This window comes from Rattus norvegicus, chromosome 4, assembly GCF_021556685.1.
Source record: "Rattus norvegicus strain SHRSP/BbbUtx chromosome 4, alternate assembly SHRSP_T2T, whole genome shotgun sequence".
In the NCBI taxonomy this organism is placed as follows: Eukaryota; Metazoa; Chordata; class Mammalia; order Rodentia; family Muridae; genus Rattus; species Rattus norvegicus.
The window spans coordinates 106,433,495-106,505,428 of record NC_141537.1 but is presented as its reverse complement, the minus strand read 5'-3'; the positions used below and the strand labels follow the sequence as shown (position 1 = coordinate 106,505,428).

The 71,934-nt window shown below is 44.8% G+C and overlaps 2 protein-coding genes and 1 long non-coding RNA gene across 7 annotated transcripts in view; 1 reads left to right on the top strand and 2 right to left on the bottom strand.

Moving 5' to 3' along the window:
• Positions 1-18,622: 18,622 nt before the first annotated feature.
• On the bottom strand, positions 18,623-47,929 carry Suclg1 (succinate-CoA ligase GDP/ADP-forming subunit alpha). Its single transcript, NM_053752.2, has 9 exons — positions 47,821-47,929; positions 40,222-40,325; positions 35,208-35,324; positions 31,615-31,827; positions 31,310-31,367; positions 26,586-26,669; positions 25,208-25,359; positions 20,161-20,349; positions 18,623-18,838 (listed from the first exon to the last, which is right to left on the bottom strand). Exons 1-9 carry the CDS (start codon positions 47,915-47,917, stop codon positions 18,812-18,814), a joined length of 1,041 nt encoding a protein of 346 aa, NP_446204.2. The 5' UTR covers positions 47,918-47,929; the 3' UTR covers positions 18,623-18,811.
• Positions 47,930-61,993: 14,064 nt separating this feature from the next.
• On the bottom strand, positions 61,994-70,796 carry LOC120102311 (uncharacterized). Of its 5 annotated transcripts, none has more exons than XR_015686697.1 (6): positions 70,451-70,796; positions 70,153-70,278; positions 66,603-66,865; positions 64,267-64,442; positions 63,857-63,947; positions 61,994-62,365 (listed from the first exon to the last, which is right to left on the bottom strand). It is a non-coding gene; the product is annotated as an uncharacterized LOC120102311 (long non-coding RNA). The 5 variants fall into 5 exon arrangements; XR_015686698.1 differs by having other exon boundaries at positions 70,153-70,251; positions 70,451-70,614; XR_015686695.1 differs by lacking the exons at positions 70,153-70,278; positions 70,451-70,796 and adding an exon at positions 68,092-68,151 and having other exon boundaries at positions 66,603-66,888.
• A 1,120-nt stretch (positions 70,797-71,916) lies between these two features.
• The window catches only part of Dnah6 (dynein, axonemal, heavy chain 6), a 213,022-nt gene continuing 213,004 nt past the window's right edge, over positions 71,917-71,934 (top strand). The window contains 1 exon segment of the mRNA NM_001419792.1: positions 71,917-71,934. This exon segment is cut by the window's right edge and continues 68 nt beyond it. The gene's annotated coding sequence lies outside the window, so the exon portion shown is untranslated.

The following is a 71,934-nucleotide window of genomic DNA, read 5'->3' as shown; positions in this document are numbered from 1 at the left end:
CATAAGGACTTTAAGGCCAACCTGGGCTACAGGAGACTCTTTATCAAGGAGACAGAGAGAAAGAGAAAGGAGGGTATATACAGGAGATATCCACTTCTACTTGTATGTCTGTGTATGTGCACACACAGAGACAGTCATGTTGGGATTACAGGATCTCCAGCTCATCTGAATCATCTCAGTGTGTCATCCCAACTTCGGTTTCTTCTGCAGCCCCAAATGCTTGACCTTCACATGTTATCATTCATCCAAGAGTTCTATCTGTTGTAATGACCACTCCTACACACACTCACACACACACACACACAAATCCGAGGCTGATTTTGATTATATCACCTCCATGGCAACAAAGATATCAGATTATTCTAGGACAGAAGAAACATTACTTCTCTGACATCCTCAAAATGAAAATTTCAAAATCCAAGTCTTCTGTCAACTTCTCCTGCATCATGATAGGCAGCCAGCCATCTCTGTGGTTTTGTATTACAACACCACTATGCTCTCTGGGATAGGGGGAGGTTCTAAAAGGCATGTTACTTCACATGACCTTGGGATTTAAGTATCTTTCTCCCTTCCGTGATCTGCCAGGAGCCCACCTATTCCCACTAACGGCTACATCATAACTACTTACGTTACAGATCCTGAGGGCTTCAGACTCAACCATGTCAGGAAGCCTCCCCAGAGTCCCACCCCTGAATGACTGTCTAGAACCGGTTTCTACATTTCTCTAGGTTAAGCATGCCACAGAATTCAGGTCAGTAACTTTTAATCTAAAATTTATTTAGATGCATCCTCAAATGACTTAAAAGGCAATACAGTCAGTGAGCTGGCCCTGCAGAAATTCCTGAGAGGACATCTAGTCCACTGGGACCAAGGAGCTGGGCTGAGAAAGTCACCTGATAGCATCAAGATCATCACCATATTGTGTGTGTATGTGTGTGTGTGTGTGTGTGTGTGTGTGTGTGTGTGTGTGTGTGTGTGTGTTTCTCACTGTCGGCAAAGCTGAAGCTGGACAAGATGACATCTTTCACAGACACCGAGGATGATGACGTCCCTACAACTGCTTACACATCACAGGGTTAACTCGTTTCTTCCATCTAACATTGCATGGTTGGATTCGCTTTGAGGAAGCTGGATCATCACTGAACCAAAAGGCAAGGGAGTCTAGGAATGCTTGCTGCATTCAGAAAGACACGATGCCTCTGACAGCCTCAGGGAGGTTGAAGCCGACACAACACAATTTGTTATGATTTAGGTGCTTATGTAATTTAAACTTTTTATGTTAAAAATTAATCCCAGGGCCAGGTGGTAATGGCCCACACCTTTAATTTAAGTATTTGGAAGGTAGGCAGGCAGATCTTTGTGAGTTCAAGGCCTTCCTGGTCTGCAGAGTGAGTTCCAGGGCTGCCAGAGCTACATAGAGAAACCCTGTCCTGAAAAACAAATTAATCCCAGGGCTGGTGCTGTGCTCAGGAGTTAAGCCACATGCTTCTCTTCATAGAGCCTGAGTGTCCTTCAGCCATTCACTAGTGCCTGTCACTCCACATCCAGGACTCTGATGCCATCTTCTGGCTGAGAGCTTAGATTCAGAACCATAAGTTAGAGGGTGGGAGGGAGAGAGGGAGGGAGGGAGGGAGAGAGGGAGAGAGAGAGAGAGAGAGAGAGAGAGAGAGAGAGAGAGAGAGAGAGAGAGAGAGAGAACTGGGTCTGGCATGAGCTTTGAAACCTCAATGTCCATACCCAGTGATGCAGGCCACACCTTCTAATCCTGTCCAAGCAGTTCTACCAATTGGGGACCAAGTATTCAAGCATGAGCCTATAGGCCTTTGTAGTAGTACATTATTTACTAAATCCCACAGTGAGTTCCACGCTACCTGCCCGAATGTTCTGCATTCCTAAATGAAAGACATACATCGAGTCTCTATGTTTTGATATGTTTAATCAGCTCAATGGCTGGGCCACTTTCTAACTCCTTGTGGTTAATCCATCTCCAGCCAATAATCTTGAGTTATTACTTACTAGATCTTATATTCATCTTGGCTGCCCTGAAGCCAAGCCCTCTTGGGCCACTCTCCTACATGGAGCTATGCTCTCCGTCCTCCACCTCTCTCAGCATGGCAAATCTCCTTCCCTCCTTCCTCTCTGTCCCTAGCCTGGGAATCCTAAAAGTCCCACCTCCGTCTGTCTTGTCCAGCCACTGGGCATTCTCAATGAAACTACCATACAAGGTAATTTAATGCAAGAACTCCTTCCCTCACTCAGCAGCACCCCAGTCAGTGCCAGTGTGGGCAACTTCTAGCCCCAGATAAAGTCATCATAAACGCACCCGTAAGAGCCAGGAGAGCATGGGAAGTTTACTCAGTGAAGACTCCCCAGTATGAACAAAGCTTGGTGGTGCACAGCATTATCCCAGCACTGGCTGAGTTGGGAGAATAGCAAGTGCACGGCCAGGATGACCATATAATAAAACCCTGTCTCAAAGGGAGTTCAAGAGATGGCTTAGTGGTTAAGAGCACTTGCTGCTCTTGCAGTGGACCTGAGTTTAGTTCCCAGTATCTATTTGAATTCCAGCTCCAGGGGATCCATTGATGATACAGGGTTGAGGTAAGATAGTGAAGAGCAGAGCATAACCCAAGGAGCTCTAATACTGGGGAGCCAAACAGATAGTCCTTGTCTTGATCATTGGACTTGAGCGACAAATCCTAGTCAATTAGAGGAATATTCCTGAACTGAAGAGTCATTGCAGAACAAGAAGCAGAATTAATAACATGACAAATCAAAGCCAAATCATGCTGAAGTTCTAGGGAAACCCAAAGTTTATGGATAAACCGAAGAAGGGAAATGGAGTGCAAAAATGAAGAGACACAGCCCAGAAGGCCCAGGAGAGACTGAAGAAGTCTTTTTCTCTGTACCGCCTGGCTTTAGTCTCCATGTTTCCAAGTCATTTTTCTGAAATAATTACCTGTGAACTGAAACATCCTCTCCTGGCAGAAGCATGGCTCATAAGACTGAAGAAACTGATCAAACTTGGAAGATCCCAATGCTCAGAGTTATGCAATTCTCAAGGTCCCTCCCCAAGGTTAGATGAGCAGTGGGCAATTACTGTAGAAAAGGAAACCATCCAGTAGGGCTTCCGGCACGCTGGGCAGAGAACTCCAAGGATTCAGTTTTCAAGAGCCGTTCACACACTGAAGACAGCCTTGTGCTGACGCAACAGCTGCCTTTGAGTTGCCCATGCTCCAGTAAGTAGCCCCTCACCCATGCCCCATTAAACTCACTGCCTCAATAAGCAGGATTTCAATGGACTCCTTCCTTTGGTCCACCGTCAGTATGCTATGTGAGGTGAAGAGAAGATATTTGTCCATGCCTCCCCAGGAAAAGACACACAAATGCCATACATCCTTCAAAACTGAAGATCAAAAGACAGCCTTCCTAATATTTAACACTTATCAGAACTCTTAGCTTAAGAAGTTATCTGCTCACAAAAGAAAGATACTATGGGAAGGGTGAAACTAGAAAATGTTGTTTATGTAGAATCGGCATTAATGACCTCAAGTCCCATATCACTCTACTTCCTTGGATGAAGCAAAACTGGCGGGGGGGGGGGGGACTGGGCTAGCTGGCGAGCTAGGAGCCAAGGTCAGGAAGTGACCTCAGTAGACTCGAGCAGCTCCCAGCAGTGAAAGCTTCAGGAGAGAACTCTCTTCCCCCAAAAGTGTTACAATTCTGGTACAACAGAGGCTCTCAGACAATCTTCGATGAAGTAACTCTCACAACTTTATTCCTTGTGGACAGGGTTTTATATACATTTGGGAATGGGTTGGGGTCTAAAAGCAGATGCTTTTAATTGGCTTGGTCTGAGATGTTAGGGATGCCTTATCTGCATTTGGGGTGGCTTCAGGGCACTGCCCCATGTGACTGATTTTCATTGTCCTCTCCATGGGGTAACATGGTCATGGGACAACAAACTGTTCAGGAGTAGGTGAAATGACTACCATCCTCAGGTCTGAGGGTACTGGAGTTTCTGAACCCACTCAACCTTACCAAGTTTCCTGAAAGGGTCCACTGCCCCACATTTGTTCATTAACATCATGGCAGGAAGCAGACAGGCATGGTGCTGGGGCAGTAGCTAAGAGCTTGACATCTTGACCTACAGACAATAGGTAGAGAGAAACTGGGTCTGATGTGAGCCCCAAAACTCCCTCTAGTGACACACCTCCTCTAACAATTCCACACTTCCTTATCCTGTCAAACTGTTCATCAACTGGGGACTAAGCATGCAAATATATGAGCCTGTGGGGGCAGTTTTCATTCAAACCACCAGAGGTAGGAACCTAGGCTTGACTTCACAGGATGCCCATAGTTCCATTTCTACCACAAGGCAGAATCACAGTATGTACTAGTGGTCACCTCAAGGACAAAGTTCATTACCATGGCTGATGGCAATCCATCTTTCTTTACGAGCTTTAAAGGAGCCTCGCTATAGAATAACTCACAACAGACAGCTGGCACTGTAAACAGCACTGGAATCATGATCTTTGTCACTTAATCTTGGAAGTGACATTCAACCACTTTTACCATGCTGTATCCATTAACATTAAGCCACTAGGTTCCACCCACGCTCAAGGACATGAGTACCAGAAGGAATGATCAGAGGCCAGTACAGGAGCTGTCTGCCAGACCTACTGAATCAAAAACTCATCAGTGGGGCCCAACATCTGTTATAGCAAGGTCTCCAAGCGACTGGTGCACAGTAAATTTAAAATCCTCTAGACTATAAAGTAGGTTCAAGGTTCTCTGTAGATTTCTCAGAAGAATCCTTCCTAAATGGGTAAAATGTTTTACTCCCACAAGCATATACCTCAGTATAAGTAGAAACCCACTATCCATCCCATTCAATGCCACACATGTTTGTCCCATATTAGAGACTAGGGATGGGAACATTGAAAAATAAATGCACCCTGATACCAAGACACCCAGTGCAGACATAGAGAGTATTTAGAGAACTTAACATTTGAGTTTATTAGCATCAGGCACCACTATTAAGTGGCTGACATGCGGCTGCTACTGTGCTTGAGAATTTTCAAAATTTACTCATTTAGCCTTCCCAAGAAGCCAGTGAAGAGCATTCCATTCTTCTCATTAGAGGAATGTGAATTTTATTGGTTAGCTTTAAATGTCAACTTGTCACAATCTAGAATCACCTGGAAAAAGAGTCTCAGTGAGGGAATCTGTATATCAAATTGTCCTAGGGACATGTTGATAGAGGACTGTCTTGATTATGTGAATTGAGGTAAGAAGACCTGCCAACTGTGGGTGGCGCCAATCCCTATGAAGAGAATCCTGAACTGTATATGAGTGGAGAAATTGAGCTAAGCACAAGCATGCATGCACTATTATCTTGCTCTCTAGTCTTAATTCTAGATATGATATATGGACAACTAGTTTTATGTCAACTTGATACAAGCTAGAGTCATTGAAGAGGAGAGAGCTTCAATTGAGAAAATTCCTCCACAAGATTGAATTGTAGTCAAGCCTACATTTTCTTAGTGATAGATGTGGGAGGGCTCAGCCCATTATGGCTAGTGCCAGTCCTGGGCTGGTTCTATAAGACAGCAGGCTAAGACCGTAAACAACTTTCCTCCACAGCCTCTGCATCAGCTCCTGCCTGCAGGTTCCAGCCCTGTTTGATTCCCTATGCTGACTTCCTTCAGTGATGAACAATGATGTGGAAGCATAGGCCAAATAAGCCCTTTCCTCCTGGACTGGAGAGATGGGTCGGGGATTAAGAGTACTTGTTTGCTGTTCTAGAGGATCTGAGTTCAGTTCTCAAAAGCCATATCAGGTAGCTCACAACCACTTGAAACTCTAACTCAAGGAATTCTGACACCCTTCTGAGCACCTCAATACCAGTACATACATACATGCATACACACACACACACACACAGAGAGAGAGAGAGAGAGAGAGAGAAGAGAGAGAGAGAGATACAAAAATACTAGAGTACATCTTTAGAAAACGAAATAGTCTCAAATAAAAGCAGAAAAGAATCTTTATAAATAAAAAAAATAATTAAATAAATATTTATCCTTTTCTTCCCAAGTTGGTCATGGTGTTTCATCACAGACAGAAAATGCTACCAGTAGTTGGGCTTTGACATGAAAGACCTGACCATGTTTTTAGGAGGCTTGTGGAAATTCAGGCTAAAAAGAAGCTGTTGTATGTTCAAAACTTGGTGAGCTATTCTGTGGGAGCTTGGGAGATAATGCCAAGATCAGTGTAGATGAGGGAGCCCTGGCTTATCAAGCTCAGGCAAAGTTTAAAGTCTCCATTGGGACCCTTCTCAATTTTGAGTTAAAACACTTTGGTTGTGGTTATCTGGGACTAAACAGTCATCTCTAATTAACAAGAGACTGGTACCACAGAAGTGAAGCCTTTGGGACAATCAACACTGCTCAGCTAGAGCTGAAAAGTTAGTAGTGACTGAACTCCTGGGAAGGGTTTCCTCAAGGTCAATCAATACACAGAAGCCACCTTACAAGGTCAGCCATGGGCGAACTCGTGCTGGCAGTTGAGCTTGACCATGTGTAAGAACCTCCCAGGCAGGACTAGTTTTGCAAGCATGAAGGGGTCAAAACGAGCAGCTGGGGCCTGGCCCTGGAGACATCGGGAGAGGCCACTGGTGAAGTAAAGCATCGCTAGCAGTTGAAGCCCCAGGATTGAAGGGGTCATGGAGAAAGTTTGAGACTTAACACAGTGAAAAGAGCCGGGGAGAAGCTAATGATGAAAGCAGAGCAGGAGGCCCCAGAACTTTGGAGCCGCCAATAACATAGGATGACCACCAAGAACAATAGCAGTTGTGGAGCGGAGCAGGCTGGAGCCTGGGAAAGAAGTTATGTGCCTCACTGAGGGCAGAGCCTGGGAGGTGGACTAGTCCCTTTGGAGGGGTTCAGAGGTTGTGAGTGGCTCACAGATGTTAGATTTGAGTGATTTACATTGTTGAAGCTTGGTTTTGCTCCGATGATTATGACTGTACCCTGGTTCCTCCATCTAGAAATAAGAATGGATTTAACTTAATTTTGGTTTTATAGGAACCCACAGTTGAGAGCCTTTTGATTTTAAGAGTTTGAATTTTTTCTTTTAGAGACTGAACTTTGGATGTATAAGACTATGGGACTTCTTAAGTTTGTAAAATGTTTTCTATTGTGATGTGTGTATCAGTGTGTGGTCTTGGGGATGAACAGGAAAGGAAAGATTGTGGCTGAACAATGACACGTTTGTGTGTCCGGTTGCAAAGGGGTTAGTTGTGCTGGCTAGTTTGATGATCAACTCCCGCCCTAGTGACTTCCCTGCTATGATGGACTGCAACCTGGAACTGTGAGAAAAATAAACGCTTTCTCCGTTGAGTCTCCTTGACAGGGTAGTTATAACAGCAGTAGAAATGAAACTAAGACAAGGGTGTTGAGGCTTGGGGGCTGAGTGACATCCAGGGACATACAGCTCGCGTGTATAATGTGGTCGGGAGTCGTGCTGAGCATCCAGAACTAAGAACTAAATGTATACTAGAATCCTATACCCAAAGGAGCAAGGCGACATAAAATGACACTTTATGGCTATGACTATGTTTCTCCTGATGGTATTTCTTTTTCTGAACACAGCCAATAGTCAAGTCCTAAATCACATCAGCCAGAGCAGCTGGGGACCTTGAAAGGCAGATACATATATTGGTTTCATGAAATGAGTATCTCCCATTTACTTGCCTTGCTGTGTTTAAGTAGGAGGAGGCTTAGGGACCCCTCTAATAGTCTAGGCTAATGATCTGGTCACTATAATAACCTCCCAGAGAGTATGATCTATAAAAACAGAACTATTTCAGAGATTTTCAGAGACATTTATATAAAGGAACTAGTTGAGCCTGTGAGCATTATCTTAAATATTCTCCTGCTTAATGAATCATATAAGAATGTATATGTGTGTCTACATGTATATAATCTCCAAAGATATGCACATACCATGTGCTAGGCACCATAGCCCCACACTGAGTCTGCTCCTCCACGTAATAAGGTCTGCAGTTAGCAACTAGCCTTCTCCTATAAATGGAGACAGAGTCTGTGAGGGAGGAGAGGAGGAGGCATAGCCTCTGCAAGTGGGTTTCTCCCAGTGTGCAGTTGGTCCTTACAAACATAGGAGACTGAGGGTGGGATCTGGCTATGGTGATAAAGGCTGGGGACCTAGGAGCTAGGAGTGAGAGCTGCCATGAAGTGGCTGGAGTAACTAAGAGTACGCTCAGCCTCCGTTTCTCTTTAAGACTTCTATATGCCTGTGTGTGTGCGCTCGTATGACTTCACATGCACTGTGTGCATGCAGGTGCCTGCCTAGGCAAAAGAGCGAGTCAGATCTGCTGGCACTGAAACCAGCAGGGATTAGAAGGAGCCCAACCTGAGCACTGGAAATCATACTCAGGTCCTCTGCAAGATCAGTGAGTGCTCTTAAACACTAGGCAACCTCTCCTTCCCCTCGTTTCTTTCGAAAGAAAACACACCAAAAGGGAGATGCATCCGCTACCTTGATCTCAGGATAGAGGTTCAACCTTGAGTGTCCCTCCATGGGAGTGCGCGGCTGAGTTTAGAGGTATAAATAAATTAAAACTTGGATCACTCACGTCTGCTCTCCCCTTTCCTCCTTCCCTAGGGTCTGAGAGTATCTCGGAGGAGGGGGACCTGCCAGATGACCTCCAAGAAGTGTCTGCATCAGAATGATGCATTGTGGCTTTACCCAGAACAGCCTTGTCCCGGTTACCTGAGTTACAGTCAAGGTTTCTAGAACTTCCGGTGACTCCTTCCACTGTGAATTAACTTTATGGGATGTAATTTCCTAGTGCGAGGCGGGTTTTTAAGGCTTTAATAAAATGTTCTGGTGTGGTCTGTTTTTGTGACTACTCCAACAGTTTTTGGTTTATGACTGGAGGTGACCGGAGGCCGTGTACCCTTATGTGTCACCTCCTTCCTATTAGATAAAACAGAAATATAAGGTAATTTGGACTGGATTAGGGACATAAAGAATCTAGGAAACCATACCTTAGAGACATCATCAAAATGAAGAATGCAAAAGGAAATGATTTTTCCGGGGTTTGGCTTCTTATTATTGAACTTTGTGCATAAAACAATCCCTCTGAGTCCTGCCAAAGAAGTCTAAAAAGGGCCCTATTCCTTTAATATTTATCAAACTTTATGGGAGGGTACAGCACGACTCTAGGAGCCACAGAGACATAAAATGCATGCTGTGCCCTTCAGTAATAAACAGTCTGCTTGTGAAGCACGAGGGAGTTATAGGAAAGATAAGTGATAAGACCAGGCAAACTCCACCAGGAACAGAAAGTTCGAGCACAGGAGGTCAAATGCTGAGCTTTGGGGCAGGTGACAGACTTAGGCTTGTGAGAAGATGGGTTTTTCAGCAGGTGTGCCGTCAAGGGAAGGAGAGCGCATGTGTAGTTTGTCTCAGGGCTTGGCCAACTGTAGCCAAGTGATTAAGTGTTGGCGATTAAGGATGATTCCCACCGAGTGCTTGCGAGAACTCAGCTCTTCCTTGACTGTACCCACTGCTGGAGCCCTCTCAACAGCAAGTAACTTGTGATGGGGGACACACACCAAAACCACTGGTTCGCCTTCCCTAGCTGCTTAGAATTTTCACAGCACCAACCCAACTACATGGCATGGCAGAGAGACCCTCAACTCCCTGTGGCAAAAGTAATATTTTCAAATATTGAAACATGATTTCCAGTGCTAAGATACCTCCCTTTCCACATCAGAACACTAATGAGTTACGACGTTATTAAAGTTTATTAAAGTTTAGACTCGTTGATTTGAATAAAAGTCACTCCCCTTCACAACACTACCCGTTCAATTTTCCATTTGGTTACGGCAGCCTAACCGGACTTTTGATCACTAGCAATTTCAAATCTCTCCAAATCAAACAGAGTTGATGTTAGAGATGCCAGAACTGTAGAGCTCTGTGTGTGTGTGTGTGTGTGTGTGTGTGTGTGTGTGTGTGTGTGTCGGGTTCGAGCAGGCTCACATGCATATAAAACCACAAGCCAACCTTGGATGTTGCTCTAAAAAGCTGTGCACCTTGTTTTCTTGAGACAACTCTCTTACTTGGCCAGGAGGTCACCCATCAGGCTAAGCGGGGCTAGGGAGCCCTGGGGATCCACCTGTCTCCCCTTCCCCAGCGTACACACCATGCCCAGCTTTTTTGCATGGGTTCTGGGTATCAGACTCAGGTCCTTGTGTTTATATAGCAGATGCTTTCCCAGCTGAGCTGTTGTCTCCTTGGCAGTGTTCTTCCTAAGGTGAGAATGATCATGGGGGCTTTTCCTAAATCTGCCATAACCCCCAGAGCTGAACTGACCATGTCAATCACCTTTGCTCACCTCATTAGAGAGAAGAGTTGTGTTCCGAGCCACTAAGGCAAAACACAAAGCCATGATTCCCATGCCACCCTCCAGCTGGGCTCTATCTCATGGGCAGAGAGCTCACTCTGGCTACACCCTGCTTCTGGGACCAATTTACCCCACTGGTAGATTGTGGGAAATTTTGATTTTTGAATAACTTGTCTGTGACCCATGACATTCCCAAGAATGCTGGCTATTTAAGCTCCTCCCTTCACCTTTGCTCCCTTTTAATGACTGGCTCATGTGCCTTCCTCATCCTCCTTGCCAAGTGAGGCATAGGCTAAGGGCTGGGAGAAGTGACCTCAGGTCAATCTTCAAATCACTCTTCTACCAATAGGAACAAAAAAAACCATCTGAGAATGACAACAGGAGAATTGAATCTGTGGTCAGTGTTACCCACTGTGAGCTTCTGGTAACAGTCCAATCTGCCTGAGTTCTGAGAAAAATGTTCCTTTTTGGAGGAACTAGCCTGGGAATAGCTGGACCCACAGTCACTACCAGAACTCTGAGAAATAATAAAAGATGAACTCTGAAGCCACTGAGTTGGCCCAGCGTCCTTACTGCCTCTCTCCCCTAAAAAGCAAATGTCTACCATGCATTTCCATTGGGGTATTGCTCCAAACATAGCCTATATCCTGAATTATCTGCTAATGCTTAAGACATAACCCCCACCCCACCCCACCCCCAGGTGACCAGCTGCTAGCTTGGACAAATGTGAGTCACAGGGTGAAATTCTAAGTTTCTAATTGGTCATCTGGGCCCATTCTCCATCTTCGCCATGACTCTGCGTTCCTGAGAGACAGTCCTGGGCATGGCATCAAATGGGCCGGTACGTTCTTTGCTTTCTGTAGCGTTCAGGCAGTCCTCCCATCAGGACATACAAGAGGAAGGAGGGTTAATCAGCGTATGTGTCTCCCTCCCTCCATGTCAGGGTTTGGCCAGGGTAGTGGTCGAGTTCCTCAGTGAAGGCCACACTCCTTCCTGTGACCTCACCAGCTTCACAAACAGCTTGTATCAGTTGCCAATTAATGTCTGAAAGTCGTAAAATCTTCTCGAGGTGGCTGACTTGAGGGTCATATTTAAGTATTAAGACATCTCTAGTATTAAGACACCATTGTCTACCTACCATGACAACTCTGGGTGCTACAAACTAAAGGGGCTCCCAAAGCAAAGTTCAAAGGACAATCAACACAAATGTGTGAGAGATAAAGTCCTAACTAATGATTGCCCAGGAGAGAGAGAGTTCTAATAGGAGATTCACAACCTGGTGAGCACACAGACTTCTGAATAAATAAACCCAATCATAAAGTCAAAGGCCCTCCAAGGGGCCATCCACAGGGAATCATTCTAAGTGGCCAGAATGAATCGATAGAGTAGGGCACGGAGACACATTAAACTCTGATTCCCAGGTACAACTTGCCTTCTCCTAGAGCTCTATGTTAAATATAAATTCCTCAGAGACCTGTAACCAAGCACTGTAGCCCCGAATCATCAGACCCAAAACAAGAGACCAGAAGTTCAAAATGGGCATTTCCAGTTAAACTTTTAGTTCATTTACTCATTTCCATCCCTCCCAAACCTCTCACAGATCCTAAACAGTCTCATGTAGCCCAGGATGTAGCAGAGTCATATTCCTGATCCTCTTGCCTCCAACTCCCAAAGGACTAGATGGCAGGAAGCCTATGCAATTCCCAGCCTTCTCTTTCCCTGAGAGGAAAGTCAGGTCCTTTCTGGCACCTCAGTACTAATATTGAAGCAGAAGAGTGTGGCACACAGCACCTCCATGGGGACAGAGGCTCCTACCTTCATGACCTTGGTAAAGCCCTCTCTTCTAGTTGGCTGATCCTAAGTTGTTTTATAACAAAACTGTGGTCCTAAGGGCTGTGGTTTGAGTTGAGTCACCCCAGCAAATTAATCTGAAGGGAGTTACAGAAATCTCCAACCTAAACCCAAGCCAAGTGTGGGCAGTACGGTGATCCCAGGATTTGCAGCTGGCTTGTGAAGTGGGAGCACTTCGTGAGATGGAGATCCTTACCTGTGGGGTCTCTAGTTAACTCAAGCAGGTGGGGTGAAAACGGAACCAAACTCTGGGACACCAGCAACCCAGCCCTGACTGCTGGTGTGAAGATGTAACTCTAAAGGGAGGGTGGGAGGTCAGGGAAGCAGGACGGGAGTCCCGCCTACTAGTAACATCAGAAGCTCTCCCAGGAGACTTCTGGGAAGGTGACTGCTTAGACATTGCCAAAGGCTGTTGATGTGTTTCATCTTCAAGATCACGACCCCCTGAGGAGTTAGGACTAAGACATAGTAAGTGCTGTAGGCTCTTCAGAAAAAATGTGATTTCCCAAGCTGGCAGCAGCTGGAGTAGTGAGCTACTCCACACAGAGATACTCACACTGGGAGTTTGGGCTGAGGAGGGGAAGCTCAAATGCCAGCCTGCTATGGGAGAAGCACTGTGGTGAACTTGGAGGACAAAGTTCCCCGGTCAGGACTTCTCTGTGACTGTGATGTGACCAAAAGAAAGTATACCTGAGCTGTCACCCTGAGCACATCTGCTGTTTCTCTTGGCAAATCTACTGTATACCCGTGTCAAGAATGAGTTGGGGCGGAGGCCCGCCAACTGCCTTGAGGTGCGGGCAGGCAGGTATCATGACCATGAGCAGCTATGTAGTGGAGAGGAAGAGAAGCAAAATGGTTCTGTGCACTGTGAAGAGAGGCAGAACTGGAGATGCAACAGGCGTGAAGAACAGCCTGACGTGAGGCCTCTGCTGTCCTGGCCCACGCCATTGCTGTGGACCATGTCTGGGTTCAGAGCCCTACTGCAGCCAGGGTCTGTGCTGGTGTTCGTAGCCCATGTTACCGTCAAAGGCCATGAAGATGTCCGTGATCTGAGCCGCCACCTGAAGGGTGTTGATGTTGAAGGGCCGTGCAGAGCTTGAGTTGGGCCCACCACTTGTCTGGGCAGTGCAGAGCTGGTCCAGGCAGCATGGTCAAGGGAGAGCTGCGTTCCCCCACCATGGCATGGACACAGGAGAGCTGGCTGTCTGAACAACTCAGTACCACCCAGGCTCAGAGCCACTGCCAACACTGACTCCATCTATGAGCTGGAGCACTAGAAGGGGTCAGACCTACAGAAGAAAAGCCACAGGATGTCTATGACTTAGGGCAACAGCAGGATGTCCAAGAGGAGTCTGGGTGAGGGTCCAGTATTGATGGTGTCGCAGAAACCAGAGGCTTTGACCCAGACCAACGACCCACTGCAATGAATGCTATTAATCCACCCTTGTCCAGAAAGGAGCAGTCGTCTCCTCCTGAGACTTCTTCTTCTCTTGCAGATGCTGCTCCTCCAATTGCTCCTGATGACCCCTGCCTGGACTATTGTGACCACCAACCCATCATTGCCTCTCCCTAACCCTACCACCAATAGGCATTTCCCCTGGAATTATACCTGGGTTGTCCTTTCTGATAGACATGACCCGGTTCGGGCCACCTATAAGATTTCCACCATGCCACAGTGGCCCCCCAGTCTGACCCCAGATTTGTGCAAACTTGCCCAGGGCTCGGCCACCCCTTGGAGCTTAGAAGATAAGTTTGGCTTGACCCAGGCTCCTGAAGATAATCTACCTAGTATTTCCTTTTCTGCCATGTCCCCTCCGAGGCCGGCCCAGAGAGCTCCAAAAGTCTATGATCTGGGCTGTGATAATCACTATCGCCACAACGTTCTGGGGTCTCATGATTTTTATGTTTGCCCCGGCCTTCATCGGGATCGTTTCCTTCAAGATGGAGAGGGAGAAGGATGAGTTAGATCCAGGTGCTCTTGAATTGTCAAGGTAGTTGGGATGGATTTCTGCAGGAAAATTTATCTTATCTAGGTAGGTGGTTTATATCTTTATCAATTGGTTGTGAGTTTATTGTGTGGATGTATTGTGGATCGAGAATTTAATATATAAATCTGATTGTTGGGTTGCAGTTTGCTGCAGTGGGTCCCTTTTGCATAAGTGTGGCAGTCTTGATGCTCTTCGCTGCCGTTCATGGGACTGTGAGACCACCGGCGTCCTATTGGCACCTCACCTCTTCCCGGGACTTTATTACAGTGACTTATAACACCTCCCATCCTACTAATATGCATGTCCCAGATTCCTGTTGTAAAGGTTCTAAAACAAGGGGATGGTGCATCCCCCTAAATATTAAATTTATCTCCTCATGTCGAAAGCAGGATTGGACAGGTGGATATACTTGGGGCCTTAGAATGTTTCAATCGGGTGCCAATACAGGGATTATATTTACCATGAAATTGTTAAAAGAACCTGTACATTCCTCCTCCCCAGAACCCTTGGGCCCTAATCCAGTCTTGGTTCCTCCTGCCCCTCCAAAAACTTTCCAGAGCCCCATGACAGCCCCCATTATATACAATGATTCCAGCCCACCCAGTTTATTTCCCTTGGGCCCTCTTAGCACCCCCCAAAGATTAACCAACCCTCCCGATACCAAAAATTTGATTCTTACCTTGATCAATCAAACCTTTTTGATCTTAAACCTTACAGATCCTAAGTTAGTTGAAGATTGTTGGCTTTGCTATTATTCCCAACCCCCTTTTTATGAAGGAATAGCTGTGGTTGGAGACTTTATCCCCACGAATGATTCCCGCCATTGCAGATGGCAACCAGGGAAGTGGAATGGTTTGTCCCTGTCCCAGATGTCAGGGTTGGGACTTTGTGTTGGGGATCTCATCTCCCCACTATGTATTCCCACCTTTGTAATGAAACCATAGCCCCTGATAAATATTCCCAATATTTATTACCTCATTACCTCAAAACGATACTTCGTGGATTTGCCTTGAGGGCCTCACCCCATTTGACTACTGAGGCTTTTTTCACCGATAGTTCTGATTTTTGTGTATTGGTTCAATTGGTTCCCCGTCTTGTGTATTATCATTCTGAAGAATTTTTCCATTTGTGGGAACAGTCATTTGAGTCCCCACCCGCTGTGCTGACTAGACAGCGCAGAGAACCCATCTCACCACTCACCATCTCTGTACTCCTCGGTTTGGGGGTAGTGGGTGCAGGAACAGGCATTTCTTCCCTGATCTTATCTAACCCCAGATATCAATAACTTAGTGCCACCATCAATGCTGATGTCCAGAGGCTCCAACAAGGGGTTGATGACCTCTCTGACTCCCTCTCATGGGCTAGCTATGGAGGATGCCTTTGGTGAGGGCCAAGCTCACCTACATATCTCCTCCCAGCCCAGGCAAGGATCTTTTTGTCCTTGGGCCAAATGAGGCCAATATTCTTTTTCTTGCCTTTGCTGAAACATCAATGAATCGTCAACCCTGCGTGCTGAGCTGAACAGTCAATGACGGGTAAGAGAGTGATATACTCACAAATAAAGGGCCTAAGACAGGAGGGCTGCCATTAGCTGCTGCCTTATCCCATGACGGACCCTGGCCACGAGATTCTGTTGGCCATGTGACAAATAACTCTAACCTAAGACAGACGCAGTTCCCAAGGGGCTCATTCCAGGACAGCATGGCCATTGGTCACCTTTTCATTTGATTAAAAGGAAGGGGGAGATGTTGGGAGTGATGCCCTTAAAACCCTCCATTATTGATGTTAATATTATAGTTAGAGTTAAGTATGACTGGGTTCATGGAAAATCCCCAGCCAGCTGCAGAATCCTAATACAAACCTGGTGGATAGGATGCCCAGTGATATGACAAACTTGTGATCTTTCTGACATCCTGTTGACATCAGCCAATTCCCTGACCACAGGAGCTGTGCCCTTGGCTTGCGTAGATGTTTACCACTTTGCCCCTCCCTCTGTTACCCCTGCTATGGTATAAATTCAGCCTTGGGAAAAAATAAAATTTGTCGCCTTGATCAGACTGTTGGTGTCCTTCTTTGTGTCTCTTGTCCCCATTCTCTTCCAGGTACCCTCTGGACCCTCGTTGACTGTCCTGCAGGATGGGACATTAATTTTAATGGGTTGTTTGGAGTTTATACCATAACTATTAGGGGCGGATGTTGGGAATGTAAACAGAGCAGTGGCAGGGAGTTACAAGAGGGTAGCAACTGCTGAAACCAGGGGGGTGGATGCTGGAGGTGTGAGCAGAGTCCACAGGAAGAGAGCCGTGAGATAGGCGGTCTCTGTATGAAACTGGTGTGGCAGCGACCCACCAAGAAAGCTGTGAGCTGAGGGCAGGGTGGTTTGGCAGGGTGTCATGCTAAGATGGCCCAGGTCAGAGGGAGCCAGGCAGAGAGGGCATGGATGGTGCACACAGGAACTGATCACGATCAGTGCACACCCTTTTTTATTTATTATCACAACAGGGTGGATACGGAAGGACTGGGAAATCAGTGGGACTAAGGTGCACGGTGTGAAATTTCCAAAGAATCAATAAAAAAATTATGTTAAAAGAAAAAAATAAATAAAAAGAAAGAGCTGTAGGCAGCTCATGATTTCCTGTAACTCCAGGTCCAGGTGATCTGATGCCCTCTTCTGCCCTCTGGGGGCATCCGCACTCACATTCACAAACCCACACACAAACATCACACATAAAAAATATATCTTTAACAATAAAAAAAAAAAGAAAAGAAACATTGAGTTGTACAAAATTCAAGAGGGGACTGTGTTGTATTTAGGGCTGGAGATGGCCTCTGGGAGATGCGATAAAGTCAGGCTGTGCCAATAGTAAGGGCAGAACTGTTAACACCAGGCCAGGCACAGAACCATAAGGAATCAAAGTCAGTGCAGGGGGCTGGAGAGATGGCTCAGTGGTTAAGAGCACTGACTGCTGTTCTAGAGGACCTGAGTTCAAGTCCCAGCAACCACATGGTGGCTCACAATCATCTGAAGTAGAATCTAGTGCCCTCTTCTGGTGTGTCAGCATCAGCATACTCATGTTAAACAAGCAAACAAATATATTTTTTATAGAAAGTCAGCCCTGGCTTCTACCTCATGCTATTTAGAAACCTCAATTTAAGAGTGAGGTGAGCTAAATGTATAGGCTCTTAAATAATGTTTGTGAGAAAAGAAGACTATTACTATCTTACATATAAAACGTGGGCAGCAACCCAGTCCCCAAGGGGAAAATGCAGTAAAAAAAGAAAAGGATTCTTGCTTTTTTACTTAAAAATCTCAGCCCACTGAAAAATACAGTTAAGGTGGAGTGTCCTAGCTGTTGATTGTAATCCCAGAACTCACGGCGTCAAGGCAGGAGGTCTGCCACTAGTTCAATGCCAGCCTGGGCTATATGGTAAGTTTTAGGCCCTGCCTAGGCTACAGAGCAAACCTGCTTCAGCCTACACTGTCATGTCTTCCAGCTGACTCCCAGTCCTCCCGGGGTCCTCTGTGCCTTCAGCAGCAGCCCGAGCAGTCCCGTGAGCTCAGGTCATTGTTCCCTTGTCTTCTAAAACCTCAAACCAGCACTCTTTCCCGCCCCTGTACAACCAGCTCCCCTCCCCCCGGGGTGCTCGTCTTCCCTTTCCAGATCCTAGGTGCCCCGCGCAGGAAGACTCCACCTCATAGGCTTCTTCCAACCTTTGAAAGCTATTGCTTCTTTTCAGGGTGGCTACACGACTTGAGAATATTTTGTCTTCCTTACTCCAGAATCTAAGTTTGGGTTGGGCTTGTCATATTTAGGGACAAATTCCCACTGGACTTTCCAGTTAACAAGCTCTTTTTACACACAAGGCTGCAGTCAATGGCCTTCTTGCTTCTTGCAGCAAATGTCCAGCTTTCGAGCTGAGATGGGAGCTCTGGATGGGGAGATGACCCCATGCCCAGTCACAGGGAAACATGTCAGTGCCAACACTGGGGGTGGGGATGGGAAGGATTCTGAGGGAAGCCAGGTTGCCTGCCTACACACTAAGGACTACATACACTTATCTCGACTTTCTGGTGAGCCTGTCACTGAAGGCCTACACGTACATAGGAGTTAAGTCTGATTCAGAGGCCTAAGGGCTGCATCTAGAATAATTAGGCAAATGCATACAAGGTTGTTACAGGCTCATTCGCTGAAGTTGCATGTCTTCCACAGAGCCATAGCATGCACACACACACACACACACACACACACACACACAAAACCTTCCGTGCCCCCACAACCCAACTCCACCAACCACCACCTCCACCACCACTACTGGAACAATAACAAGTCCTCACAGTCATGTTCAAATCAAATGATAGATTTATTATCTGTCTCTGTTACACAGTAAGTGAAAATAGCTCAATTTAGGACATTCTAAAACGTGCCTGGACTTCCCCTGTACTGAGAGACCAGGGTCAGGTGCCTGGGCTGCAGTCTGGACGGGCTCTCCAGTCTGTGAGATTTCCTCCACAGCCTTAAAATTCATGTCGTGTCCTTCAAAGCATCTTCCTCTTTTCAAATTCCTTCACAAACAGAAAAGAAAACAATGCAAATGTCCCTCACAGGAAAGTGATTTTCAAACTCTAGGTCACCTGGAGGACCCCAGCTCTACAGAGGTAAAATGCGTGGGAACAGGGATCTTGTCCAAAACCAGCTACTTTCCAATCCGCCTTTGCTGGCGTCAGCCTAAGCTATAGCCCCTTTTCCTTTAACCCCCGAAGCCAACAGGGAGGCTTTGCAATCCCTTACGTCTTCACTGCAGAGTCACTGCTCGGGGTTGATGGGCACCACCGATACTGCAAACCTATAATGCTGTGCACCCATACGCAAACGGTCCTTTAATAAGGCAATGAAGACTTCCTAAGGGACTAAAACGCAACACTAATTCATTTAGCATTTGGACAAGATGTTGAGAAGCTTAGAAATGCTTGAAACAAACAAATGCCCTACAGAGAAGGAACCGGTTAGTAGTCAGGCTGCACTAACAACCACCAACTGCCGCTCACTGGAGCAAAGCAGTGAGGCTCACAGAAAGCACTACACACACACGTCCTCAAACTGTACTAACCACCCACTTCCTCCAACCACTAAGGAATATGCTATTCAGAGCAGATGTGCAAGGACTTGATCAAACAAGCAGTCTGGTTTGGAATCCCTAGGATGAGGGCAAAGTTCACAACAAAGCAGAGTTCTTGAATTCTCTGGAAACTGTTCCCACCCAGGAAAATAATTGGTGCCTATTTTCAGCTTAAGAGACAGGGTTTTGTTGTTAGGCAATAAATATCATCATGAGCTGTTGTGGAAACCTTTTGTTTTGTTTTGTCCAGGTTAGAACTCTCATAGAGTAGAGAAGAAAGCAGAATGTAACAGGAGAGACCGTGATCCTCAAGCAGACATACTGACATCACCACAGAGACTACAGGAGCACGTCAACTGAGCGTGCACTAGTGTCCTATCAGAAGGAGAGGCAAAGACACAGCTGAGGTGCAGCTCCTCTCACCTGTGGGTACTGGACAGCACCACACAGCCACTCACAGCACAGCCCTGCCCTCCTCAGGCACCCACCCCCGGCACCTCTCTACTGCCTGCTTCTTTGCTGAACTGCAGACCCTCTCTGGAAACAGACACCTATGGAGTCAGGATGACTATATCCCAAGGGTTCCCCTGGACAACCCAAACATGAAACGCAAGGGTACAGCTCCTTCCACATCCCAGGCTGCAAATCAGGGTGCCCGCTACCTCTGAAATGCTGTGTACACCATGCCTTGTCAATGACAAAGTGGCAAATATCTACCTGTACATCAGGGCCACAGAGAGAGAAGGAACCCAGCTACTGTGTGCTCACCTTATACATGCAGGTTCCCAGCTGTGCGGGGGACATGCTGACAATTACACCCGCACTCTGAAGAGCAGAGATCTTCTCTTTGGCGCCACCTTTTCCTCCAGCAATAATCGCCCCTGCGTGGCCCATCCTTCTGCCAGGAGGAGCAGTTATACCAGCAATGAAGGACACTACAGGCTTGGCCTTTGGACCCTGGAGGGGGGGGGAGGAGGTTGTAAATGCTTGGAGAGTAAGTCAAATCTGTGACTGCTGGCAAGCAGTAAGTGGCTTGGGAAGGGAAAGCTCAACCATCACTCAACACAAACACTGAGTATTCCCCTCCGAGAGACTCAAGCTCCACACCGACACAGAAGTCCCTCCTATCAGCCAGGCGGCACGCCATGAACTGTTACACACACACTCACCCAAACCTTTCTTTTGATAAATAAAAACCATACATTGCTTTTTACCTGAAAATTGTGTTTTATGACTTGTGACAATAACTTAAGATCAATCAGCTTACTTTACTTCACATCTTGAGTTGTTATTATAATTCTCATCCTTCATAAATGTCCTCAAAGAAAAAGACCAGGGGTGATGGGACACAGGGAAAGACTCAAGACTTGCACTCAATTTCCCACTAAGGCTGCAAGTCCATGGACCACACACATCACTGACACAGACCTGGACTTCCTTAAATTTGAAGTATGGGCGATAGTCACTAATTCTCTTTACTTTAAAATTCTACACTAAGAAAAATGATCAAGGTTGACTTTATGCAACAAAAATGCATTCCAGCACACAAACTTACATAAAAGCTTACATATCAATCCATTTTTAAAATGCCACACAGCAATACATGACTATTTATGATAGGTTTCACAATGAATCCAGGGAGAACAGGTCTGTGGAAGGCAGAACTCTGGCAGCATGGAATCCAGAGCTTCATTCAATCACTCCTGTCTCCTAACTGCCCCACACATGAACACAGCAGCAGCTCTCAAGTCATTTGGGATGTGGACCCTGGATACTTAGAAAGTTACTGAAGATTCAAAGCACTTTTGTTCATATAAATGAACAAAGTCCATCTGAATATGAAACCTCTGAATATCAATGCCATGGCACTAATTCTGAGCTATTTATTCTAAAAAGTAATATCCAATAACATTTACTATATTAAAAATTACAACTGAGGGCCAGGGAAATGGCTCAGCCACTGAGGGCACTTGCCCTGTGGGCCTGATGATCTGCGTGCACTCCCTGGAACCCATATAAAGGTGGAAGGAAACTCCATAAAGTTGTCCAGTGACATCCACATGAATGCTACAGTATGTGGGGACACACTCACACACACAAAACCTAAAACCAAGTTCAGTAGATATTTATGAATTCACTAAAAAAAAATCCAACTTTTTAAAAAAGGTCTAAAATATTCCGGTGAGACAAGTAACACTTTACAACTCACTTCTACAACTCTGGCTGTTTAACTTAAAAGCTTTTGCAATTGCCCTGTTGTGGAAGCTTGTGGAGCTGACATACGAGGAAACCCAGCCTCAGACAGAGGGATGGGAAGGGATGGCACGCTTTAGCTGCCTCCCAGGAGCCTGTGCCCATTCTCTGACACCACACAAGCCTCTTCAGTGGTCACAAGCAATGCTGCCAACTACAGCAGCAGCAATGACCCTCTGTCCTTCTCCTTCTCAAGTCCCTCACCTGCCTCGGGGTCTCAGTGGGTCTTTGATCCACAGGGGTTTTATAAGACAGACTGTCAAATCAGAAAACACCAGTTCAGCAGATAAACTTATCTTCCATGCAGCCTTCCTAATGCTGAGACCCTTTAATACAGTTCCTCATGTGGTGACCCCAACCATAACATTATTTTCATTGCTACTTCATAATTGTAGTTTTGCTGCTGTCCTGAATCATAATGTAAATATTTTGGAGACAGACAGTCATTCTTTCAAGTTAGTGTTCACTGGAGGCGGCTGTTGAGCTCACCCAGCTGTGAGAGCACTCCCAGATCATCACAAGAGTCTAAAGGCTCACGATTTAATAACATGACTAATTTTTGCTTCCCTAGGAAGATTCTTAAGGAAAGCTGACTTTCTTTTTAACCACAGACCCCTGCAGCTATCCCAGTGCTGAGTCCAGCAGGTTCTGCAGGTCTGATATGGCTGCTCTGGCCTGCCCACCACTCCCCCACACTCTTCCATGCTGGAAATGAAAGGACTCGGACTTCTCCTACTTGGCACTTTGCTCAAAATGCTCTCGCCTTCCTGGCATATAAGCAGCTTTTTCACCTACGATTGTCTCATCCTGCCCCTCCCACACCTCACCAATGCCCTGGGCTGACTGGCTTCTCAGGCCCTGCTCTGCCTCTTGCCACGCGTCTGTCACACACACACACACACACACACACACACACACACACACACACACACACACACACACGGCACACTGTGTGGTCTGCTTCCCATGTTCTCCTACCAAGCAAAGAGCTCCTTGAACATCAAAGTTTCCCTATGTTCCCTAAGCCCAGCACCACTGCAGTGCCTCAGAAACAGAATGAAAAGTCAACAGGTTCCAGCCATTCATCCCTCATGGTCCCTGCACAGATGACGAGAATCTCCAGCTTGACTGATATTCACTTCTACTCATCTCTTCCCTAAAGCCCCTAAAGTGACAATGCTATTGCACTGGGAAGGAAAGGATCATAAGCTTAGAGTGTCAGACGGAGTCAATGGAGATTTCTGAAGTGAGAAAAAATAGAATTACACAGCAGGGTAGTGTGGGGCGAGAACAGGACAGAGAGTGATGAGAAATACGGAAAGCCGCACACGGACTGGCTCTGAGGGCTCAGTGTACTCAGTACAGCCTGGGACCGCTATCACATCCTTCACAGTGTGCCTGCTCCAACCTTCAGCAGACACCGTTGGCTGTTATGTAACACTTTGTCTTAAGCTGCTTAACCTTCAACCATGAACACATCAGGGCCTTAAAATGAAATACACTAGCCCTGTAAAACCCAACCAGAAATAATAAGTGAAACAAGCATGCGTGTTTGTCCACTAAACTTATAAACTAGTTAAAGAATTCAGAGTTGGGCCCTAATACACTTTAGTATTCAATTTGACCGTGTAACATAGTATCTGATTTTTTTTTCCTAAAGAGAAAGCACTTTTTACTTAAGCTTACAAACTTTTCTGAACTTAAGACAGCAGGCTGGAGAGGTGGCTCAGAGGTTAAAAGCACTGGCTGCTCTTCCAGAGGACCTAGGGTTCAATTTCCAGCACACACACGGCAACTCACAACCGTCTGCAACTCCGGTTCCAGGGGATCTGACACCCTCACGCAGACAGGAATGCAGGCAAAACACCAATGCATGTGAAACACACATAAATAAACAATTTAAAAAAAGAAAAAAGACAGCCACTAACAATCCACCTTCCTCTCTTATGAGCACTCATCGGTGCTTTCTATGGCTGTGCCAAGGAGGACCAGCTCCCTGACATCCACGCCCTGAACATCAGATGGAGCACAGGTCTGAAGAGGCGGCAGCAGAGTCTGCAAGAACTAGAACATGTGCTGAATGGGGCCTGCAGTCACCCTTCCAGCGTGACCCCGTGAACGAACGACTTAAAAGAAGAGATGAATTTTCACTCACTGTTTCGGGGGGTTCCTTCAGTACACACTTGGCATGCTCCTCCACTGGACAAGCAAAGTGCACTCTGCTGACATCACTGTAGCCAGTAAGCAGTAAGCACAAGGGGGAGTAGGGCGAGACAACACTTCAAGGACTTACCTCAGTGACCTGCTTCCCCCAACTGGGCTCCTCTCCTCAAGTTTCAGAACCTCCACAGTGCTAGCAGCCAGGGACCAAGTCCTCCACTATGAGCTTATGCAGACACTTTACATCCAAAGTGTAATATGCATAGTGGGAAATCCTGATTGGCTTTATCCTGACACAAAAGGCACCCAGGCCTTGGGGAGAAGCCAGTGGCTGGAGAGCAGAGGCATCAGTGAGAGCATGACTGGGACTGTTCAAATGAGCAAGATGAGGCTCAGTGTGGAGGGACGCAGGGCACTCGAGCTGAGACCTTGGATCTGAAGTGATCAGTGTGCAGACAGAGGGTGAGAGCAGTCAAAGACAGCCCTGACCCACAAGATCCCCTAGAACTGGACTTGCAGATCAACATAAGCCACCATGTGTGTGTGGGAAACTGAACCCAGGACCTCTGCAAGAGCAGCCAGTGCTCTTAAGCTCTGAGCCACCTCTCCAGTCCCATGTCTCCTCTTGACTGACCTCCTCTCCAGTCCCCTCCCCCGCCGGAAGGCCTTCTGAAGAGCTCTTCTCACCATCGTCAGCAGAGAAGCACACTTGACTCAGGCATTGGACATTTCCTTCCTCAGCTCTCGGGCACATTTACCAAGGCACAGCCAGAGCAGGGATCCCAGCACTGTGGCACCTCCTCCCTCAGCCTCACCTCCCAGCAGAGAAGCGTAGGTCCCTCAGCTAACTGGCATAGTAATACAACAGCACATCACTCCAGCACATACTTAACTCAAGGCAGAGGCAACAGGGAAGACTTCCCCAGGAGCACACAGAGAGCTTTTCTACTTGATCTTTGATGCTGAGGGCTTTCTATAAGCAAACACTAATGCTAACAGGAGGCAAAAATCAGAGAAAGAGAGAAGAGAAAGGAGAAAGCCAAGGACATTTATTTTCCTTGGGATCTAGAGAAAGAACACTAGGGACAGCGGATGTGAGCCTCAAATGAATTCTGGGCTTCAGGCTTCTGGCTTCTGGCCTGAACTCTCTCCACTCAGTAAGAGGCCAACATTTCAGCTACACAATATTGGGTGATGCCTGTAGGGGAGGGTTCAAAGTGGAAAAGCCAGGAACAAATGAACTCAGACTCTAGAATATCCTGAGTGATATAGAATAAAAAGTCTAGGTTTAAAGTGAGTTTTTCATGTTTTTTGAGAAATGAAATCTGTGAAAAATAAAGATCCTCTGAAGCAAGGCCAGTGTCTGTCAGGGCAGACAGCTGCGGTCTAAACACAAACTCACTGAGTTATGCTCCTTCAGAAACTCCGCAGCATTTTCTTCAGCGTGACCACCAATTTCACCAATCAGTACGATGCCTTCTGTAGCTGGATCCTTCAGGAAGACGTCAAGGCAATCAATAAAATTAGTCCCATTAAAAGGGTCACCTCCAATGCCTGAGAAGATCAAAGGATGGCAATATCAGTCAAAAGTGTAAGGATAAAGCAAGGGATTTATATTAAGAAATGTTCTAACTCTGTTTTTATTCTCTGTACCATTTCTCTTTAATATTTTCAGATGAAGCACTGCTCTTCAACATTCAAACCTCTCAGAAAGGCTCATAGATGATACTGGATACAGGGAAATGGTGATGGTTTGCCCATGTTCACAAACCCAGTCCTCTTCATGTACCCCATAAAACTACTGCACACTGATAAGTGTGCCCCGAAAGACATGGGTGCTTGGGGCCATGCCTCTTACCACTCGTCCTTGATTCTATTCGTTGAACATGTACTTAATAAACCTGAAAACACTGCTCAGAAACAGAGAGCTTTTTGTATTATGTACAGCACAGGAAAAGATAAAACAATGAACAAATGTCTTTGCACAGAGAAAGTCTTCACTAGGGTGCTGCAGAGAGACTGCTAAGTTTGAAGACTCTGTCCGTGAGCAACAGGGTGGGAGGTCCGTGGCCCTCATCCTGTGTTGAGAAATGGCAGCGTCTGCACACACGCAGGCCTCTCCTCTGGGCACATGCGTTCAGAATGAGAACTTGGACAGCCATGAGGCAAATGTGGCCTACTCTGCCTGCCTGCTGATGCTTTGTTTCTGCATTACAGACATACTGGGCTGAAGGTGACTTTTCACTCTCCTATGCATCTTTGAGAAATGGAGCTGAGGAGAGGAAACAGCACTGATTAGGAGACAGCCAGGGCCAGGTCTGTGCTCTGCTTCACAAGGGGTAGACGGGCCACTGCTGAGTCCCCAGCCTCTGTGCTACCTCTCTAAAGTGTCACAGAGAAGCCCTAGGGCATGTAGCCAGCCTCAGCCTTGATTCTGCCCAGTGAGGTAAACACTGCAGCCTCGGCTCAGAGGAGCAAAGAATTCAATAGTTGTAAAACACAGAACAGAACTGAGGTAACACAATGCCAAACTGAGGAGCCATTTCTTCACAGTAAGCGACTTCACTGAAGCTCTGGGCACATTGCCCGCCCTTTTGGTCACCTGTTGTACAATGTGCACTCTCAACCTAGAATCAGATCTTGAGAAACAGAAAGTGCCTCGCCAGCAAATTAACCCTGAGACCATAGCATCTCCTACTAAAAGCCATCTGGTGTCCCTGTCACTGTACCATTCCACGAGGATGCTAGACTCCGATAAAAGACTCTGGCCAAGCACTTACCAATACACAAGGACTGCCCCAATCCAACTTGGGTTGTTTGGTGAACTGCTTCATAAGTCAGAGTACCGGACCTGGACACGATACCTTAAAAGGAAGAGAGTGAAAGCTCTCAGACTGTGGGATGGCACACTGCCAGATGGTGATGAAACGAACAACACGAGTGTATATACAATTCCCATCACGGTTTGCCTCTTATCAATATAGTACCATCAAATGAAGACACAAAAGGAAGTATGTCATTAGTTAGGGTTGTTTTAGGACTTTGAAACCAATGCCAAGACAAAGAAACAAAAATACCTTAAAAGCCCTCTTCTGGGAATTTTTACAGAAAGGGTAATACTTATGGGCATAATCCTGCTTAAGGCAGTGAAACAGACTGGCTTTAGGTACCCCATCACTAAACCACAAAAAAACAAACAAAAAAACAGAATTAATTGTATTTAACAATACTATCTACCCACCCTGAAACTATTTTTCTAAGAATTTTCACACTATTTAGGTAAGCTCCCTCCTGATTCAGTCAGTCTCCCATTTAACTTCCTCACTGCATCAAGCCTGTGGTGAGAACACCTAACTTCACAACCAAGGAATATGGGAAACCAGCGGCTCACTGGGCTGCCTGTACTGCTCGCTCTGCCCTGCCCAAGGCAACTAGTCCCATGCAGTCGTCCATGCAGCACTTACCTCACAGCAAATGCAAGATACAGAGCGGAGAGCATAACTAACTTTAGTTGTTACAAGCCACTAAAAATTTTAGATGTTAATTAAGACATCAGCGCATGACTGAAGCTTGGCCAGCTTGGGCATGTTCATGGGCTACTGAATCTCCTCCTTTGGATAAGACCATCCTAAGCCCTATGGCCCTCCTACTAGGGCTAGGAGAACTCTTATCTGACTAAAACAAAAACCATGAGCATCAGCTAACCATGACCTCAGCTTCAGCGCAGCGTGTTCAGTCCTAGGCCAAGTGCAGCGTGTCTCAGCTGTCACCGTATACTCATGTTCACTGTGTATGCGATCTATGTAAACGCATCTCTCCATCCTATCACTCAGACGCACAGGGCTGCAGATTCTCCACATAAGACAGTAAAACTGGAAGCAAGCTTACTTACATGGACCTCCCACACACCACACACCACCCAGATGTTCTTCTCGGTGAGTTCCACTGAGCTCCCTGACAGCTTCACCTCGTGGGGAACTGCACTAACTCCCTAGCCCGACACAGATCTGGCCTACTCCCTAAATGCATTTCTGTGATTCTCCTAAAGGGCCTCACATTCCCATGCTTCCCTACTTTTTCATTCATTGTTTAAAATGGAGGGCTCACCTCCATCATCTGACAGAACCCACCAACTATGAATCCATGCCACACAGAAAGCATGCCTGCTATTTTCCCACACAAGCCCTTCCTGCACTGTCCCAAAGTAATGAGATGGGATCTGCTTCTCTCAGTCCCCCCAGCCCCTGTTTCTGCTTTCTATTGTCCCTATTTACAGTGGGATGTCCAGAAGTCACACCTCACATACCACAGTGTAACCCTAAGTATCTTCAGGTAAGAACAAGTATCAACAACGACGTCCTACTGCGATACCTGCTCTCATTTAACATTGATAGAACACTGCCCCGAGCTATTACAATAGAGAAACAATCAAGCCGAGTCAAAGTTAGCTGCAGAGAATTCAAGACTAGACCAGCTAACTTTGAAATGTGGATTAAAATAAGGAAATTCGGTCAGTCCCATTTCCTTAAGGAACCAACCAAGTAACAATACAGTTCTCCCAAAGCATTTTGACAAAGTTTGTGAAATCCATGAAGCAAAATAAGTCTCAGATGGACACAGAAATAGTACTGACAAAAATGTTCCCGGCTCCCTCTTCCCAAGTGAACCTCCTGAGCAAGAGTAACGTTTGCCTTCAGATGGAATGGTGATCTTTCTCTTTGTGACCCCAAACTCATTTCTAATAATTTGGGGGCTCAGTCCAGGAATCTAGCTCACCTGAAAGAGTGCCTCAGCCCCCTCCTATGGGAAACACATCCTACCAATCTGTTTTGGAGGCTTTTGGGTACTGGACCTTTGGCATTCTCCAAGTCAGCAAAAGAATCCAGATTGGAAGTCTCTGGACAACACGGGAGAGTCAGCCCAAGGAAATCCCCAGGGGTCCAGGACTACTCTGTGCACAGGGCAAAGGGAAGAAATGCTGTGGGGACACCAAAGTAGTCGTGTGGTGGTCAGGGTCCTGGAGTTGAGACGTGCCTTTGGCATGAAACATCCCTAAAGGGGGTTGAGCACAACATAAACCAGGATGGGAAAATAATTCTAGGTTATCTTCAGTTCCCTCAGAGAACCTGGGAAACCTTGGGTCAGGTCTGCTGGAAGGAAGAAAGCCAGTCTTGTGACATGGTTAAGTCTTACTGCCTTATATGATGCCATCTGGCTGCTACTCTTCTAACTGGGTAAAAGTAGGATTGACTACTTTAACAAGTTGTTTCCCACAGACATTAAATTCCTGCCTACAAAGGCAGTCACAGCTCCATCTGCTCTCAGCCACATAACAAACACTCAAGTGGGGTAAAGGAGGCCATCAACAACCTATGCCTGGGGCAGAGGAAAAGCTAAGACACAACAGAAGTGCATGGTGTCCACAGTTATAATACGTGCAAAGCCACACAGGATGGATATCATGCTGCCTTTTAGCTGACTGCAACAGATTAAGGAGCATGTAAAGCAGACTGCAGGTTCATAACTCTGGAGACCAACATTGGAGGCCAAAGGAAAACAAGGAGTCCCACTGATGGAGGCTCTTATGAGCTCAACAAGAGATTCTAAAGAACTTGATTTGGACATTTAAAATCCTTTCCAGACTTCAGTCAAAACTTTCCTTTTCTCCCTACATTGGATGGTTGGAGTCTTTTAAATAGGCCCTCTGAAAGGGTACCCCAATACCACCATACCTGACACCCCAAATTCATCTGCAAGAAGCCAGATTAGTCATCTCAATCCCATAATGGAAGTTAGGATTACTTCTTCTGAGGGAACAGAGATGATAAGAACATGAGGTAGAAATGGTCAAGCTTCGGGTACAAAGATCCCAAGGACATGTAAGCTGTTTCTTTATTGACTAAAGCCAGAGATGTCCTCTTGGTAGCTTCATGCCTGCTAGAGGCCAAAGATAGTGAAAGGGCTTTGGGAGGGCTGATCTCTGATCTGGTCCTACACGATTCCCACTACATCTTTAGAAAAGCAGAATGTTAAGGCAGCGATGAGGGCCTATTAAGAGAAAGCCACTCCAGATAAAGAGAATGGCAATGTCTGGCCTGGATGCTGACCTAACACTCCAATGGGGCCAGGTAAATCTCCAGGCAAACAAACCACCCCTAGGAAGGTGGGCTCACCTTAAACAATGCTACTGAGAAACCTACCTCAGGATTAGCTACTTAGCCAGCTTCTTAATGAGTTTTAAGAAAACAGTGTTTATAAGAAAAACAAAGGATAAATACAAAAAGCAAACAGAAAAGAAAGAAAGCTGGACGGTGGTGGTGCATGCATTAATCTCGGGAGGAAGAGGGAAGCAGATCTGAGTTCAAGGCCAGCCCGGGCTACAGCGTGAGTTCCAAGACAGTCAGGGCTACATGAAGAAACCCTGTCTTGGTTAAAAAAGAAAGAAAGAAACAAGCAAACAAAAAGAAAGAAAGAAAGAAAGAAAGAAAGAAAGAAAGAAAGAAAGAAAGAGAGAGAGAAAGAAAGAAAAACGAGGATTGATAAGAAATGTCAAATATGCATCTTTTTAATCAAATCTTACAAAATTTATATTTTGGGGCAAGAAATTAAAATTCTTTCATCTCTCCCATCTTGAAAAACTTCTATGTGACTGTTTTAATCCTCCCCATCCAGTAAAAGTTTTGTTCATACAAAGGCCCAGATCTTTCTTTATTCTAGGAACTGAATGCACTGGAGCAGTGACCTTTTCTCCTTGGAGTGGTGACCCCTAGCCCCATCCCCCATCCCATTCTTTGCTCACTAGTCACTGGGTAGAATGTGAGGACAGACCCCAGGCAGCACATGGACAGGACAGGCAGCACCTGAGTTAGACTAAAAGCCACAGTCACTGCCTGCCTCTGTGCGTGTGCTCCTCCAAGTGCACCCCGATCCAGAGTAAAGACTGAGAAGGTTCTCTTTCACCTCGCACATCAGGCACATCACAATAAAAGCCAATGTGACACCGTTTCATCCCCAAAAGAGCAAGCCCCAGTCTGCTGGAGACAAGAACCCTGGAGGACAAAGGGTAACTAGGACTCTGCTGACAGAATACAAAACAGCACAGACATGTCTAGAATTATCTGGCAACTTCTTTAAAAGTCAAACATACTTCATGTATGTTCTTGTAAATGTCCATCAGAAATGAAGATGTATCCATAGCAAGGCCTGTATGGTAGCCTTATTCCTAACGCTCAAACCTGAAAACAGGACACAGAAAACAGAAGAACCCAGAGTCTGAGCAGAAAAGGATCACGACTTTCCTCCCCCAGATCCTCACTGGCTCTGCAGAACTACCACTGATCCTAATAGAGGCCCATTATATTTGAGATACATCACTGACTCATTGTAAGAAAAAAATTAATTTATTACAGAGACACATTTATTTACAGTCACAGTGACTATGAGTTGAGTTAGGAAAACGGAATTTTTATTTTTTAATCTATCAGAAAGTAACAAATTCACTCACCTATTCTTCCTTTCTTGTGAATGTGGCCAGGCATGATGCCGATTTTGCATTCTCCAGGCTGGAGGAAAGTAAATTTCAGTTTCAGAAAAGTTCCAAAGAAAATTCTAACTCCTAAGTGACACATGTGTGGGCGTGCACACACACACACACACACACACACACACACACACACGCATACACACATGCATACAAACACACACATGCATACACACACGCATACACACACGCATACACACATGGCTTTAATTAAAAGCCATAGCCTCATGACACACAAAATGTGGGCTTCCCTCCTGTCTTGCACTCACGTTGATGATACCGGGGCAGTTTGGCCCAATTAGCCTCGTCTTCCCCTGGCGTGTCAGCTTGTGCTTGACCCGCACCATGTCCTGCTGCGGAATACCTTCAGTAATGCACACAACCAAGGGAATCTCTGCGTCAATTGCTTCATTGATGGCGGCAGCAGCGAAAGGAGGAGGGACATAAATGACAGAAGCTGTCGCTCCTGTTTTCTCTTTGGCCTGAAACATTAATCACAACCAATGGAATCATGAATAAAATATATTCAACAGCCTAATTCAATTAATGTTTAGGAAGGGATCACAGGCAGGCTCTCTTCATTCCCCCATTCTCTAGCCCACGCATGCCATAGTCAAAAAAGAGCAGAGTCCAAGCAGAGCCTCCTCTCTGTCCTCTGAATGCCACTGTGAAGGTAAGGGCTCTGTATGTCTTACCCTATAAACAGTTGGTAAATCTGACAGCTCTGCCTGATTTGCACCCCTGCTCCCTCCTCCCTGAGGCTATGCCCAGCTTCACTCTTCCTCCCCAGACTCACAAGATCCGGTGGCACCTATCCAGCTTCAAACTATTTCTCCTTAGGAGACCCAGGGCCAGGGAGCCCAAGTCTTCAGACTCTAGCCTTTCGGCATCTGTTTTAAATCCATGGTAAAGACTGCCAACAAACAGTAAGTGTTCCTTTGTATAGAGGTTTATTTTTATGGGGTGTGTGTGTGTGTGTGTGTGTGTGTGTGTGTGTGTCACACGTGTGTGAGCTTACATTCATACAGGTGCTCTCCGAGGTCAGAAGAGGATGTTGGATTTCCTGGAACTTGAGTTATAGTTACTTGTCAGGAGTCCAGTGTGGTTGCTGGAAAATGACCAAACTTTGATCTCCCAGATGACCATCAAATGCTCTCAACCTCATGCTGGGCCGTTTCCCCAGTGCCTAAGTGGAGTGTTCTTACTTGACATTTCTTACTTAATAAATACTAGAACTCAACAAATCAAACCATGTGCAAATACATACATGGCCACAGAGTAAGAATGTGGGTTAAATAAGCATTAAGTTTTAATGTTGTCACCCACCATGCTGCAAATGTCCATCTGACCACTATTCTTAATTTGCTCATAACCTGATTCATATGTGGCTTTTGCACACCCAACTTCTGCTTTGATTTGGGCTTGGGTGTTTTGCTGTTGTAGTTTTTTAAGGCATTTGTCTCTCTATGTAGCCCTGGTTGTCCTGTAACTCACTATGTAGACCACGCTGTCCTGAACTCAAGAGACCCATCTACCTCTGCTGGGATTAGAGACCCGTACCACAAAGCCCAGCTTCCCATCCACCTTTCTGTGTGGCCATGCCTCCTATTCTAATGGAATTCCCATAGCCACAGAGACAACGGATGCTCTGACTACAAGAGTGGCAGCACCCGTTCGTCCCACAACAGGCCTGTGAAGGCTCTGAGCAGGAATCATCAGGCTTCAGGAGATAATATTCCAGTTTACAAACCAAGATTCTGAATGAGGCCTCACCCCTCCCCAAAGGACTAACAGCAGTTAATGTTTGCTGCAGGAATGGGTGTCATTTCTTCAGTGCTGTAGCCACTGATAAGTTATTACCCTTGCCTCCAATCCAGGTAAGAAAAGCAACTCCAATGAAACTAAGCGGGTCACACACAAGAAGACTCAAAGTAGGAAGGAGATTCCTTGGGAAGAAGGGTTCTGTCCAATGAGAAAGAACAGGGCATGAAAATGACCAACATATATTATGCACACACACACACACACACACACACGTGTGTGTGTGTGTGTGTGTGTATATATGTATATATATAAGAGACTGCCAAGACTTTTTTAAAAGGGGAAAAAAAAGATGCTGTGATCACGACCTAGTAAGCCCCACAGGTATGGCACTGCACACCTTTAATGCCAGCACCAGAAGCAGGCAGTCTCTGAGTTTAAGGCCAGCCAAGGCGGCCTAGAGACCCTGTCTCAAACCAGACAAAATATAGTAAATTACCACACTAAATCACATAGCCAAGAAAGAACACAGCCAATACTTAATCCTGAGTATATCTGATTCCAAAGTGTCTGCTCAATACAGCTACAGCAGGTGATTTCTATAATCAAAATGTTTTTGGAAGGTTGTACCAAGGGATTTTACACAAACTTTAAATACAAAAGTACAGCATATATAGGCACACATAGAGGAAAGACCACAAGACAGGGTCTTCAAGAATCACCCTGAATGAGTCCATGCTCCCAGAGACTGAGTTTGGGACCACTATATCTCCAATAAGTAGTATCATCTCAACTGTGTCCAAACAGCAGTCCAAGGACACTGACAGTTACCTATAAATGACATGAAGGATTAGAAATAATTTATTCTTTCACAGTGTAATGATAGGCCTATTGTGGTAGCATGTGCCTATAATCCCAGCACTCGGGACTCGGATACTAATTAGAACAATGGTTCTCAAACTGGGGGTTACGGCCCCTTTGGGGTAGAACCCCTTTCACAGGGGTCATCTTAAGAGTATCAGAAAGCACAGATATTTGCATAGTTCTGAAGTAGCAACAAAAATGATTTTCTGGCTGGGGTCACCATAACATGAAGAACTGTGTTAAAGGGTCCAAGCACTAGGAAGGTTGAGAACCACTGGACTAGAGGATCATGGCTTCAAGACTATATTGGGCTAATGCGAAGACCCTGTGGTGCAGGGAAAGCAACAATAGAAGGGAGTTGAGCAAAAGATGGAAATCACGGTCAGGACCAACCAGATCATTGAAGATACAAATCCCCAGATTCTATCTTAAAGCTACAAGTACTTCCAGACATTGGCAACAAGTACTGTGCACATGGGAGTCATTACACAATCAATAGTATTAATCTTCAATCAGAAAGTTCTTTGTGAAGCTGAATGGGAAAGTAAGAAACTATTTGTCAAGGAACTTAGGATATCTAAATTGCACATGTGCCTGGGTCACAATGAATAACATATGAACTGATTCAACAAAACTACTAGTTTACAAAGCCTAAAAACTGAAAGGGAAAAAAAGACTGATCCACCTAAAAACCTATATAAAAACCCTCTATTTGTAACTTCTACATTTTAAACTTCCTGAAAAAAAATCAGTTTAAAGAAGTCAGCAACTGGTGAAGCAGATCTGCACCGTGTCAATCTGAAAACAGTTTGATGGCACAGGACAGTCTAAGCCTGCCCCGTCTCAGACAGGACCTCAGCCTCTGCATCAGCAGCACCCGGGCTTCCTTTAAGGGCGCTGCTGTGGGGGTATGTCAGGCCTGGCTGGGCAATGTGCACAAAGCACCCAACACCACTGCTGCCTGACAGTCCACTGAGAATCAGAGTTTTGGAAACTGCTGCTGGAAGAAAGGCAGGAAGGAGGAGCTAAGGCGCCAGACAGAAGCCAGGCCATGAAGCTTCCTTTAACAGATGATAAACATCTCTTGCAAAAATCACTACTGGATTTTACCACAATCACAATTTCTCTAGGTCACTGGTTATCCAGATAGAAAGGCAAAAAGCACACAGTTAAAAGACTTCTACCCAGAGGCTGCCTGTCTCTGCCCTGCTTCTTTTTCTCAGAAACCATTACTTACTTCCTTCACAGTATTAAAGACAGGTAAGCCCAGGTGCTTCTTGCCCCCTTTCCCTGGAGTGGTTCCTCCCACGAGTTTGGTGCCGTACTCCAAAGCCTGCTGGCTGTGAAAGGTACCCTGTGAGGAGAAAGCACGAGAGCCATGAAAGAGGCAGACAAAGGCAGCTGAGAAGCAAAGGCACTCTCAGCAACATGGGGAAGGAAAACCAAGCATGTTAAGTGCTCCCGGGCGAGAGCCCAAACCCACCCACTTAGTGCCCTTTCACCCACTTAGTCAACACTGCTGCCAACCCTCAAGTAAAACCAGCCTCTGCAAAGCCAAAACAGCCGCCGGAGAGTCCTTTTCCACTCCCTGCTGATCTGGAACACTGTTACTTGTTTAAAAGGCCATCTCATTTTTCCTGTTCCTCATTTCCTTGTACCCCACTTTGCCCAATGGCAAATCCATGATGGATCATTATACTTATCCAACCCTGGCTCTTTCCCCTTAAATTATATAGATAGCAAAACTACAACTTGGTTTACTCTAATTTACTACCAACCACCATGACATACATACTCATGTAAACACACACACACACACACACACACACACACACACACACACACACACATACACACACACACACAGCCAAACAGTAACTAGAGAAAACCCAAGGCTGTGCTAACTGGTCGGTCTTTAAGGATCAGTCACTCCTCAGTGGGTCTTTTAGACTTCCCTGCTACTTCCTGCATTCCCTGTGACTCACTTTCTGACAGTCTACTTGGCCTTTGGGACACGGGGCTTCCTTGTTATGGGAGACCATCATGCAAGGTTCTTCCCTCAACATGCATTACTACACCCGCCCCTAAACCCACCAAACTGTAACAAGGATGATGGCTCTGGAGACTGGGAGATCCTTTCCCACTAACATTTAGGCCTCTGTTTCCTCCTGTTCCCTCTGGTTCTCTTTTCCATCTCAGCCAATGCTTTTTGGGATGCCACCCTTACCAAGGCAGCAGGTAGAATCTCTATGGTGACCTTCGCCATTCATACCCCTCACACAACAAGCCAAGACCTCTGCCTACAACCACACACTCATGTGCCCACCTCTCTCTCTGGAGAGCAAGTAGGCATCTGACTGAACTCTTCAAGCTGAGCCCTGACCACTCTCCTCTGAACCAGCTCTATGTGCTGACAGCTCCACTCCCGGAGATGCTCAGACTCAAAACATGAAATCACACTAGATTCTTCTCTCTCCCACTCTAGCTCTTCACTTCTCTCGAGCCATTAGTAAATCTCACCACTATCCTCAAAACGGCTAGTCTCTGTCCTACCTTTTGCTGGGAACTATGTTGGCTGATATCACCTCAATTCCTAGAAGCTCAGTGTCCTTCCTCCCTTTGTATCTATTTCCCATAGCAGCAAGAGTTATACTATAACGTCTGAGGAAAATCCCATCTCTTTCTAGTTCATTAACTGTGAAAGTTAACACACACCGTTTCCTCATGGCAGACCCTATATCTGTCAGTCCTCATTTACTGCTAAGGATATCTGACTGCAGCACTTTAGCCTGGAGCTTCCATGGCACATGCCTGCCTGCCTGCCTGCCTGCCTGCCTGCCTGCCTGCCTGCCTGCCTGCCTGCCTGCCTGCCTGCCTGCCTGACTCCCTGCCTGACTGCCTGACTGACTGCCTGCTTGACTGACTGACTGACTGCCTGCCTGACTGACTGCCTGCCTGCCTGCCTGCCTGACTGCTTGACTGACTGACTGCCTGCCTGCCTGACTGCCTGCCTGCCTGCCTGACTGCTTGACTGACTGACTGCCTGCCTGCCTGACTGCCTGCCTGCCTGACTGCCTGCCTGCCTGCCTGCCTGCCTGCCTGACGTCTGCTGCCTGCTTGCCGGCCTTGCTGAGCACTGTGCATGATTCACTCACACATATCCTTTCCATCCTGACTCTGAAAGTAAACCTTCCCCACCAACTGATATAAAATCTTGGCCCCCATGCCAACCACATGACTCCACACAGGACACTCTTGTCCCTTCCCTTGGCTTGTGTTTCCGTAGTGATCATACTTTGTAGTGTACCACCTCATTTAGTCATGGATTTTGTCCTTCTCTCAGCTGAGGCACAGTCCTTGAAGACAGTAATGTCTGTCCACTGTTCTTGCTGCGATATGGCACCTAATTTAACACATTACATACAGCAGACACTCCACAGCGACCGATCAACAGTGAAAAGGTCTGCGTGGTCACTGGACAGGGACCTAACACTGATGAGCCAACTACGCAAGTTCTTAATTATTCAATGCATAAAAATGATGGCTCTAAGGACTTTAGAAATCTTTCAAGTAAACTTCTCGTTTTACTAGCAAACTCAAATTAAGCAACCAGTTTGAAGCTGCTGATGGGAGTTTTAGAAAGAGCCACAAGTCAGTCAGTGCTTTGCACTCTCTCTTTAACCAGTGCTATTCCATGTACAGTCTACAGAGCAGCTGATCAAAAGTGACAGATGAGCAAGACAGAAGGAAAAGATCCCAAAGGTGAGAGAATGACAAAAATCATTAAGAAATAATGAGAATCTTTGCAAGCAGTGTGGAACTTCTTTAAGGTTTACTGGGCTTCACAAAAGTACTGATCACATTAGATCAACAGATCCTTTTACTCCAGAGAGTCTGAGAAGCAATGGCCTAGACTTCCAGGTAACGGATTACACTTTCAGGTAAATGCTAATGAAACCATCTTTTTAGTCCTACTGTGTTATTAAATAAAAGTAATGCTTCCATTCCAAATAAGCTCGTTCCCATAGTTTTCATGTTACCACCAGCCAGTACACAGTTTAGAATAGGAATAATTTCTGCAGCCCCTAAGAGCCAGAAAAGAAATCCTGCAGCACCCACTGGCAATGTTCATGGCTAGAATCAACCCTACCATACAGCATTCCTCATCTATGTGAACAAGAAAGCAACCAGTGTGTCAATCCTCAAGCTTCTGTGGCTCTCAGCTCAACGTCCAACCAAAAAAATGAGACCATTAAAAATCACAATTACTAAAAATGAAAACTCAAGGAAGGTGAATGAGAAACAGCTTAGTTGGAGAGAACTAAAAGATCTGAAAACTAGCATTCAGGAGGCAGAGGTAGGCAAATCTATATGAGTTCAAAGACAGGAACTATAGTGAGTTCCAGGCTACCTGGGGCTATATATGGAGACTCTTTTTAAAAACAAAAAAGGAAAGAAAAAGAAAGAGAGAAAGAAGGAAGGAAAGGAAGAAGGAAAGAAAAAAGGAAGGGAAGAAAGGAGGAAAGAAGGAAAGAAGGAAGGAGAGAAGGAGAGAAGGAAGGAGAGAAGGAGAGAAGGAAGGAAAGAAAGAAGGAAGGAAGGAAGGAAAGAAAGAAGAAAGGAAGGAAAGAAAGAAGGAAGGAAGGAAAGAAGGAAGGAAGAAAGGAAAGAAGGAAAGAAGGAAAGAAAGAAGGAAGGAAGGAGAGAAGGAAGGAAAGAAATAAAGAAAGAAAGAAGGAAGGAAGGAAGGAAGGAAAGAAGGAAGGAAGGAGAGAAGGAAGGAAAGAAAGAAGGAAGGAGAGAAGGAAGGAAAGAAAGAAAGAAAGAAAGAAAGAAGGAAGGAAGGAAAGAAAGAAGGAAGGAAAGAAAGAAGGAAGGAAAGAAGGTGGTTGAGGAGGCAAAAACAATAGCAAGACCAACCCCAGATGCAAAGACTTTAATAAATCATTAATTTAGGACGCAGACTCAGTTCCAAATAGTGCTTATACATGGATATCTGACATCTTACAAAAATATCAGAGGTTAAAGTGTCACAAGAATATCATAAAGCATTTCACAAAATGTAAAAGTCATACAAAATGTCATTCAACAAACAGAAAAAAGAAATCAAGCATAATGAGCTTCCTCAGCAATTAGATTATAGGTTAATTATATGCTATTATAACATACACAAAATCAGACTGCCTGCTGGAAAGGAGGAGGCAGATGCATGGTCCACCTCGGGATGTGCATCTTCCTTGTCAGGATGCCTGTATTTGAACATGGTGTCTGTAACAGCTGGTGGCATCTGCTGGCACCCTGCAGATAAGGCTTGACAAGCTGGTCTCTAAGACTGCCTGCATCTCCTTTGCTGAATTACATTGTATCAGAACAGTCCTACAGTACAATGTGGCAAGAGACACATTGTATAAATACAAAACACTTGTACATGACTTTGTAATAAGACACACACACACACAAGAAATAAGTCCGAAAAGCAAATACAAGCCCTGTCCTCTCCAGGGCTACCTCTTCACTATATAACTATGTAACTTTTTTTAAATTGAGAAATACTGAAGTTTACCATCTCATTCCTCAGAAATAAACCTGTATTTTTAATCTGGAGGACATATGCCAACTTAACAGAGGATTCCTGGTGGGCAGAATGGTTGGAAAGAGGGAAAGGAGCCTCATGATGGTTTTACTGCAAAATCAAATTGTAGGTACATTTCAAGTATGCAAATTCTATGACAGAAGTAGGGAGAGGAGGTGTGAACAGAAGAGAACCAATTCAAATACTCAAGGGCAAGTTAACCCTCTGGCTTCTTCAGAGACCACTCGCCCCAGGCAGAGGACACAGTGGGAAAAGTCCTGTGCTGGTTCATCTGCCCACACTTTTCTGGAGCGTCTCTGTATTTGTGTATGTCTCCACACTGAGATGTGGATTCCACATTTAACACAAGCTTTTCTTCATAGTCTATTTGCCTAGTGCTCAAAGGAACACTAATCTGTTGGAGGAAAACCAGGAGTCTTGTACTTGCTGAAAGACAGTGTCTCTGACACTATGGTTCCTGTGTATTCTCAAACTGAGTTTAAACACAATGTCCACTTTACAGGATTACCACACTACCTGACTTCTTCCTGACACACATCCCCTTTCTATACGGTACAGTCCTGTGCCATCATATTTTACTATTTCTGTGTTACTGAAAAAAGACATTAGATTTTACATCTATAGTCTGCACTTTAAATAAAAAAGTAGATGCACATACCTGCTTGCCTGTGAAACCCTGGCAAATAACCTTCGTATTTTTATCAATATAGATATTTTTCCGAGAGGCTGTGTAAGACCCGTGCCGTATTCCATTCTGTTGCACTGAGAAGTAAAGAAAATATGACAACATTATAATCTCCCCACACTTCTGAACCACAAATTAAATTTAATGACCCAATGTTTTAAAAACAAAGTCGAGAACAGGACCCCCATTGAAGGAACCAGAGAAAGAACTGGAAGAGCTTGAAGGGGCTTGAGACCCCATATGAACAACTATGCCAAGCAACCAGAGCTTCCAGGGACTAAGCCACTACCTAAAGACTATACATGGACTGACCCTGGACTCTGACCTCATAGGTAGCAATGAATATCCTAGTAAGAGCACCAGTGGAAGGGGAAGCCCTGGGTCCTGCCATGACTGAACCCCCAGTGAACTAGACTGGTGGGGGACGGCGGCAATGGGGGGAGGGTTGAGAGGGGAACACCCATAAGGAAGGGGAGGGGGGAGGGGGATGTTGGCCCGTAAACCGGGAAAGGGAATAACACTCGAACTGTAAATAAGAAATACTCAAGTTAAAAAAAAATAAAATAAAAAATAAATAAAAACAAAGTCTTCTAATCTAAGAGCAACACTGTGATCACAGCCAACTTAAAACCACGTCTTAAATGAAGGCAGGTGAATTTGGGTGTGAACTAGGAAAACAAACATAAAGAAGTTGCTCTCTACCCAGGACCCTTTGTTACCTCGAAGCACAATCTTCTAGCACTATCTGAACTGAGAAAGAAAAGCTGAAATCTGTAATTTTCATTCCCCATAAAGGACCGTGGGATTCAAATTCAATGGTCTCAATTAAACTCTGAAATCATTCCTACTAATGTTTGTTATGTCTCACCCCACTAGGCCATGAGCCCCTGTGGACACCAGCTGGGCTAGGAGGTATACTTCAGGAATGAAGGAGACGCTCTAGCTATTACTCAGTAACAGCAACGCAGGGAATGCCAAGTCCTGGTATAAATCTTGCTACAACACAACCCAAGATCACTCTGTTTGAACCCTTCTGATGTAGGATTCAGAACCTCACATATTAAGCAGAGAAATCAAGATGAGTTCCAAAGTAGATGAGAAGAAAAACAACACACCTAAGTCAGTTTTGGCAACCCACCTCAAGGGAGACTGAGAAAGTCCAAGTAGCTACTACAACCAACTCTTACTTCAAAATTTAGTGCAAAGGGCACAGGGCTCACAATTATGAGGGGCTTTCCAGTCATCAGACCTCCTGGGCCACAACTGAAGAAGCACCTTCCAGAAGAGATATCTGGAGACCTAGGAAGGACAGACGTCAGCCTGTACCTCTCAGAAAGTGCCCTGCACATACACAGACAGCTGTACTCCTGGACCAGACTATGCTGAGCAGGGGGCTGTGGGTGCACTCTGCAGCCCAGTGCTGGCACAGGGAACAGCCAAGCACCTGACCTGAGCAGGTCACTGGGGTTCAAAGCCTGTAAGGTTGAGCGCACTGCACTGTGCAGCAGAGCATGGGGCTGTCACTCGGATCATCCCTGCCCTTAGCTCATGGACATACTGATAAGGCTAAGAAGCACAGTAGACGATAACAGTAGAGCAATGAAGATAAAAAATGAACACGCTAAATTAAACAGCAGGCCAGCGGAAAGTCTGAAGCTGGCCACCAAGAATATGCTGATGGCGAGAGCTATTAGGGGCCACAGCTTGGGCCACCTCTGAGCTCAAACAACTGCCCAGTGTAGCCTTGGAACTGTCCCCATGAGCAACTGGGATCACTTTCAGAAACCAGCAGGTCTGTGCAGGTGTGTATGTCCTACCTACACAGGCCCAGAACTGCAATCAAGGCCTCACTTTTGATCTTCCCATCTGTAAACAGGCTAATAGCTGCTCACAGGAAGGGTGTGGCATTAACATGAAATGACACCAGTAGGTATCAAAGTGCCTGCTACATTCCTGAAATCCTTCATTAGCACAAAGGTAAATCTTCCCCTAAAACAGTAGTTCTCAACCTGAGTCACAACCAATCTTTTTTTGGGGGGAGGGGCTAAGTGACCCTTTCGCAAGAGTAGACTAAGGCCATTAGTAAACACAAATATTTACATTACAATTAATAACAGTAGCAAAATACTGTTATGAAGTAGTAGTAATGAAAATAATTCTATGGTTGGAGGTCACCATGACATGAGGAACTGTTATAGGGTCACAGCATAAGGAAGGTTGAGAACCATTGCCCTAAAAAGAGAGAGTATAAGGCTCACACTTTAAAATAAGTCCAGCGAGATATGCTTTCCGTGTGCATTAAGAGAAAGAGAAAAAGAGAATGAGAGACAGAAAGGAAAGAGTGGAGGGAGGGAGGGAGATTGGTTCTTCACCAGCATGGGAGGTCAGAGAACAGTTTGTTGAGTCAGTTTTCTCCTTACGCCTTTACATGGGTTTTATGGACGGAACTCAGGCCAGCTGGCTTTCGTGGGAAGTGCTTTTACCCACTGAATCATCTCACTGGCTGTCCTCATACACATTCTATACACAAATAAACTGACCTCTACACACACAGATTGTGCAGCATTCACAAATAAACTGGGAATCTTTTCACAGAGGAACATTTGCATGGGGTAATCTCAAAGTAAAACCACAGTATGTACCTCACCAGCTGATGTGAGATTAAAGTTTATATACAACGTGGAAATCAGTGGCTAGGGTACAGTACGTGGGGTATCACTAATCACTTCCTTACTTCCATTATCACCGCTGCAGTGTGAGCAGAGCAACTACTGTGAGAAATCAATGGCCGCTCTGACAGGTTCATGAGTGCTTAAGAGAGTCAGGTCCTACACCACAGACACCTCCTGCCTCTGAAACAGCCAGAAGCACAAACTATAAAAGGACAAACTGAAATAAGATGCTCAAGGAAAGGGACTGGGTACTAAGAAAGGTCTTTTCACAGAGGAGCCAGGCTTGTCAGTCAGCCCTAACTCCTATAGGTAACAATTATACCACGTAGAAGATGGCTGGTCTGTAAATACTGGGGAAAAAGGTATCTGCCAGGTAGGACTGGAACCATGGTCTTTTAAGATTAGTTTACCCATGACCTAACTCTAGTCATAGAAACACTTCTCAATTCAACTCTGAAAACTATGCCCCTTTCCCTCCTTTACTGATGTATATGCATTCATGAATTTAACAAATATAAACTTATTAGCTGTATTGGCCCACCTGCAGCTGATTTAACAAAACAACTGACTTTTAACAAAGTAACGAATTTAAAAGAAAGCCAGTTTATTCAGCTCACACTTTAGGGCAGCCTTATCTGTCCAGCTCTGGTGAGGACCCCTCTGCCCATATATAACATGGCAGAAAACCAAGGGAAATAACAGGATGCCAAGGCACTGGTCAAGTTCTTGGGACAGCCATGCTTGGTAACTCACTGAGAAGTGACCTGGGCAGACTACCAATAATCCCCTCTAGGTACGGCGATCTCAGTGCTCTCAGAGTTCTACCACCTCACTGGAGGCTCCTAGCATGGGAACTCTTGGGGAACACTCAAACCTGCTCTATCATAGCACTAACATGAATTATACATATGCAAAACATAGGCTATTGTGGTCCCCAAGTGAAGAGACCTGTTGTGTGACAAAACTTCTCCTGGGGAGATGTAACACACACATCTACTTATCCCAGATAGGGAGTTCAGGACAGAGCAAAGTACAAACACTAACAAAGTCCAATGTGGTGAACCACTAAGTTTACTGGAGTTACTTACAGGAGAACGGATGAGGGGTTACTGACCGGACAGACCTGATTCTCAGATAGCTGCAGCACTAAAGGCCACCCGAGATGGATAACATCTCATAAAGCTGGGAACCTGCACAAGTTGCAGCAGCTCAATAGGCTGGCGCATGCCCGTTTCTGGAGCTTCAGTTGGTCTAAACCTCTTCCAAGCAGCTTGGCTTGTTTCTGCCTCTTCCAGGTATGAGAGTCTTTGTGGCTTGGCTCCCTTCTGTCTGAGGGGAAGGCTCAGCTTTTATTGCTTACTCTAACAGTAAATCTGGTCAGTTTTAGGGACTTCCTGAAACTACTCATAGATGTTTACCTTCCTGCTTAAGGAGTTTCATCCTACAAGATGAAGTATTTTAATTGCAGAAGAAGCTGTTACATAATAGACCTAAATACATGGGAGTACCTCAGCAACTACTTACCCCCAATTGACTATTCAAATACTAAACTATATATTCACTCATATTGATGATGCATTCCATACTATTGGCTTAGTTGATCACACGCACTATGTTTTGTGAAATTTAAAGCACTCCTGTTTTTAAGCACTAAGTATGAAAATAGTGTATGCAATGTTTTATAGTGTATCACCAATGAGAAATTATCAAGATTTTAGAAATGTTATAAAGTAAAAATCAATAAATTGGTCAAACAACAAAATACCTGCCCTGTGGCAAACTCAAAATTATTCTGCTACACCTAGGAGAAATCATTTTAAACTTCAGTGTTTCTATGAAGCCAGAAAATCAAGTCACTTCTCTCAGGGGTACATCAATGCATTTGGATACAGGCTTCCATTTCTTAAACGTTGAGTTCCTTGGTGTAAATAGCAACAGAGACTAGAAAGGGAAAGATCGCTGTTGAGTCTCCTTTTCCACACACTCCCTGGGTCTGCAAATAAGCCTGTATAACTTGGCAGAGACAGGAGAAAGGCAAGTAGCAGCTTGACGGATGCTTCCTCCACAGATCACTAAGAGTACAAAGGTCCTGCTTCTCACATGGAGGTTCAAGCTTCCCAAGGCACACATGTGACGACACTGCACACATGTGACGACACTGCACACACCAGCAGACCTGGCTTCCAGCATTCTTGACAGCACCTGGGAAATTTTCTGGGTTTGTTTCCTCATTTGCCAGGCAAAACAGAAGAACTAGCTGAATTATAAGATCTACTTTCTGACATCATCTATCCTAATTCTAAGGATCAAAATAATACCTGTTCTTATTAACCATTCTGAAAGATGTGATTTACAGTAACTCCTGGTTGATATTTGTTAAAGACTCTAGTAAACTTTTAGGTTTCTTTTAAAACTTCATTTCAATCTCAATGATGCTTATAAAATTCATACACTTTCTCATCAGAAATTATTCTCATTTTTCATTATCTATTCTTCCCATGTCAACAGGATTGTCCCCTTCTTTCATAAGTCATTAATGTGTGGGGTGGAGGACAGCTTAGCAGTTTCTTAGTTGCCCTCCAATAGAGCCCTGTAGTATCTAGGGCTGTTTGTCTTTTTATCTTTCTAACTCAAATCAACACTGCAAAACTTGGGACTTCAACACATTATGTGCCACCAGCTAAAATTTAAGAACGGGGTGGAGGTGGGATTCCCTATCATCTCTAGTTATTTTAACCTAAGAGCCTAAATAATTTGTGACAAGAAAGAAAAAGGAGAAGGGGATGAGAAGGAGGAGCAGGAGAAGGAACAGGAGGAGGAGGAGGAGCAGGAGGAGGAGCAGAAGGAACAGGAGGAAAAGGAGGAACAGGAGGAGGAGGAGGAGGAGGGGAGGAGGCAGCAACTTGCAAGGCAACATGGCCATTGCTGTGGCATGGAAATATTGCAGATATGAGAGAATTCCAAGGTCTGCCAAATTCGAGGTTTTTAAACATTAAACAGTCACTTGTAACCTTAGAACTAATATTACTAATACAAAAATACCCTAGTTTAGATCTTAGATCCTCAGAGTTTTAATAGCATGACTCAGGTCTGAGATGACTCCAGCAACAGAAAGCTAAATCTCTTCTAGGCTTCCAATCTTGGAGTCTAGGAAGAGAGACCTTCAGTTCTGTGGAGTGACAGTTGCCAAGTTTTGCTAAGAATGAACTTAAGGAACCAAATCATCTAGACACTCTTCTGGAAAAAAATTCTATTAAAACAGCAGACCCTATGGATGGAGGCTAGGCTCGTTCAGAGTCTTGGACCAGCAAGACCCCAGCAGAGAAAGACACTGGTGCCTAGGTGAGCCACTCTTCGATGGGTGTTCCATTAAACTGGCCAGTGTGCACACCTGGTGTTCTACATCTTAACCCACAAATGATTCCAAATACGCTGGATTAGGCCCATACCCAACACACTAGTGTTCAAACTCTACCAACCACATAATTACTGATACAACTAGTCGCTTTCTTCCCTTCTATCTAGAACACATTCAAGTATCCTTTTAATCGGTCAAGAAGGAGCTCCAGAAAAACTTTCCCAAATAGACCCAACGCTTTTGCATTGGCAAAGTTATCAAGTCAGACCTTTGTCCTCAAATGATCTGGCGATGAGGTACAGCTACTAGGTGCACACTTATCCTTGAACACTTTAGGATACTCTCGCCTACTATTTGATGCAAGAAGAAGCAAGATGTCACAAGGAAAAGAGTGGTGCTTGAGTGTCTTTTCCTGAGTTGTAAACTGACTCACTTACTCTGCACAATGAAACCAAGCCACTCATTACTTTTTAACATCTCTTAGATCTGGATAAATCTGACAACCAATCACTCATCACAGTTTTAATTGGCAATCATTTCTCCTGTAAGTGATAGGCCTAACAATGCTGTGCTTCACAAACCACGCTGTCTCCGAATCACTATTACCTGAGATGTGTTTGCTGTTTGTTTGTTTGTTTAGTAGGTTTTTGTTTCTTTTGTTTCGTTTTTTCTGAGACAAAGTTTCTATGTGTAACAGCTATGGCTATCCTGGGACTTACTTTGTAGACCAGGCCCACAAAGACCCACACACCTGCCTCTGCCTCCCAAATGAAGGAATTTAATGCCTGGGCTACCACATCCATCAAGAAATCATTAAAAAAAAAAAAAAAAAGACTACTATACACGAATGAATGTATACACGTATGAATGGTTAGCCAGACTTCAAACACGACGTGGCCGATTCTAGTTGTTTCCTAACATACCTAACAGAGACTTTGAACGTAGCAATAATTTTCAAGTGTCAGCATTGCTGAGAGAGTAGCAATCCTGGGAGGTTAGTTCTCAGAAACTTAAGTGTTCATTGGAGCCTCGTAAAGAGCGACACATCATTGGTGAAAGTGCTTGCTAACCCACAGCTTCTACGCTCCTGCAAGGGGCCACGCTGACTCTGGGTGTAGAAACCACCTTTCCGTTGGCCCTACCACTCTACAGAACGGTCAACTCCAAATGTAGAACCTTTCCTTACAAAATACAGCCTCTTCAACCGGAGGCTTACTATCCCAGAAGAGTTCATCCTGAACCTGTCCACCCTTGGCTCCAAGTAAGGGCCAGCCCAGAGGCCACCTCCACCTCACCCCTCGTCACCGTGGGGACTACAATATGTTCCCGGGTCTGAAGGACGCTCTGCAGACAGTGCCTAGGCCGATCCACAACCCTATTGGACAAAGCCCCCACCACCCCTGAGGTCTGCCACTAGCGTTTGGACCCGTGGCTCCCTCCTTCCAGGGCCCTCCCGGAAGAGCCTGGGCACCGCAGGGGCCAGGACCTGGAGCCCGAGGCCTACGAAAGCATGGAAGACAGAGCCCCGCCGGCACGACTCACGGAGGAAGGTGCGCGACAGCAGGCGGGCGGCGGCAAGGCCGCTGCTGCCGGAGACCATGGTTGCAGTGGCAGCCGCAGCAACTACCGCTGCGGTCATTCCCCCAATGACACTCTCAGGACCCCCCCAGGACCTCGGCATGGGCTCAGGCTCGCGCAGAAAGGTGTCTAGAGAAGTAGCCCGAATATTTTGTTCTTCTCGGAATCTCTTCTCAAACAAAGAACGTCACTGGTGGAAAAGAAAAGGAAAGATGCCGTTCGAAAAGCAGAAAGTAGCTCTGTTCTTCTCTAAATGTGGGTTTGGGTAACCATAAACATAACGGCAATGTGAGGGACAGCCCATGCGAGGCCCGGCCGGCGCGTGGTGCTTTGGGAAATGTATTTTTCGAGTAAGCAGCATGCAGAAAGGGAAGGTATTGGATGCGATTTAAACTCTGGCGTGGGCACACAGGAAAAGCAGTGACAAACGCTGAGCAGTGCTATGTGCCAGACCGTGGTCCTGCACCTTGTTTTTTCTGACCTGTTACAGAGAAGATAAGACTCCTCTTGCCTTCCCTGTAAGCTTCCGGAAATTACCCCTGGTAATAGGGATCGAATTCGCAGTAGCGGCAGGCCAAAGAAAGGACAAAAAGTGAGACTTAAAGCCCCTTAGCTGACAGTTTCCAGAAGCAGGAATCTCTTTATTAAACAAATTGACTCACTGCCTTCGACAATGCTAAATATATGCATGCCTCTATCTAAAATCCTAACTACAACTCGAGATCAAAGATAATTTTTGCCCTATTGGAACAAACTATTCACTCCACTTTTTTAGAACCTCAGCAAGTCCTGGAGCCAAAGCACCAAGTTTCTCGTCTAAAACCGTGTTCCTAAGATTCCTTATCATTATAATCAATAAAGTTATTCTAGCTCAATAAGGTCGTCGTTATAATTCGCACCAGTCTAAGACTGGGCACGTCTACAAGCTCCTTGTAGACGTCGACTTGTCCTGTAGATCCTACCCTTGTGGGAAAGTTTTTTTTTTTTTTTTTCAAATAGGTCCAGTGTAAACAATGATTTTAAGGAGGAAAATTTCAACGAATCTTTTCTTAATAATTAAGCATTTGTTTCATTTATTTAACAAAATCTGTAGTGTGTGTGTGTGTGTGTGTGTGTGTGTGTGTGTGTGTGCATTATATTGACAACATTATGCTGATTGGTTGGACCCAGTGAGTAGTGGGTAGCAGCCAGTTTGAACTCATGGGTAACACGTAAATCTAACCAAACTGCAAGGGCTTTCTACCTCAGTGAAATCCTTAGGAGTCCAGTGGTGTGGGACATGCAGAGATATTCCTTCTAATGAAAAGGGTGAATTATTTCACCTGGTCCCTCCCACCACCGAGAAAGCAGCACCAAGAAGTGTTTACTGGTCCTGTTTGGATTTTGGATACAGCATCCTCTTCACTTGGTTGTGTGACTGCAGCCCATGTACCACGTGACTCAGAAAATGTCTAACTTTGAGTGGACCTAGAGCAGGAGAAAGCTCTTCAGGAGGATCAAGGTGCTGCACAAGCTGCACTACCACTTGGACCACGTGACCCAGCAGACCCAGTGGTACTTGAGGTGTCAGTGGCAGTCAGGGATGCTGCTTGGAGCCTTTGGCAGGCCCCTCTAGATGAATCTCAGAAGAGGCCTTTGGATCTTGAAGGAAGGCTCTACCATCATCTGTAGACTATTCTCCCTTTGAGAGGCAGCTCTTGGCCTGCTATTGGGACTAAGTTTGACAATGGGACACCAAGTTACTATATAACCTGACCTGTTCATCATGAGCTAGGAATTATCTGAGCCAAGTAGGATGTGCACAGTGGCAATTTATTAATAAATGCAAGTGGTGTATATGTGATCCAGCCTGCGCGGGTCCTGAAGGCACGAGCAAACTACATGAAGAAGTTCTCCAAGTGCCTATGGTTTCCACTTGCATTACAATGCTGTCTGCCACCAAGCATGCACCTACAGCCTCATGGCTGTAGACCTATGATCAGCTGACTGAGAAGACTAGGGCCTGGTTTATTGATGTTTCTGTACATTATGCAGGCATCACCCACGAGAGGACAGCTGCAGCATTACAAACACTTTTTGAGACAACCCTGAAAGACACGAGTGAAGGGAAGTCTTCATAGTGGGCAGTATACATGGTACTACAGTTTGTTTGGAAGGATAAATGGTGTCTTAGTTAGGGTTTTACTGCTATGAACAGACACCTTGACTAAGGCAACTCTTACAAGGACAGCATTTAATTGGGGCTGACTTACAGGTTCAGAGGTTCAGTCCATCGTCATCAAGGCAGGAGCATGGTAGCATCCAGTCAGACATGGTGCAGGAGGGGCTGAGAGTTCTATATCTTCATCTGAAGGCTGCTGTGAGAAGATTCACTTCCAGGCACCTAGGACTGTGGTATTAGAGCTCATGCCCACAGTGACGCACCTATTCCAACAAGGCTACACTTCCTAAGAATGTCACTCTCTGGGCCAAGCATATACAAACCATCACAAATGGCCAGATTTTTCAATTGTTCACTGATTCATGGGCTGTATCCAGTGGTTTGGTTAGATGGTCAGAGACTTGGAAAGAAGATGATTGAAAAATTAGTGGAAAGACATCTGGGTAAGAAGTACATTGATAAAAGGATTTGAAGATACTTGTATTCCACGTTAATGCTCGCCAAAAGGTGACTTCATCTGAGAAGTCCAAAGGTCAAGAAGACAGGATGACCCATTCTGTGGACAGTCAGCTGCTTTCCCCAGCCATTGCTGTAATTGTACAATGGGCTCATGAACAAAGCAGCCATGGTGGCAGAGATGAAGGTTAGGAGTGGCTCAACAACACGGGCTTCCACTCACCAAGGCTGACCTGGCTTCAACTGCTATTTAGTGCCAGACCTTCCAATACCAGAGACCAATACCAAGCCCCAGATATGGCACCATTCCCCAGGATGACCAGTCTGTGGACCTGGTGGCAGGTCGACTGTATTTAACCACTTCTGTGAAAAAGGTAACACTTTGTCCTTATTGGAATAGATACTCATTCTTGTTCTGGGTTTTCCTTTCCTTCATGTAATGCTTCTGCTAAAACCACCATCCATTGACTTACAGAATGTTGTATCCATCAACATAGTATTCTACACAGTATGCTTCTAACCAAAGAATTCACTTTCCAGCCAGAGAAGTGCGACAGTGGGCCCATGATTATGGAATCTGCTGATCTTACTGTGCTTCCCGCCATCCTGAAGCAGCTGGTCTGGTAGAAAAATGAAATAAAGACACCTTTTGAAGACACAAATTTACAATGCCAATTAGGTAGCAGCAGCCTGGAAGACGGGGCAGGGTTCTCCAGAAGACAGTAAGTACATGCTTTGAATCAATGTGCAATATAATCTAGGTTTCTCCTATAGCTAGGATCCCCAGGCCCAGGAATCAAAGAGCAGAGAGGGAATGGTTCCACTTGCTATCACCCCTAGTGACACACTAGGAAAATTTTTACTTCTGGAGTAGTTTGTTCTGGAGAAGGTAAGTTCTGTCGACCTCTAAGTTTTGGATTCAGAGAGGGGAGCACTCCTGCCAGGAGATAGAACAAGCCTGTAAGACAACAGACTAAGAAAGGAATACGCAGTGCTAGGAGGGGTGATTAACCCAGATTACCAAGAGAAAGTTGGATCGTGTCTCCACAACAGAGGTAAGAAAAAGTATGCCTGGAGCGCAAAAGATCCTGTAGGGCATCTCTTGGTGCTTCCATATCCTGAGATTAAAGTCAAAGGAAACTACCACAGCCCAATCCAGGCAGGGTGACAAAGGGCACAGACCCATGGGGGATAAAGGTATGGGTCACTCCTCCAGGAAAACAACTAAGACCTGATGAGGTGCTTACTGAGGGCCGAGAAAAGACAGATTGGGTGGTAGAGGAAGGCAGTTGTAAATACCATCTAAAGCCACGTGACCCACTACAGAAGCAAGGGTTATAATTGGCATGAGTGTTTCTGACGTATTTTGTTAAGAATGAGTTTGTACAGATGTTTGTATTTTCTTTCCTCAATTTCTTTATCAGGTAATGCAATATCACGCTGAGGGCTGTGCAGGAGGGATGACAAATGACTTTAGAACTCATGGAATTCAGTCCACCAGCTAGCACAGTCACAGTGGGAGCACCTCGCAGAGGCATGACCCTGCCCTGTGCACCATGTGTCCTGAGGATTTCAGGCTGTTATGGAGTTTTGCTCTGCTTGGTGCCTTCATATCTCTCTTCATGTAAGAATTACGTGAACGCTCTAAGGGGGCTTCCAGCCCCTCTCTGGACTGTGTCATTCACAATAATAATGCCTGATCTCTTTCAGACATTGCCGCTGGAGCGGATCCATGATTTAACCACCACCTTAGGAAAGAACTTAGAAATGAAGAGTGTCAGCAATGACCAACCACCCTTAGAAAGCATTTGGAAAACTTAAATTGCAAACGAGACTAGGTTAAGATGTTTTCGCTACTGACTCTGATGTAGAAAATCCCAGGCAGAATCTGAACTTTAGAAAGCACACTCTTAATAGTTAAGCTGGGGACCCTTTATGGTCAGGGAACAGAGCTGGTGGCCTCACTGGCTGACGTGGCTCTCACTATGGCTGGATTGATGAGTGATTCTTTAGACCCATGTTTGCCCTCAGCTTCCTGCTATGATTTATTAAGAAGTGCTGATAAGTAGATACACATCCTGAGGAACTTTTAAAAGTAGATATGACCGATTTTTGTGGAAAAGTTTAAATTTAAGATTCTTATAAGATTACCTTCGAAGATAAATAATAAAATAGTTACTCCTTTCTTTGTAACCACAAATTGCTCCCTGCTACTAAGAGGAACTGGCTGAGAAAACTACCTCTCTTGCTCACACTTTGTTAATCTGTAACAAGTTGCTTAGTCATGAATGTTCATGGGTTCTTGGGAATAATTTGCCTTCTTTACCTGTACTATGTAATTTTTTTTTCTTGTAAAGGCATTGGTGAACATACTGCTTTTTCATAGCCATTCACTAGAAGGAAAATAGAATGTAATCACATTGTAATTTTACGCTACTTGAAAGATTTTGCTGGAATATATAAGCTATAGAAGAAAAAAATAGTGTTGGAGCTTGCTCCATCCACCAACTGTATGTATGTATGTATGTATGTATGTATGTATGTATGTATGTATGTATATATGTATGTATGTATGTATGTTCCTATGTATCTAACTATGTATTTGTGTATATATGTATATGTGTATATGTAAAATGCTTTGAGCCTGCTTCCTAGAGCTTTGCTCCATCCGTTCAATGTCTGAATGATTGTCCATCCATATGTATGTACGTATGTGTGTATGTATGTATTTGTATGTATGAAGTTATTGGAGTCTGCCTTTTGCTGCAACCACTCTGTGTGTATGTGTAAGAATTTTCTTTCTCCTTTTCTTTCTAGCAAGTCCTTAAGAGTTAAACGAGTCTGAGCTTTTCACTGGCTACAGTGAATGCCAGCCCCAGTGAATCAAACTGTTCCCTCAGAGAAAAAAGTCTGCTGAGTAATTTCTCTAATTTCTGGTTGCCCCAGGCAACAGCCCATGTTGGTCGCTATCTGGACCAACCCTTGTTAGCCCCTCTTGGTGCTGACTATGGTCAGCTGCTCTCAACACTTACTCCAACCACCAAGACCACACCTCACTGCCTACCTTGGCTTCACCCCTGGATGTCAAGCAAGGTTTTGACATCCCTGACATTTTTGACAATATCAATTAAGGAAACATTGGCTGTCATATTTAAGTTCTGTGATACCAAAAAATGTCCCTCAAAGGGCTAGAAATGTAGACAATTTTTTAAAATATGGATTTTTAAAAATATGGATTCTGGAAAATTGCACCCAAATGTTCACACTTGCAAGACAACCATCTTACTGACTGAGCTATCTCCCCACCCTTTCTTTTTCTTTTTTTATTAACTTGAGTATTTCTTATATACATTTCGAGTGTTATTCCCTTTCCCGGTTTCCGGGCAAACATCCCCCTCCCCCCTCCCCTTTCTTATCGGTGTTCCCCTCCCCATCCTCCCCCCATTGCCGCCCTCCCCCCAACAATCACGTTCACTGGGGGTTCAGTCTTAGCAGGACCCAGGGCTTCCCCTTCCACTGGTGCTCTTACTAGGATATTCATTGCTACCTATGAGGTCAGAGTCCAGGGTCAATCCATGTATAGTCTTTAGGTAGTGGCTTAGTCCCTGGAAGCTCTGGTTGCTTGGCATTGTTGTTCATAAGGAGTCTCGAGCCCCTTCAAGCTCTTCCAGTTCTTTCTCTGATTCCTTCAACGGGGGTCCTATTCTCAGTTCAGTGGTTTGCTGCTGGCCTGCTTGCCTCTGTGTTTGCTGTATTCTGGCTGTGTCTCTCAGGAGCGATCTACATCCGGCTCCTGTCTGCCTGCACTTCTTTGCTTCATCCATCTTGTCTAATTGGATGGCTGTATATGTATGGGCCACATGTGGGGCAGGCTCTGAATGGGTGTTCCTTCTGTGTCTGTTTTAATCTTTGCCTCTCTATTCCCTGCCAAGGGTATTCTTGTTCCCCTTTTAAAGAAGGAGTGAAGCATTCACATTTTGATCATCCGTCTTGAGTTTCGTTTGTTCTAGGCATCTAGGGTAATTCAAGCATTTGGGCTAATAGCCACTTATCAATGAGTGCATACCATGTGTGTTTTTCTGTGATTGGGTTACCTCACTCAGGATGATATTTTCCAGTTCCAACCATTTGCCTACGAATTTCATAAAGTCATTGTTTTTGATAGCTGAGTAATATTCCATTGTGTAGATGTACCACATTTTCTGTATCCATTCCTCTGTTGAAGGGCATCTGGGTTCTTTCCAGCTTCTGGCTATTATAAGGCTGCGATGAACATAGTGGAGCACGTGTCTTTTTTATATGTTGGGGTATCTTTTGGGTATATGCCCAAGAGAGGTATAGCTGGATCCTCAGGCAGTTCAGTGTCCAATTTTCTGAGGAACCTCCAGACTGATTTCCAGAATGGTTGTACCAGTTTGCAATCCCACCAACAATGGAGGAGTGTTCCTCTTTCTCCGCATCCTCGCCAGCATCTGCTATCACCTGAGTTTTTGATCTTAGCCATTCTCACTGGTGTGAGGTGAAATCTCAGGGTTGTTTTGATTTGCATTTCCCTTATGACTAAAGATGTTGAACATCTTTAGGTGTTTCTCAGCCATTCGGCATTCCTCAGCTGTGAATTCTTTGTTTAGCTCTGAACCCCATTTTTAATAGGGTTATTTGAGTCCCTGCGGTCTAACTTCTTGAGTTCTTTGTATATTTTGGATATAAGGCCTCTATCTGTTGTAGGATTGGTAAAGATCTTTTCCCAATCTGTTGGTTGTCGTTTTGTCCTAACCACAGTGTCCTTTGCCTTACAGAAGCTTTGCAGTTTTATGAGATCCCATTTGTCGATTCTTGATCTTAGAGCATAAGCCATTGGTGTTTTGTTCAGGAAATTTTTTCCAGTGCCCATGTGTTCCAGATGCTTCCCTAGTTTTTCTTCTATTAGTTTGAGTGTATGTGGTTTGATGTGGAGGTCCTTTATCCACTGGACTTAAGCTTTGTACAGGGTGATAAGCATGGATCGATCTGCATTCTTCTACATGTTGCCCTCCAGTTGAACCAGCACCATTTGCTGAAAATGCTCTCTTTTTTCCATTGGCTCCTTTGTCAAAAATCAAGTGACCATAGGTGTGTGGGTTCATTTCTGGGTCTTCAATTCTGTTCCATTGGTCTATCTGTCTGTCTCTGTACCAATACCATGCAGTTTTTATCACTATTGCTCTGTAATACTGCTTGAGTTCAGGGATAGTGATTCCCCCTGAAGTCCTTTTATTGTCTCCCCACCCTTTCTATGGTTCATAGTAAGACAGAAATTCTTGCTCTGAGACTGAAGGAGATCAAGGTGATACAAACTGGAAAAGAAGAAGTCAGAGTATTTTCATTTGCAGATCATATGACAGTATATATAAATGAACCTCAAAATTCTACCAGGGAACTCCTACAGCTGATAAACACTTTTATCAAAGGGGCTGCATCCAAATTTAACAACAACAACAATCAGTAGCCTTCCTTTATATAAATACCAAATGGACTGAGGTAGAAATCAGGGAAACAACACTCTTCACAATAGCCTCAAATCATATAAAATATCTTGGGGTAACTCTAACTAAGCAAGTGAAAGACTTGTATGATAAATCTTCAAGTCTTTGAAGAAAGAAATTGAAGAGGGGAAGATCTCCCATCTTTGGATTGGTAGGATTAACATAGTAAAAATTGCCTTCCTACCAAAGCAATCTACAGATTCAATGCAATTCCCATCAAAATTCCAATACAATTCTTCACAGACCTTAAAAGGACAATTTTCAGCTTCATATGGAAAAAGAAAAGGCTCAGAAGAGCTAAACAATCCTGAACAAGAACTGCATGAGGTTTTACCATTCCTGATGTCAGGTTATACTACAAAGCTATAAAAACAGCATGATATTAGCATAAAAACAGACATGTTGATCAATGGTTGATCGATGGAATAGAATTGGAGACCCAGACATAACCTACACACCTATGGACACTTTATTTTGGTAAAGGACCTACACACTAGGAAAAGGCATCTTCAACAAATGGTGCTGGTCTAACTGGATGGCTGCATGTAGAAGAATTTGTGTAAACCTGTACCTATCACCCCGAACAAAATTCAAGTCCAAGTGGATCAAGGACCTCAACATAAAACCAGGTACACTGAACCTAATAAAATAGAAAGTGGGGAGCAACTTTGAACTCAATGGCACAGAAGAAAACTTTCCGAACAGAACATTAACACAAGCACTAAGATCAATAAATAATAAATGGGGCCTCATGAAACTGAAAAGCTTCAGATAGGAAAAAGACACTGTCATTTGGACAGAGATGCAGCTTACAGAATGGGAAAAAAATTTCACCAACTATAAATTTGATAGAAAGCTAATAGCCTAAATATAAAGAGAACTAAAGAAATAAAACAAATAATTCATTTAAAAATGGTGTGTAGATCTAGACAGAGTATTCTTTATAGAGGAAAGTCAAATTTCTTTCAGAAATGTTTGGCATCCTTAGCCATCAGGGAATTGCAAATGAAAACCACTTTGAGAGTCTCCTCTTCAACCTGTCAGAGCGTAAGGTCAATAATACAAGAAGGGCTGGTGCTGCTGGGAACGAGAAAGTGGAACAAGTGGAGCACACGCTCCTCTATTGCTGGTGGGAATTCAAACTGGTACAGCCACCGTAGAAGTCAGAATGGCAGTACCTCAGAAAGACAGGAGCCAATCTATGTCAAGATCCAGCTACACTACTCATGGGCGTATACCCAAAGGATGCTTCACACTACCACCTGGACGCTGGCTCAACCATGCTCATTGCTGCTCTCTTCATAATAGCCAAAATTGGAAACAGCCTAGTTGATTCTCAATAGAAGAATAGATACAGAAAATGTACATTTACACAATCGAGTATTACTGAGCTCTTACCAAAAAAAAAAAAGACATCATTAAATTTGCAGGCAAATAGATGGAACTAGAAAAAAATCATTTGGAATGAGGTAAGCCAGACCCAGAAAGACAAATATGTATTCATTTCCATTGGAATATTAGCCATTAAATAAATAATAACCAAGCTATAGTCCTTAGACTCAGAGAGGTTAAGCACAGAGGAAGGGACTAGAGGAGACACATGGATCACCCTGGGGGGGGGGGGATGGACCAGATCTGGGGGAGAGGGATGAGAACAGGAGGACCAGGTGGGAAGCAGGAGAGGAGATCAGTTTGAGGGAATGAGGGGAAGGAGTGCTGAAGAGCATTTGAGGGACAGTATGGAAACCTAGCGCAGCAGAGACTTCCTATAATATGTAAAAGTGATCCTAATGAAGTCTCCAAATAATGAGGGAAACTGAAACCCTACTGGCCATCTCTTGTCACCAGTGCCAGGACTGGGTTTCATCCAATTGAGTTGTTGGCCAAAAGGTTCATGGGGATCCCCAAACAACCCAGGCTGTTGCCAAGAGAATAGGTTGCTCTCCACAAAATGACAACAAGGCCCCATTGCTGAAGTCAACACCCACACAAACTCAATGAACATGGAGAGGTGGAGCTGGTGCGTACATAGAACCCTCACCCCATGGTCTAGTTTCTACAGAAAGGTACTCTGCAGCCTACCAAAAGAGAAAAGTAAAAACCAACCCAAACACAAAACCTCTGACCTACAATGGGTCCTACCTGCAAAATATGCTATACAACCGTGGCACAGACCCTATGGGAGTAACCAACTAATGTTTGATTTGACTGCCCACTCCATGAGATGGAAACCAAATCTGACACTACTTGGGTGATCAAGAACGAGTCTATATAGCCCAGAGATCTAGGTTAAAACCAAATATTATTGATTAAGAAAAGAAAAGGAAGAAAAAAAGAAAAAGAAAACAATAAAATGACTCCTGATGATTTTATGCTATTCTCATAGATGAGTGCTGTTTTCAGCCGTCATCAAAGAAGCTTCCTTCTGTAGCAGATAGGAACAAATACAGAGACCCAGAACCAGACATTATGCAGAAAGAGAGACCTTGGAATACACAGGTCTAACTAAATGATATGTTTCCATCAAATCCTGCCCCTCAGAGCTCAGAGAACCCAGTGGAAGAAGGGAAAAAGGAGCGGTGAATACAGAGGGGACAAAGGACACAAGGAAGACAAGGACCTCTAAAACAGTTGAGCAGAGCTCATATGAACTCATAGAGACTGAAGGAGCAAGCACAGGCCCTAATGGGTCTGCACCGGGCCCTCTGCATAGATATTTCAGTTTAGTACTTGTTATGTTTTGTTGTTATCTCCTAGGAATTTATCCTTTTCTGACAAGAGATGGAAAGAGAGCAGATCCAGATGGGAGAGGAGGAGGCAGGGAGGAACTGGGAGGATTGTGGGGTGGGGGTGGGGGGTAAATTGTATTCAGATTATACTGTATGAGAAAAGAATCTAGTTTTTAAAAAGAGTAGGAGGAGAAATCCTTGCTCTGAAGATGGTCATCTGAACACTCTCTCCTGGTATCTATTTTACCACAGGGAATATCATACATCTCGCTACAAGGCTACATCTTGCCTGGTAAGGAGAAGTGCTGAACTCTTTGGGTAGAAAGACAGTGTAGGTCTACATTTGGTCCTTTCCTTGTCTTAGAGGAGGCATGCATATATACATATCTGCATATACATATATATACACATATACATATATATATACACATATATATGAATGATTTTTATGGTCCAGCTAGTTCAACAATAGCTGTCTACCAAGGGAAATTCCAAGAATTTTAAACTCAACAAAAACCATAAAGGGCAGGGGTGATAGTTTGGTTTGTAAACTGGTTATCTTGCAAGCATAAGGACATGGGTTCAATTCCCCAGAACCCACCTTTTAAAAGCCAGACATTGTACTACACTATAATCCTAGCGCTAGGGATGCAAAGGCAGATAAGAAAGCTAGGACTTGCTGATCATGATCAGGCAAGTTGGTGGTCTCAGGTCAATGAGGCACACCTTGCAAAAAATGAGGGATAACACCTAACAGATGCTTACCAGAGGCCAGCCAAAGAACGCAAAACACATTCTAGGGTAATATGCAGATGAAGTTCCTTATATAGGGGAATCAAAGTTGAGTTTATAAGAACACCATTAAGTCCACACAAAGTCTGTTTTAGTGAGTACAGACTCTGAGGAGAGGACCACAAACCAAGGGGTTTTATCCTAACCTCACCATCCTCCTGGAGACTCTGAGAGCAATGGGTGAGGAGAGCGGAGGAGTAGAAGAGGAAGGAGAGCTTGATCCCTTCCCAGCCCGAGTGTTGTGCCACCATAGGTGGAAAGGGAGAAAGAGTTTTATGTCAAGTATAAAAATGAAGTTGTAATTAGGACAGATAAATTGGAAACTAGAACTCGGAAAGGACAAGAAGTCTGGTGTGCTTTTTGACTGATCAAGGCATTTCAGATTTGTACATATACCAATTACCTTAATTTTTATTATAAGCCTTGATTCTGCCAGAATTTCCCATCTGTCAGACCCAAAGAGTACCCTTCAAAAGGGCATATCTTAGGGTTTTTACTGCTGTGAACAGATACCATGACCAAGACAACTCTTATAAGGACAGCATTTAATTGGGGTTGGCTTACAGATTCAGAAGTTTAGTCCATTACCATCAAGATGGGAGCATGGCAGCATCCGGACAGGTACGGTGCAGGAGGAACTGAGAGTTCTACATCTTCATCTGAAGGACACTAGCAGAATACTGACTTCCAGGCAGCTAGGATGAGGGTCTTAAAGCTCACACTCACAGTGACACACCCATTCCAACAAGGTCACACCTACTCCAACAGGGCCACATTCTCTAAAAGTGCCACTCTATGGGCCGAGCATTTACAAACCACTACAGGGCAGGCCCACTAAGTGTCCAAAATTGAGCCTAGGTTCAGTCCAACCAGGACTACAGGAGGATTTTCAGAGGTCAGACAAAAGCCAGCACTCCCCCAGGAACTTTCGAAGTCAATCCCCCTCTACCAAAATGGCTAAAAGGGATCTATGGCTCTCTAATTAACATATACCTATGATAAAGGAAATGACTCCCCAATTCACATATATCTATGGTGCCTGTCAGCATTTCAAAGTCCATGCTAGGATCCTTGATCTTCACATGTGTCCCGAATAACTGGAACAGGGCTATACCAAAGGTTGCTGCCTGTACCTGGGATATGTTCTTCTAGCTAGGCAGCCTTGTCTGGCCCCAGTGGAAGAGGAAGCGCCTAGCCTCTCAGAGACTTGCAGTGCCAGGGAAAGGGGTACCCAGGGGGCATCCACCTGCTCAGAGGAGAAGGGGAGGCAAGATGGAGGAAAGATTGTGGGAGGGAGTGACCAGGTGGGGAAAGGGGCAGTGAGTAGGATGTAAAATGAATAAATGAAAATAATAATAATAATAATAATAATAATAATAATAATAATAATAATGTAAAAGTCCACACTAGCATCCTGGCCCTGCTTACTGCCTCCTTGAGCTAAAACTCCATTCAGCTTATGGGCTTCCCACCCACCAGCTATTTATTCTTCTTATACCCAGTTATATTTCCTTCTTATAACTTCCTGCTTCTGCTTCTCTCTATTCTCTCCCCTCTCTCACCAATAGCCCTGGTCATGTCCCATCTGCTGGCCATGTCCAGTCTGCTTCTTTCTGTCTGCCCTGAACCCTTCCAGATGCCTCTGCATATTTCTCTGTTATGTATAATAGAACTTTCCCCTTAATCATACCATGGAGTAGTCATGGCGTCAGTTTATACAAGATCTCTATCCTTTCACCTCAGGGCACACGTAAACATGGGCACTCACAGATCCACACCCAGAAAGATCTGGTGAAGAGCAGAAGAGTGAATATTAGTGATAGGAGAGTCAAGGGGAAGGAACAAGGAGAAGGAACAGACTATGTTCCTCCTATGAAACAGGGAAGTTCCATGAGTACTCACCTGGGAAGTCTGAGATCGCCACATGGAGGTAGAATGGAAAGAACTTTCTGACCTACTCTGTGAACTTTCCAGAAAAAATTATTAAATAAAATGACAATGACTTTTAAAACAATGGCCTTCTACAGAGAGAACTGCTCCATCAGCAGTGACTCATGCACACTGGGAAGGAAACCTGTTTGTAGCCAAGAGGAACTGTGGCCTCTGGGGTGAGGAGCCAGCCTAAGCCCTCAGTCACTATTACTAATCCAGATGTCAAACATGGAGAAACCTCTTGGTCTGAGGTCTTGAAGAGGAACACTGAGTGACAGCAATTACAAACACCTCAACCCAGACAGACCATCAGCACTGGAAGAACAGAGGAGATGACTCTGAAAGGTTGGGGATCATTTTTCATCCCAAGAGCAGCCTCAGAGAGACAGAACAAGCCACAGCACAACCCCAAGGCTGAATGGGCTGAATCCAGGCTGATTCAAGTTCTCTGTCTCTGTCTTTCCCCTCTCCACTCCCTCCCATCTCACCTTACGCCATCAGCTCACACAATCTTGACAGGTTGAACAAAAAGACAACAAAGGTTGGGAGTGAAAAAAAAAGACTTTATTTTGAAGTAACAATATGTTTACAGGGTGCAAAACAAATTTTAGATTTTCAGATAAAGCCATGGATTCTCAGGAGGTGGGATTCGTCCTCATACAACCATTGACTCCTGCTGAAAGTCCCAGCAACAGGCTCACACTTGGCTTCTTCTAACACCTCAGCACCCCTGCCCGGGAATAGAGGTGGGGAAAAGACACCTTGTGACTGTCTAGTGAGAGGGAAGGCTAGCATTACTGACACCTTCGCAGGGAGATTTCATTATTTCCAGTCATAGTGAAGTCTCAGCTGCCCCTTTCCCATCTTTTTGCGCACTCCTCTGGTGGCAAAAATCGATTGGCCTGGGTCTGACTCTGTTGGAATGAAGGAGAACTTGTTGAGGACCGTGAAGAAGGAATTTTCTTGGTCTTCTGGGCTCTGGGGTTCGCACCACGTGGCTGGAGGTCGGGTAAGTACCAAGAAAAGGTAGAACAAGACTGAGCAAGAATGAACTGCTCGATGCCATCAATAAGCTGCACGGTGCCTTGTGTACACAAGGCAGCACAGAGCACTGCCTGCGTGCGTGCATGGGTGGAAGGGAGGCCTCCTTTCCCCGCCTTCCCAGCATGAGCTTTCTTTCCCTTTCTTCCGGTTTCTGCCCAATAGTGAAGCTTTCCCATAATGCCAAGCGTAGTGCTTGCTAAGTGGCCTAGCTCCGTATTCAACTCAGCTGTTCCCCTTCATGCCCAGAGCTGGTCTTAGAGCATCTGTTTGTCCCACTAAATAAGCATCTGCAGGACTTTCTACACCTTCCGCCCCTCATGCCATCGGTGGGACTTGCAAATAGTTCAGGTTGTGTAAAGTGGATTCCTGACTTTCTCCCTGGATTCTGACCTCTAGATTTTTATTTCCAAGAGATGGAAACAAAAACTTGAAAGTGTTTGCCATGCCGTTCATCCTGTTTAAATCTTCACTCACATATCAGGAGTGGTGCTGCATATCTGTAACTCCAGAACTTGGGAAAATGAGGCAGGAAGATTATGAGTTTAAGGGCAGCCTGAGTTATATAGGAAGAACCCCTCCCCCTTATCTGTTTGTCTCTTACACACACACACACACACACACACACACACACACACACACACACACCTGGTTAAAACTGGCCGAAACCATTGGCAAAGGCGTCGCAGAGCAGCTGAGGGTGGCCTATGCCTCACCGTGATACTAAAACACACAAAGCTTGGTGGAACTTTAAGTGGCTAACGAGACGTGATTAATGACGTTATATGCAGAACTACATAAAACAGACAGTGCATACTCAGAAAAGCCCACACTATGCAAATGAGCTCCAAAGCAGGAGATAGTTACATAAAAGTCCAATTCTTCATTAGGTGGAGCGGTTTGGGCTAGTGAACTCTGCCCGTTTTCTCTCTGCCCATTTCCTCTCTTGCAATGTAGAGTCTTTCTTTTCCTAGTTTGAATGTAGATGAGAGAGAGAGAGAGAGAGAGAGAGAGAGAGAGAGAGAGAGAGAGAGAGAGAGAACAGTACAGACAGAGGCATCTGGAAGAGTCCAGAGCAAGGAGAGAAAACAGACTGAACTGGCTATGAAGGGAGAGATAAGAAGGGAGAGCGAGAAAAGAAGAGGAGAGAGAGGGCAAAGGAGAGTGAGAGAGAGGACCAAGAGAGGAAGGAGTCAGAGCAGAGAACCAAGATGATGCAGAGCTGAAATGGAAGGGTTATAAAGGAAGGAGAAGATGCAGAAGCGAGCCCCTGGGCTGGAAAGGTTTAGGGTAGGGGGCGGGGTCAGAAGAGCTGGGAGAAGCCAAGGGGCAGGGTCAGAAGAGGCGGGAGAAGCCAAACTTACCGAGTGAAGCTGGCTTTGGTATGCTAATTGGCACCGTGGTTAGGCATTTGCCCTGAGTTCTTTTGGGGCCAGACAACCAGCCCTTGGGATGCTGAGGCAGGAAGGTCAAGGATTCAAAGCCAGTCTGAGATAAATCCCAAGCCATCCTAGGATATATGGTCAGACCTTGTTTCAAATTAATTTTTGTTTTGTTTGTTTGTTAAGTTAAAACGGTGATTTTTAACACTACCAACTTTGGAGAAAGTGGGAATTTCTTCACTGTAATAAATGGCAGTTACCCCCTCTCTTTACCGCAAATTACCTCTTTCTTCCCCATTAGTCTTCATACAACCCTTATGTTCCTCAAGCTGTCCGAAAGTTCTTAATATTTCCACAATTCTGTGTCATTACATATAAAATAATAAGGATGCCAGTGCTTTAAGAGGCCATCAGTAAAGAGCATGGTGCCGAGATTAATCATCAGGTTTTTGATCTTTCCCCTCCAGCCCCTCCCAGCCCAGATCGGCTGACTGCCACATGGCTTGTAGCTTCTAGCTCAAGCTGCCGGGATCCAAATGCCCAGACTCCAACCACTGCTGCCTGGATCCTGTTAGAGAAAGGAAGGGGAAATCTGCTTTACCTCCAGTGGCAGAAATGTCAGGGAAAAAGCCTTCTGCAAAGAGAGGCATCAAGGTCAAAATGGAGCAAAATTATGTTGTCTTCTGGTTAATAGCTAACTAGCTTGCCCTTTTATTGTCCACAAAACTTGGCAACCTCCTAGGTCTATGTGGCTGTTTGCCTTTCCCATGGCAAGAAAGGAGGGGTTTTCTTTCACTGTAAACACAGTTGACAAAACACTGAGTAGACAGGAGAGGTGTGTACCAAAAGGAAACTGTTCTGTATGTAACCACCTCAGCAGGGGTGAGAATATTCTGAAGAGACACTTGCTTTTAGTCTTCTTTGCCTATCAGAGTATTTAGACAAGTGGCCCCCAGAAAATTGGAATTTCCCACGGAATCTAATGCTGGAAGAAGGAAAGGCTGGAGCTAGCCAGAGAGGGAGCCTGTCTCCCAGAAAGAGTTTTCATTTGGTTCAGACTTAGACTGCCACTCAGGAGAGCCGGGAGCCCAGACAGTAGTGGCGGAATCACACCTTGGCCAGGAATGCTTAGTTATACACACCTCTTACTTCCTATTGAAAGCCAAGCGTCGTGTCGGAACCTTGAATATGGACTTGAGGAGTCCTGGACTTCTTTCTCTCCTCTATCCAGTGCAGTTACGTTGAGTAAAATTCACCTTTCTGCTTTTTACCATTACTTGTTCATTTAAGTGACCTATCAAGGATGGATGGTCAAGTCTAGCTTGCTAGAGCTTCCCAGGGGCTATGCTCTGACAGAACACACACACACACACACACACACACACACACACACACACACACACACACACACAAAACAAATCTGTGAAGGTCTTGCTGGTCTCAGTGGTTCTGAAGGAGCTTAATGATCAGAACCTATTCAACAAATATGCATCAGGGCCCTTTGCTGATGAAGACAAAACCAGTTGTGAACAGACATGAAACAAAGTGGCATACTGACCCAATAAAACTTTATTTATAAAACCAGGTAGCAATCTGAATTCAACCTAGGATATAGTTAGCTGACCTGTGCTCTGTGCTACATATGGACAAGACATGTATATGTATGGATTCTATACTATACTGTTTGAATAAACTAGATGCTATACTTAGATAGACTGTGTTTTATATGTTTGTATAGACAGTATAGCATTCTTTTTAACAAAATGGGGTAATGTATATCTGTGACTGTTTCATTAATTGTATTTAACACACTATCCATTTAATACAGATAGCATCACCTCATTACCTTATTGGTTATATCAATCTATATTATATTTTATTTGAACACACCCTCTGTAAAAGGCTTGGAACAAATTCCTTACATAAATACCCTTGTGCCTTTGATCAAATGGTTTTAAAAGCAGATGAACATCTGCTGCCCTTGTAGGCCAGAAAATGAGTTAGATCTCCTAGTACTGGAGTTACAGGTGGTTTTGAACTGCTGTGTAGGTACTGGGATGTGAACCCCTGTCTTCTAAATGCTCTTCACTGCTTAGCAATCTCTCAAACTCCATGATACAGCTTTCGAAATCAACCAATATTGCAACATTATCTCTGAAGCACTGTATAATCTGTAGGCATAAAGTTTTTGCCAAGTTTAGGTGATTTCGATTCCAAAGTAAAGAGGACTGTAAAAGAGCTGGCATTGAACATCTCTGAAAGACCCTACACCAGTGGCCCTCAACCTTTCTAGTGCTGTGACCCATGAATACAGTTATTCATGTTGAGGTGACCCCCAACCATAAAATTATTTCATTGCTACTTCATAGCTGTAATTTTGCTATGAGTTCCAGGGCAGCCAAAGGGGCTACATAGACAAACACTGTGTCATAAAACCAGAAAGAAAGAAAGAAAGAAAAAGAAAGAAAGAAAGAAAGAAAGAAAGGAAGAAAGAAAGAAATTATAATGTAAATATATGATATGTGACTGACCTCCAAGGGAGACATGACACACAGGTTGAGAAACTCTGATCTATAGGAAATGGCCACCCAAAGGTGGGGTAGCTGCTCACATAGGTCAAATGACCTGAAGGAAGCCAGAATGGAGTGCCATTGACACGCACAGCAGCCCTAGGCCCACAGATGGGTGATGGAGTGAAATGCTGAGACTGGCATTTCAGAGGACTCACCTGGGGAGCGTCTTCGTTTTAAGGAACGACGTTGCCATGCGAGGATGCCCGGAGGTGTGGGTGGTCAGTCAGAAGAGAGCGAGCCGCGGTGGCAGGGCAGGAGCAGGACAGTGGCAGGGCAGGATACGTTGTGACATAACAAACAGGGAAGAACCATGCTTCTTCTTAGAGTTTCTTGTAGCTCCTCGTCGCTTTCTGGCAATCAGAAGACTGGTCACCCTCAGTTCACAGCCATTTTTATTGTGGAATTACCAGGAAAAGTTCTGCAAAAGCATTGTACGTAAACCTAAGAAACAGGATGTATAGGAGGGTGAGGACTCAAAGAAGAAAAGTAAAAATAATACTATTGCCCTCAAATGCATTGAAGGAGATCGTCGGGACACTGCAGGAGAGAGATGATGGCTCTGTCACAGATGGGATTTCTTACAATAAAAGTCTTCCCACAGGGTCATAAAGTAACACATGTTCTGTAGGAGAAACCCAGCCAGGCATGGTGGCACAGCCTTTCAACCCAGCACTCAGAAGGCAGAAGCAAGTGGATCTCTTGAGTTCAAGGCCACACTGGTCTACAGAGTTCCAGGATAGCCAACTGGCTACATAGACAAACACTGTGTCATAAACCAAAACAGAAAGAAAGAAAGAAAGAAAGAAAGAAAGAAAGAAAGAAAGAAAGAAAGGAAGAAGGGAGGGAGGGAGGGAGGGAGGGAGGGAGGGAGGGAGGGAGGGAGGGAGCAAAGGAAATGCCTACTTGCTGGGCACCATTCCTAACCTGAGTACTCTAAAGACCCTTTTCCATGAGGGCCCTTAAAATTTAACATCCAGGAGGAGCTGCTTTCGAAATCTGATGCTGGCTGATTTAGGAGTTGGAGGCAGGATGTAGGAGCCTGTGTATCTCACAAGTTCCAGATGACGCCAATGCTACTGGCCCAAAAATCACACTATGAAGAGCAAGGACTTAAGGAAGAGGTTCTGGGACTTGCGGGCACATTGCAATCATCTGAGGAAGAGAGAATGCTTCCCTTGCTAAAGCTTTAAATTCCCAGAATACAACTACCCAAGACAGAACATCCACTATATATATATATATATATAGCGCCTCAACGTTGTAAGAAAAGAAAATACAATAATCTTCTGAGAAACTAATCTCTCAAGTTTTTTTTTTTTTACGAATCTACCAGTTTTGTTTTCTTTTACAAACTTCCAGAGCCACAATTCCAAACTTATTCTGTAGTACATTCATGTGACCACAAGATGTCACCAAAGGAACAAACTATGCATCAGGAATCCTTACAAAACCAAGCAAGGCTCCCCCTCCTTCCCAACAAAGCTCAGAGAAAGCCCACTTTAGAGGCCACCTTCCCAGTTCTGAGGAAAAATAGATCACAGACTCCTTTAAGAATTGATCAGATCTATAGAAAACAATGTGTATACACAACCGTGAACTCAATTTCCGGAAGTTTACGGGACCTGAAATTTAAATCCTCCTTACCATTCTATGACGCCTCTTCCTTCCTTCCGCCTACCTCTTGCCTCATAAAGAAAATGGACTGTGGGGGTTGGGGATTTAGCTCAGTGGTAGAGCGCTTGCCTAGCAAGCACAAGGCTCTGGGTTCGGTCCCCAGCTCCGAAAAAAAAAAAAAAAAAAGAGAGAAAATGGACTGTGGCCATAAATCTTCAGATTTGCTCACTTCGCCCTCCGTCTTCCTTTCACTGTCATAGGACAGACATAATTTCTTTTTAAAGAGTTTTAAATACTTATTTATTTTGTACATGTGGTCGGGGAGGTCAGAGAGACTTGCAGAAATCAGCTTTCCCCTTCTGTTGTGTGGGTTTGGGGAATCGAACTTATGTTGTTAGCTGTGGCAGCGAGTCTGCTTAACCACTAGACCATCTCTTGGGCCAGATACCGTTTCACATACTATTTTCTTTTGAAAACCTGAGAAACTACTGCCCTTTATGGTTCTTTTTAGGCTTGATACATGTGGTGGTTTGAATATGCTCGGCCCAGGGAGTGGCACTCTTAGGAGGTGTGGCCCTTGGGAGTAGGTGTGGCCTTGTTGCAGGAACTGTGCCACTGTGGGGGTGGGCTTTGAGATCCTTCTTCTAGCCGCCTGGAAGACAGCTTTAGAATCAAGATGCATAACTCTTAGCTCCTTCTCCTGCACCAGGTCTGCCTGCATGCTACCATGCTCCTGCTACAATGATAATGGACTAAGCTCTGAAACTGTAAGCCAGCCCCAATTAAATGTTGTCCTTTATAAGAGCTGTCTTGATCATGGTGTCTCTTCCCAGCAATGGAACCCTAAATAAGGCAATAATAAACTACCAAAAATTAATTTTGTCACATTATAAAATTATGAATACAGGTGTTGGAGAGCTGGCTCTGTAGTAAGAGGATTGGTTGCTTTTCTAGGGGATCCTGGTTCGATTCCCAGCATTCACAAGGCAGCTCATCACCACCTGTAACTCCAGTTCCAGAGGATCTGACAGCGTCTTCTGACCTTCTAGGGCGCCAGGCAGGCAGGAGGTACACAGACATTCATGAGAGCAAAATATTAATACACATAAAAGAAAATAAAAAATTAAAGAGATACTTCATTTTCTCCAAAAGAATGTCAATATATTCTGCTTTTCACTGAATTCAAATAACATGAATGGAAAACACAATTTTTGGAACCATCAGAGGGGCGGGCGACCCATCTCAGAGAGTAAAGATATTTCCTACCAAGCCTGAAAACCTGAAGGTTGATCCCCAGGACCCAGGTAGTGAAAGGAGAGAACCAACTCTCCAGGGTTGTCCACTGACTTCCCCGTGTGTGCCCTGGCAGCTCGTGCAGTCACACGAAGTAAATAAATAAACAGATAAATAAATAAAATGTTCATGTAATGTTTTTAAAAGAAAGAAAATCCACTGGTATTAACACATTATGTTTTCTTATTTTAGTTATATATTTTTATTTAACCCAATTTACCTAAAATATTGTCACTTTGTATAATGAATATAAAAATTAGTGACATATTTCACATTATTTCTTATATTTGTTCTAAGTCTTTTTGTTTGTTTGTTTTCTGTTGTTTTGGTTTTTTGCTATTATTTTGTTTTCTTTTGTTTTGTTGAAATAGGATTTCTTTGTGTAGCCTTGGTTGTCCTAAAACTTGTTCTGTAGACCAAGATGGTCTCAAGCTCACAGATTCACCAGCCTCTGCCTCCCAAGTTCTGGGTTTAAAGGCAAGTACCACCACCATCAGGGACAAGTCTCGAACTCTATTGTATATTTCATCTGATCAATTTAATTTGAGACAGGGACACAAGTACCCTAGGCTAATGGAAGTCTCTATATCAACAATGACCTTGAACTTTTAAAATCACTACCTCTAACTTCTGCCTTAGCATATTATCTGCAAAGACAAGACCATATGTTTGGAAATAAATATCATTTAAAGTGAAGGAAGACCAGTATTTTAAATTTTAAAATTCTAGAAATAGAAACACAACAACAAATCAAGCTATCCCTGCCCTCTTTTAAAAAAATACCAGCAAGTTACACACAGTGGTGAGCTGTTTTGAACAAACTGTGAATAAACAGCGGGCCGGGAGTCCCGAAAAATCCAGGTCAAAAGCCTTGAGGCCAGATGATGTCCAGATGTGCTGCCAAATGGGGCAAAGTTGAAATTCCTGTGAGTGGTGAGAGTGGAATGTGGCACCTCAGCACCCCCCCCCGTCCCCTCCCCCTCCCCCGTCCCCCTCCCCCTCCCCCTTCCCCCCCTCCCCCCCGTCCCCGTCCCCCTCCCCCTCCCCCTTCCGTCTTGGCGGGTCCCAAGGGTCTTGTTTAAGTACAAAATCCTACCTGCCTGAAGCTCTCTCCAGCACACTGCATGCAGCCTAAAGTTCATGGTGGGAACTGAAGGTCTGGGAAGGGACAGCACCCCACATAAGGACATGTGCAGAATGCCAAAAAATAGGGAGAGACGGGCTGAGAGTCCGAGGCTTTATGACTTCCCAAGGATCAGCTCTGGGTCCAGGGCTGCCTTTCTTTTTTTTTTTTTTTTTTTTTTTTTTCTTTTTTTCGGAGCTGGGGACCGAACCCAGGGCCTTGCGCTTGCTAGGCAAGCGCTCTACCACTGAGCTAAATCCCCAACCCCCAGGGCTGCCTTTCTAATTCTATCCTCCGTGTTGCTTGGACGCCTTAGAATGCATAATGGGTCTTTCCTGTTTATCTTTCTCCTAACATCTGACCTTCGTCATTTAATAAGACCTTTGCTGCTAAATTAGTGTGTACTCATAAAATGTGTCATGTTAAATTTAAGAGCTTCTAAAAAGCCAAATTGCATGCATGCATATATATATTTTTTGTTTATATAAAACAGTCCCTAGGGCCAGTCAGATCACTCAGCAGTTAAAGGCAGCTGCCAAGCCTGGTGACCTGACTTTCAGCCCCGGCATCCACATAATGGAAGGAGGGAACTGAAACACACACACACACACACACACACACACACACACACACACACCATGCACACATGCGTGCACAAAATAAAATGTTTTATGAAAATTGTAATATGTTCCCTGAAAATTCCATATAGCAAGAGACAGAATGTCAGCTCGATACTCAGGTGGTGTGTGAGGAGAGGTAGACTGAGTGATCTGTAATCTATACTCCAGCTCCATATAATCTACTTGAAGAGAGAAGGGTCAAAGGAGCATACTAAACGCTGTTTTCTCGGCTTCTGTTAGGGGGTGGACATCTAAGGTATGAGCATGGTAAAAGAGGGAGGAGAAAAAGAAAGTAGTTTCAGCGGTGATCACGACATTTTGTAGGTAAAAACATTTTGGGGGTTGAAAAACAGCTTCTGCCAATCCTTGAAGCAGTTCCCCAAGGTACCTGACAGGGTCCACCCAACCTTCTGAGGCTCTTGAATCTTTCACCTCCAGATTTTAAGATGTGGGCGAACGTCAAGCCAGACTCAAGCATCTTGAAAGACAAAAGATTCCTGCAGAAGGTTGGGTTGCAGATCATGGACCGTCCAGAAACAAAGGAAAACATAAAACGACCGCACCTCCTAAGCCTTCTGTCCTAGCTGCCTGAGATTTCCATTCCAGAGGTGGAATCCTCCGGGTCGCGCCTGCTCCTTGACAACTAATGACGTCAAACGCTCTGGTAACACCGATTGGCTCAATTACTTGGCGCGCTCCAGGCTGGGGAGAGAGCGAGGGCAGCTCCGCGAGACTGGCTAGCAGTGACCAGCCGGCTCCTCCTCGGGCGCAGTAAGCGTCCTTGGTGGCCCAGTGGTTGCTAAGCAACGGAAAACATTTTCTCTTGGGACTAGGCTT

What these genes read in the sequence shown, in the direction of transcription:
- Suclg1 (NM_053752.2), bottom strand. Translation starts at nt 47,917, where the DNA reads ATGACCGCAGCGGTAGTTGCTGCGGCTGCCACTGCAACCATGGTCTCC. An exon ending in ACTGCCCCGGTATCATCAAC is followed by an intron (nt 31,368 to 31,614) that starts GTGAGTGCAAGA and finishes ACTTTCCTCCAG; the next exon opens with CCTGGAGAATGCAAAATCGG. An exon ending in TTCTGAAGGAGCATAACTCA is followed by an intron (nt 20,350 to 25,207) that starts GTGAGTTTGTGT and finishes CCCCCCCTCCAG; the next exon opens with GGTCCAAAGGCCAAGCCTGT.